Source organism: Abramis brama (assembly GCF_963993115.1).
Source record: "Abramis brama genome assembly, chromosome: 3".
Taxonomy (NCBI): Eukaryota; Metazoa; Chordata; class Actinopteri; order Cypriniformes; family Leuciscidae; genus Abramis; species Abramis brama.
This window is the reverse complement of record NC_139965.1, coordinates 4,707,923-4,770,096: the sequence shown is the minus strand read 5'-3', so window position 1 is coordinate 4,770,096 and position 62,174 is coordinate 4,707,923. Positions and strand designations below refer to the sequence as shown.

The following is a 62,174-nucleotide window of genomic DNA, read 5'->3' as shown; positions in this document are numbered from 1 at the left end:
CTTATGGATGAAAATGTTTGGATATATAAATAAAAAAATTACAACATATTCAAGAGATGACAATTTTGGGATTTCGTAATGAAACTAAATAATATCGTTAAGGATAAAACGGTGGGTCACATTAGTAGGGTTAAATATAAGAACTCAAATCAACCCTAAATGTATTCACAAAATAAATGGGCTGCAGTTTCTTCAAAAAGACCACAAAATTAGCAAGGTTAATCAATATCAAGATATTTACAGATAGATTAATTAAACGTGTTGTTCAAATCTTTTAAGTTGTTGCGCGTGTGATAACGCGTCGTAGGTCACATGATAATGTCAGCATGGCAGATGTCCGGTTCGCATTCATACTTAACGAGATCTGGCTATAAAGTACCTACTCTTTTAGCGCTCGTTAAGTAAGTACTTATTGAAATTAAGTACCTACTCATTGAGAATGCGGTTTCGGACGCAGCCACTTTGTCCAGAGGCGAGAGACTACAGCCAGTAGGAGGAGCTCGTTCCGCATGTCTTCAACCCGCCCATAGGGGGATCTCACTCACAGAATGTACACATAGTGTCAGCCATCTTTTTTCTTTTTTTTTAAGCTAAGCTAACAGTCTCTTGCTCTGTGGAGAAAGCTGAGTAGTGGGCTAACCACAATGGCGAAAGGTAGTTTTGAAGATGATATGGCAGAAGGGGATTTTGAAGATCTGGTGCATGAACCCGATGCCCGTGGCTGCCTGTACGAGCCACAATACAGCGATGAACAGATGCGGATGATGGAGGAACAAGAGGCGGCCGGAGCAGCTGCAGCTCAGGAGTGGCCTCGTAGAGCAGTGAAGCAAGTGCATTCTGGGAGTTGTTGTCTTTCATCCACATGTGTCAAAAATACATTTTCTGGCTTTTCTCAGTCTAGAAGGCTCCAACTTCTGAAATAATTTCACATTTCTACTACATAAATGACCCAATTTAAATCAACATTCATCTTTCCAGCGGTGAAATATCCCTTTAATAAAACTAACAGATGAATAAGAAAGAATGAGACCATGGAATGTGTCAATAACATGTACAATAACACACTGTTTCTGCTTCTGTTTCACGTCAGAGATGTAAAGATTGTCCACCCTGAACGTCTAAATGTGGACCTAAACAAATGAGTGATGAGGATGTGTTTACATGCAAATGTGTTCATGTTCTATAGACTAAGAACAGCAGGAGTATGACACGAAACACAATAAGAATTTTCTAAATAAGACTAATTCTTAAAAATGTAACAATGTTTTAATGAACACATTCCAGCCAATCACAATCAAGTATTTAGACGGAGGAAATAAAGACGTTTATTCTGAAACAGCAGAAGATGATGATATTACTTAAGTGGGATAATGAGTCTAATAATCTTTACTAACATTAGAGATGGACTTCAGGGGAATGAAAGCTTTCATGTCTTTATCTCGTCTCTGTTGTGAATGTGAGGGGTCTCAGCTTTCAGAAGAGGAAAAAAGAAGCCTATATATGAGCAAAAACGTTTCTATTTTTTTTTTTTTTTTAAGAAAAAATGAATTGTCTTCCCTTCCTCTTCATTTTGTATTTTTTAATGCCCCAAACTCTCTCACTAGTCAAACTCTCTCAATATTCAAACTTTAAAGGCTCTCAGTAACCAGTATCACCAGTCTTCACTACTGAACTCAACCCTTCTCTCTTCAGTTCAAACAGCAACAGATAAAAGTGGCCCAAAACAGAGAAACTCAAACATGGGGTCTGTCCAAATACCCACACTTGGCCACTAGAGAGTATGTGCACGCAACAGGCTATAAGTGAGCACATTTTACTGGTGCAAACATGAGTATGTGTATTTTGTCATTTCTACAACATTTGCAAATGCTTTTTATCATTTAGTTAAAAGCACCATCATTACTAGTAAATTGTGTTACATATATGTATATGCCTATAGGCACTGCTGTACAGACACTTAGAGGTTTATTTAAAAATGCAAAGCTTTGAAAATCAAAATAAACACTTGCATTTTTACAACACCATAATTAGGTAATCAAAAGTTCTACACACACTTGGACACTTGGGCCAAATACAAGGAAAAATCTATAGTAGACAAATGGTGAAGTGCAAAGATGGCAAGTGTGGATGGACGACGATTTCAAGATGAACAGGGATGAAACACGAGTTATGCAGTCCAGCAATATCATTAAAGCTGCTGTTTAGTTGTGAATGTTCAAATGTAAATTGTAAATGTTCATTTCATTTTTTGATAAAGGTTCATATTAATATAGACTAATACTGACAAAGACGTCAATATGCAAATATAGAGAAACAGAGGAAGACAAACACAAATAAGGAGGAAGTAAAATATGAAAATTTGTTTTAGAGAAATACACAAATGATGTGATGAGCTGAATGAGGGATGAGAGCAGATATAATAATAGCGTAGTGTAAATCTGCAGACAGAAACATCAGACTCAGGACAGAAACACACAACCTCTAAAGTAAGAACATGTTCATTATTCAAACACAATTACACTTTCAGATGTTAATATTGTCTGGATGATTATGTTCAGTGAATTCATGCTGCTGTTCAGATACTAAATGAAATTGTCATATTTTACTTCAAAATGAATCTGGGAATGTTTGATGTCTGAGTTTTTCAATGTGTTTCTTCCTCAGAAATGGAGCAAACTCTATATTTGATTCTTCTTCTCATTGGTGAGTGTGTTTGTTGTATTATTTATGGTTTATAGTTTCATCAGGTTTGACCCTGTTATGAAAAGCATTAAATCAAACGCTCTCTTTCACAGCTCTCTGCTCCGTATCTGAATGTGTTCAGCGTCAGTATCACTTTATAAATGAGAACAAGACCTGGACTGAAGCTCAGAGATTCTGCAGAGAGAAATACACAGATCTGGCCACCGTTGACAACATGAACGACATGAACGAGCTGAACAAGAGTGTGAATGGAGTTGGTCAGGATGTCTGGATTGGACTGCAGAAGAAGAGTGTTAATAAATGGCAGTGGTCTTCAGGTGAACCTGCGCTCTATCTGAACTGGGCTGATGGACAACCTGATGGCAGAGATGAGTGTGCTTTCATGACAAATGGAGAATGGCATGATGCGTCATGTAGTGACAGCCTGACTTTCATCTGCAATTCATCTAACAGTAAGTGCAGCTCCATACAATCACAATAAACATTTATTTATAAAAGATACACCATAAACTGTACTGTAAAATCTAATTAGTTAGACTTACTTAAAAGCATGCAAACCAATTGCCTTAAAAAAAGAAAGAAAAGAAAAAAGTAAAGTGAAATGGGAATAGTATGTTGTACTGACAAAAGCTTAGTTAGAATAGTTCAGTTATACAAGAGTTCCAGTAACTAAAAAAGAACTGAGAGTACTTGATAATTTACTGCGCTACTGGACAACCTGAAGGCAGAGATTATTGTGGAATAATGTCAAATGGACAATTTCATGATTTGTCATGTAGTGATAATCGTCATTTCGTCTGCAACAACAGTGAGTGCTGCTATTTAAAACTACCGTTCATTTATAGATGCACCATATACCAAATATGACGGCTTCAAGACAGTTTCTACTAACACACACAGTCTTAACCTATAAATTAAAGGTAGAGTAGGCAATTTCGGAGAGGCCAGCAATATCAAGTTAGCTTTGAAAGCATGAGATCCCACTCTCCCTTCAGAGTCTCCAAAGCCACGGCTCCTTTAAAACACAAGAACACACACAGCAGAGTCGGCTAAGCGTCACAAGCAAGGTTATAATCGTAAATGAAAACAAACGAAAAAACGAAAAAAACTAGGTGGGAAAAACATTATCATGAACTGAAATAAAAATAAAAACGAGGCATTACAAAAAAATGATAACTAACGAAAACTGTAATGTGTGTTTGGCAAAACTAACTAAAATAAAATAATACAGTAAATGTCCTTAGTTTTCATCTTTGTCAATGTCTTTCATAGAGCAAATAACGTTCAGCTGCATTTCCTTTCCCTGCTCTCCCTCCGTCTCTCTGTCACTCATGCACACACACACACACACACACACACACACACACACACACACAGCCCCTCCCCTCCATGCACACTGCGTCTCCATGAAAACGAGTGTTCGATGAAAGCAAGTTTGCTAAAGGTCGGTATCTCGTGAACACCTTTACACAATCACACATTAAAAAGTCTTTAGAAAGTTAACTAGTCGCAAGTTTGAGGTAAAAACTAACACTAAAACTAATAAAAAAACTAAACTAAAACTTAGCATTTTCAAAAAAATAAAAAATAAACTTTAAAAACTAATTAAAATTAAACTGAATTTGAAAACAAAAAGTCAAAACGAAATAAAAACTAATAAAAAATGCAAAACTATAATAACCTTGGTCACAAGAGACTGTAACTACCTCATGTCTCAAACCACATAATGTAATTGTCACAGTGGATTGCAGGACGGCAGACTGAGACGAGGATATATTTCCAAAACGAAGGTTTATTTGTAATTAAACACAGGATGGCAGAACAGGTAGCAACACACACACTAAGGGCCAATCTCATTTCTCTGTCTTTCCTCTTCCCCCTTCCCCCTCCCTCCCTAATGCATTAAATACTTTTAAATATTTTTAGATTTAATTAAAAAAATCAAATTGGCAGATTTTTAAACATTGCTTTAAAATGGAAACGTGAAAAAAGAGTGCTTTATAAAATTATCTTTAAAGCTGCTAAAATTACCCAGACAACACAGACTTGTTTTCTTATTCTTGTATGTTGCTGTGGGTCTATTAGTCTGCATTTACACTACAGCACTAAATGCACAGGTCTATTTTGACAAATGTTTTTTCCAGTCCATCGCTTCAATGTAACAGATTCACACCCATAATTATATATATATATTTTTTTCCTTGGCAATTTGGCTTGCAGTTTTCATACTCTACGCTTTGCCTATCCTGTTTTATAAAGGCCCACTTGAACATTTCTGGCCTCACCCCTGTTGTGTGTGTGTGTGTGTGTGTGTGTGTGTGTGTGTGTGTGTGTGTGTGTGTGTGTGTGTGTGTGTGTGTGTGTGTGCAAAACATAAAGCAGCATAAAAATAATGAATAATGAACAAACTGATTTATGAAACTTTTTTTTTTTTCTTCTTAAAGCGAACACAGGACTCGTCTTTGTCAATCAGATGAAGAACTGGAGAGACGCTCAGAGTTACTGCAGACAGAATCACATTGATCTGGTCAGTGTGAGGAACCAGAATGAGAATCAACAGGTTAAGGATTTCATTAGTGTTCATCATTCATCTGCATTATGGATCTGGATCGGTCTGTTCAGAGACTCATGGCAGTGGTCAGATCAGAGGAACTCCTCTTTCAGATACTGGAATACTGATGAACCTAATAATGTTGGAGGTGTTGAAAACTGTGCAGTGATCAGACCAAACGCTCAGGGTCAATGGGCAGACTTCTCTTGCAACCACCAATTTCCTTTTGTGTGTCATGAAGGTGAGCAGATCCTCACAAACACACACAATCCATCCATCACCTCCAAATATCTTAAAGTTCACGCTACATGTCTGACATGACAGATTCCTCCACAGTGTTTGTTCTGCATGTTGTTTTTGATCAGTCTCTCTCTAGTTTTTGCTTGTGGTTTGTTTTGTGTCCAGATAAACTGATTCTGATCAAAGAGACTCTGACGTGGCCTGAAGCTCTGAGATACTGCAGACAGAATTATACGGATCTGGTCTCGGTTCATTCAGTCGAGATGCAGCGTCGTGTGATGAATGTGGTTAAACGTGCGTCTACTGAGGCGGTGTGGTTGGGTTTACGTCACTCCTGCACTGTGGGCCTCTGGTACTGGGTGAGCGGAGAGACCGTGTGCTTTCATAACTGGGCTCCAGGAGAGGAGAACTGTGTGTCTGGAGTGAGATCTGGAGCAGTTCAGTCTGGAGGAGATCAGCGCTGGATCAGCCGTCCTGAACACCACAAACTCAACTTCATCTGCAGCAGATCTTAGGAGTGAAGGATATGTTTGTGTTCTTACATAACTGGCGAATGTTTTTTTAACTGGCAAACACTTTTTGTATTGTTTTAATCATCAGATAATGTGCTTATATCAGTACATTGAAATGAATTTCTGTAATTTAAAAGAATTTAATCATATGAGTCTTTTTACTATCAATGTAATGTTCTTTGGGTATTTAAAATACTAATGTGCACTATATGTTTTAAAGACCCCATGACATCAACATGAGTTTTCATCTGTGACTGTTCAGTCAAACACACTTGCTGTTAAATATAAAGTAGAAGATCATGAATCGAGGATGTGGCTCAAAGCATATCGGCTGTTATAAATAAAATAAAAGCAAAGCACAAGCCACGTCAGTTGATTTTATGGGATGGTGTTATTCTTGTTCTTCTCCTCACTCCTGTGTTTTGCACTAGTCATATATTTACTAATTACTTGTTTAAAATATGATTATGAGCATCTATATGTGTCTCAATAAAATGAAATATGGTTTATTCTTAAAGCCTCAATATGTCTTTTTTTTCGCCACTAGGGGTCGCTAACCTCTAACAATAACAAAGGCGTAGGTTGATGACGCAGTGATAAGAGGAATCATGGAACTTGTCGTCATGCTGATGGATCTAATAATGTTTGTGGATGTGTGAATACATTCATGTTTTTATTACATGGCTTAGTTGAATTCTAATGTAGAATAAATATAATTATTTCTTGATATCAGACCGTTGCCATGAAAAACAGAGCGTTGCTATGGACGCAGGATTCTAACCGTAGAGACGGAACGGACTTTTCTTTAGCGGAAGCAATACAATCGTTTTTAAATCAATAAACTCCTTTTTAAATCAATATTTTGTGTCAAATTATTGATGTATTTGGTAGGTAGCCATGTAATAAGTGGGATAATGTAGAGCGAGGCGTTGTTATAACGAATACAAGCCCTTCAGGATTCAAGCTCCGCTTCGCGTCGGGGTCCTGATCAGCCTGTCGGAGTTGTATTCGCTATAACAACCGCCTCGCTCTACATTAATCCAGAAAGCGTACCAGCCCCGGGGGCCGTTATTGGTTAGCAAGCCATCACCTGCTGTTAGCATTCCATTGACTCCCATTCATTTTGGCGTCACTTTGACAGCGAATAACTTTACATCTGAGGCGTTTAAAGACTCCATTTGCCCATTGTTTATTTCTAAAGAAACACGACAATGTATAAAAGGCTTCATTACCTTGTATCTTACGTTATGGCCCCGTAGAAGCAGTTTTTATAAAAATAGGCTAATGATTGCGTCATAACCACGCGACGCTCTGGAAATTACCGTATGGACAGGAGGAGAAGCTCGCAGTCAATCGGGGGGACGTGGAGGCATGAAGTCCGATAAAGTCAAGGGAGAAGCCCATATAGAGTCATAAAGTTTCTCTTGCTCCTAGCTCATGGACACCTCCTACTCACACTCTCCGTCTCTGCGAGATTCGGAAGGGAATTCAGATTTCTCTGACAGACGGTTCAGAAGACAGACGGGTTGCTCACGTCACATCTATGTCGTCAAGCTCAGTGTGAGTCTGTGCAGTCGCTCAGCCATCAGGAAGTGAGTGCTTTCTAATTGACTTCACTTTTCTCCGTTGAAGTCTATGGTGTTGCTGTGTCCATTTATTTTACTGTCTATGGCAGGGGTCACCAATCTCGGTCCTGGAGGGCCGCTGTCCTGCAGAGTTTAGCAATTAAACACACCTGATCCAGCTAATCAAGATCTCACTAGGCATACTGACTTTCAAACAGGAGTGTTGGAGCTGGTTGGAGCTAAACTCTGCAGGACAACGACCCTCCAGGACCGAGATTGGTGACCACTGGTCTATGGTGACACCATGGTACAAAACTCCCAGCATGCACTGCAGCATGAATACATTATGCAGCTGAATAGTCTTACTATTTTCTTTATTTGCTTTTATTTTTGCTGTTGTTTTGTGACTTTCTGTAGGCTGTTTTGTGATGTTCAGAGTTCATCTTTTTGTGTTAGTTGGTTTGATTGTCACCATTGTTGTGATTCATGTGCTGATTTTTGATGTCTGTGAAGTAATTTTTTTTTTGTATGAACGACGAGTTTAAAAAGCTGATTGTTGTAGTTTCACAGTGGTGGTAATGTAGAATTTAAGTGTGTTTGTTAGAGCCATAATATACATTGTGCAAATTTGATAATATTGAAGTGTTGTTAGATTATTACTCATTGTACTTGTATTTTTTTACAAAATTAAGAATGTTTATACTGTAATTATTTATGCTTTTGTTATGTCCTTGCTAACTGATGAGGGGATTAAGACGTCATACCCGTGTGGTGGGTAGTAGCAAGTGACGGAGCACTTTGACAGCGAATAACTTTACATCTGAGGCGTTTAAAGACTCCAGTTGTCCATTATTTATTTCTAAAGAAACACGACAATGTATAAAAGGCTCCATTCAATCGGGGGGACGTGGAGGCATAAAGTCCGATAAAGTCAAGGGAGAAGCCCATAGAGAGTCATAAAGTTGCTCCTGCTCCTAGCTCATACTCACACTCTCCGTCTCTGCAAGTTTCGGAAGGGAATGATTCAGATTTCTCTCGGCACAGCTTCTAGAAGACAGACGGGTTGCTCACGTCACGCACGGGGTGACCCACATGACGACCTGACGTGACTTCAGCATCTTGAAATTAGCTCATTTTTAACCATGCAAGTATCCAAGCTGATGTGTAAAGGCTATAAATGGACATTAAAGGCAATACATTATATATATATATACCCTAAAAAACAAAACGCTGTAGCCTACTTGAATAAGCCTTTTACAGTTTTTCTGAATTGCTAAAACACTAAACTCCATCCTCTGAACCAAATTATCAATAGCCTAAACCAATTTGTCGAATAAATCACTATTTCTGCAAAACCTTAAACAAGTTCAGGCAGTTAGACACTGTTTGCAAATCTCCTGCACTCTTTTTTCAAAACTCTAAACACATTCTCACTTATTAAAACACATATCGCACTGAGATACATTGTGTCGCTAAACACAAGAGGCAAAACTTCACACACAACGATTCAAAATTGTTCACACTGATTTCTAATGATGTGATCAAACCAACTGTATAATATGAGCCAGTTCAGAGTGTTCAGGTGACACAAGTGCACTGATGATATGAACAATATATGGAAACAGCCTGAGAGGGAGAGGAGGAAGAGTACGTGTAAGAGGAGGAAGAGGATGAGGATGAAAGAGCAAGGTGTGGACCGTGTTGTAACCGATTTTGCAGTTGCACAACTTACCGTATTGCTTTTCATTTAGAGTTTCATTTGACCTTTTTGGCTTTTGCAGTTGAACTGCAGTATTTTTACAGTATGCAAGTAATAATAATAATAATAATAATAATAACCTTTATTTTCTATAGCGCCATTTATCTGTACATCTCAAAGCGCTTTACAGAAACAAATAAAACAACAAAAATACACCATATAAAATAATCCACAATATAAAATTAAGATTAAAGCAACAAAATATACCATATAAATGCACAATGAAAGATTTATGCAAATATTCAATTAAAAGCTACCCTAAAAAATTTGTTTTAAGGTAAGATTTAAAAATGCGTAGAGATATGTGACAAGTGCTGAATATCAGTGTTGGGGAAGTTACTTTTAAAAAGTAGTGTTTGCTCGTTACTCGTTACTTTTAAAAAAAGTAATCCGTTACTTTACTTAGTTACCCCGTTTGGAAAGTAACTTTTTACGTTACTCGTTACTTTTACGTTACTTTTATGTTGCTTGACTTTGGGCAGAACCCAATATCTGTTCCTAAATATGTAGACATAAAGTTATACAATGGAGGACATAACAGGTAATTATTTTGTGCTCTTTATTATAAAAAAATAGTATCAATTTCGAAAGAAAAAAAGTCCTTCTCATTGGCGCTGCTGTGTGCGGCAAGACACGCCGCGATGAGCTGCGCGCCCGCGTCACTTCTCTCCGCTCCGCTTCCCCTATCCACCGAACTTTAAATTTCGGCAACAGCCAATAAAGCGCTCCTGCTCTCTAACACCGGTGCGAATCGCGTCTTGATAGCATAGGACAAAATGATATAGAAGACATAAGCTTAGTTTTCAGACATACGACTCACTCTATCAAGGGAGTAGGAGAAAAAAAAGAGATTTTGAGAGAAAAAAATATATTTTGTTTAAAAGTACACATATTCAAGCTTTCTATATATTTCTCAGGTCTGTGAGACAAGTAGCTTATCTGAGTTTCGGTTCATTTACAGTATGGAGACGAGCTCCAGTTCACGCGCTGGTGCCAACATGATTATTTTGCATGCCATATTTACTTATTTATTAAATTCAGGCAATTGATTGGTTGGTAAAACATTGATTAAAATTAAGATACAATTAATACAAAACGAAATTCGTTTTAAAGAAAGTCTTTCTACAAAAACAAACTTAAAGTGGACTAAATCATGTCTGCCCACTCCATTTATCTCCAGATATATTGCACACAATTATGATCTTACTCATGCTTTTCACTTTTCATATAATCAACATAGATTAAATTATTTATTTATTTATTTTATGTAAACATAAATATGAAACTAAATAGTTTTCTTTAAGTTACTTATTAAATTCAGGCAAGTGGTTGATAAAACATTGATTAAAATTAAGATACAATTAATACAAAACGAAATTCACTTTAAATACAGGTTTTCTACAAAAACAAACTTAATAAAGTGGTCAAAATCATGTCTCCACACAAAATTTTTATTTTATTTAATTTAAGCATAAATATGAAACTAAATCGTTTTCATCAGTTCTCAACAGTTCTTCACTTCAGTTCTCAACAGTTCTCTTCTCTCAAGCGTGCAGCTGAGGCAGATATAAATATATATATATCTATAATATATAAAAGTAACGTTGCGCCGAATTGAAAAAGGAACTACGTTTCGTTACCAAATTTTTAGTAGTAACGCGTTACACTACTTTTTACCCGAAAAAGTAGTTACGTTACTGTAATGCGTTACACACAACACTGCTGAATATACAGACATTCAATAGGCCTACTATTCAATATTCAGTAAAATACTATACTTGCAGTGCATACAGTACATACAATATGTTCACCTTATCAGTTGCAATTACTAGACTTTTTGCAAAAAATGTTTACTGTATACAATATTATTATTTTCTGTAACTGTTTGGATGTTTTTTTCTCCTTTTTTTATGTAGCGTCTAATGAATGATTTGTAGTGCTTATTTTACTGACTCGTGTGTATGATCTGAAAGCATTGTTTGATTTTTAGTACAGCAATTGCTTGACTTTTTAAAGAAGAGTCAATGGTTTTGTGAGTTTAGTTTGAAAATTTGGATTTGTGTTTACAGTTTTTCTGAATTGCTAAAACACTAAACCCCATTCTCTGAACCAAATTCTCAATAGCCTAAACCAATTTTTATGTAAAACATTAAAGGTGCTCTAAGCGATGTTGGGTGACGTCACTTCTTGTTGACGTTTAAAGTATTGTCAAACAAAACGGAGGCTAGCTCGACCCTCCCTCCTCCTCATCTGCGCACTAACCCCCGAAACCACACCCCCAAATCTTTCTTGTCGGTTATTGGCTGGAACAGTTTGTTATGTTTGTGGTGCGGGTGAGGCCAGTTTGTTTTTGTTGCCGTTTGTGGAGCCTGTGGTGTCTAGAGAGACCGCGTTTCTTTACAGTGTGTTCAGGGCACAGGCAGCGAGCGGATGGCGAGGAGATGTTTGCTGTATGTGACAAAAAAAAAAAAAAGGCCTAAAAAACGTGTGACATCGCTTAGAGCACCTTTAAGCAAGTTCAGATAGTTTAAACACTGTTTGCAAAACTCATGCACTCTTTTTGCAAAACTGTAAACACATTCTCACTCACTAAAACACATTTCTCACTGTGATGCACTTATGTTTCAAAATATATTGACAATATAAATCATTTAATTAAGGAAATAGCATGCCTTTATAATATCATGCTTCATATTTTTCTCATGGTAATTTATACATGAAATATACAGATGCTACTATATTTTTACAAGTGGGTCCCTCAAAAGGGGATTGACTTTATAAACTAGAAAGCACTTTAAAGCATTTGTTCACCCAAATTTTCCATTCATCAATTATTAATCTGGAGCCGTATGGATTACTTTTATGATGGGTGGATGCGCTTTTTGGGGCTCAGTTACCATTCACTCCCATTATAAAGCTTGGAAGAGCCATGATATTTTTTGAATATAACTCTGATTGTGTTTGGCTGAAAGAAAAAGAGACACATACACCCAGGATGGCTTGAGGGTGAGTAAATTATGGAATAATTTTCATTTTTGGGTGAACTAACCCTTTAAGGAACATAAAACAGTATGTTTTATTGATTATTCAACTGAATGATACACATTTTACATACCGGCCCAATAAATACAGCAAAAGTAAATAGGATTGAAGCCAAGAATGACACTATTAATCTTGTCTTCTGAAAACGAATGACCACAGCAGGAAGAGATGCCTTCTCCAGGCCCACACGGGCAACTTCTTCATCCCACAGTCTCTGGAACCTGAACACAACAGAAATCACAATCTCTTTTCAATTTTTTGAAGATAGTTGTTTTTAGCCCACAAATACTGTACATTCTCCAAGACTCATCCTGGATTCAGAAAAACATCCTTAGACCTCAGACAACGAGTTAACGTGTGACCAGTGTTTTTTGGTTCGCCAAGTGCTACACTGCAGCAACTCATTCTGTCAAGACTTCCTGAACTAAGCTAAGATTTAAATGAAAGATTATGAAGAATACCTCTCTCCATTGATGTGGGCTCCATCATGAGGCGAGAGCGAGGGGAAGTCCTCATTTAACCGATTCCTAAAGAGCCTCCACATCATGGGTGTCATCCATGCAAATGTTGTGAAGGAGAAGAAACCAGCGTCATCAACTGGGTGTGAGCTGTGCAAAGTTAGAAAATGTACATTTGACATTACATTATGAATTTATCAGACATTTGGAGATTCAGAAATGTCACGTGAATAACAGACTTGTTGAGAAAAACAGAAAAAAACTGAGCATTAGCAATCATGAAAACAAAGGATCTTTTGGTTTTTCTCAGATCTCTTGATGAAATGGACAGATCACTTTCATTACTGAAATCAAAAATATATGCTTATAATATGTAAATACCACCCATTGGCCCAACAGTGTGGGCGAAGGGATAATGCGTGTGTGTCTTTTCAGCGCTCCAGTGAAGTTCACTTAATTTATTGGAATTAAGTTTCTATATTTCTTTAGCTCTGCATTTAATCTGACTCCATTCAAATGATAATCAAATTTAGATCGTGTTTCTTATTAGAAAATTTTCATAAATATTGATTATGAAGTATTTTAGATCTTTGATTATTCTGAGTATCCCATATTTTCAATTATTCATTCGTGCCTAATGCTCTGTTCATATGCACCTTTAGTTTGACCTATCCTGGACACAGATCTGCGGGAGCACCAGCCTCCTCATAATCTACTAAAATAATGAGTTCAGAAAACTTCAGAATAAATCAAGATGTAACATTTATTTGTCAGGTAAAAATGTGTCATGCCAATTACACAAGTAAATGATTAAAAGCCAATTCAGAAATAATAAATGCATGACATCAGTCGCTCAAATATTACTCCAAGAGTAAGAAATGCATTCCTGACAGAGACACACACAGCGGTGTGTGAGTGTGGAAGACACGGACACAGCACTACATGGGGTTTTCCTGGTTACAGGTTCCCCAAGACTGCTCTGCCACTTCCCCTTATATACCCAGACCAGAACAAAAGGGTTATGCAAATTTGTTTTTGTTTTTTAGAGTTTGTTTTGGGTCAATTCATGTTCCCCAGGGGGTAACACCTGGTTTCGGGGGAGGGGGAGATATCACCCAGAGAGGAGAACAAGATTCTCCTAAGTTCTCAATCTTTCTCATAATACCAATGACTGCAATGAAATTAAGACCATTTTACCAATCGCACTGAGACACTTAAAATGATACCAAACATGAAAAGGAAAAAACAATAGATTCACAAGATACACCATATGTGATATATAGACAATCTCAGTGAACTTTTGGTGACTTGACTCAGGTGGAAAGGAAGGAGGAGGGAGAGGGGGATGCAGAGATAAGGAAGGAGAAAAGTTTGGACAAGACAATGTCCTGTGCTCTTACCTTGTGATCTCCTGTCCAGGGTACATTTTGTTGCTTTATTGCAGGGTGAGTTTTATCTCAGTTTTTGTCTTAGCAGGAAATTCAAGTCTTACAAATATGTTGAGAATCTGTCTTACTGTGAGCCAAAAAGGAACAGAATGAGGGCTTTCAAGCTTTGCTGCTACATGTGCTTCTTAGGGGGAGGTTCTGGTTCCCTGTAATCTAGAACTGGAGGATCTTCAGGAAAGGCACTCGTGACTGAAGATGATGCTGGTGCCCCCATAGCACGGTCTCTTCTTTGTTTCTGCACAATAATATAGATATGGAAAAACAAAGAGATAAATATCATAAAATAAAAGGAACTGTGAGATAATAGAAAATGAGTCATATATCTCATAACAGGACAAATGTTGTGACAGTGTGAGATGGCCATGATGGCCACACAATTCTTATATATTCATCTTTGCATTTGATCAATAAATAAAAAGGACATTACTATATTGGTTTGGTTTAAGATCTGTATTTGTCATTGTACTGAGTCAGTGCACAGGCTAAGTTATTTGGCTTAAGGTTAAAACATTAAAACCAGTTAAAATTCCTCTTTGGCTAAAATGTGATTTATAAAAACATAGCTCAAACTGTTAAAGTTCATTTTGTAATTAAGATGACTTGAAATGTTTAGTACCTGGTGTGTTGTGGGAGTGGACCAGCCGAGTGACAAAGAGATCCAAACAAGAAGTTGATCTGTTTATGGGAATTCTAAAGGAAATGAGACTGTACCAACTTTGATGTCTTAGAGGGGACATAGGGAAACGGGATGTCTTGATCAATGTGATAAAATTATTTTGCATTAACTAAAATGTATCCATGGCTCTAAATTTAGTTAAATGTATTGTGTTCATTCCAGGGTTTGTGTTGTTATTGTTGTGAAAATTTGTATGGTTTTGTTTCCCCTTTTTTTGTTTTCATGGTGCTGGTGAGAATGGTTACTTATTGTACTTATTACTTATTGTTACTTATTACACCTCCTACAATTTCAGTCTAGTGAGAATGGTTGTACTCTGTGAACGGTGGTGCTGAATTTTGTTCTCTGTTAGTTTGAGAGTCTCAAGCCCAATTATGTCCTTTTTGAATACTGGATTTTTCCTGTGATGGAATACAATTTTTTGCATTTTTCCTCTCTAATGAGGCTTGATCACTTTCTATCTTGCATAAGCAAGATTTAATAAACTGTCACAATTGAAGACCACTTTGCTCCCTGTTTTTGTGGCGGTGGACTTGTTTTTTTGTTGTGATTTGCTAAGGCTCATGGCAGATCCATCACAGACAGAAGAAAAGTAAAATATGCAGTCAGCATCTCACTTAAGAAAGAAACTCCTTTCACATTCTGTTTTTCTGTGGAGGATGACAAGTTTTCAGCAGCATTTTTTCAGCAGTTCCTGTAAGTTATGAATAAGATCTTCACATGAACATGAATCATTAAATATAAAATTTAAAATAAATAAATGAATAAACAAATCAATAAAAATAGTAGCCTTCAGGTTGTAAATGGTAACAATAGTGAGATGTTAATTAATCACATAATTACCTCACTAAGTTTAACAATAGCCGCGTTTCCACCCTTCAAATTTTGCAAATTGAAATTGCGAATTGAAAATACGCCCAATGGAAACACGTCATTTTCGCAAAAAAGTTTTTCCGCTCGCATGAGGAGGTTTTTCAGGCAATTCGCAAAAGAAATATTTAGCAAAACTGCAATGGAAACAGTTTTTGCGCATTTACAGGTCACTTGACGTAGATGACACGTGTGTGTTTGGACAGAATACGAGACAGAGTTCTTTATTAAATTCATAAAAGACAAAATAATTACAGGAATAATGGATTCTAAACCTCAAAAAGCCTCTCACAAGTATAAAGGGTTTTTCCTTACCATTAATGCTTGGAAAACACACATACGTCTCCTTCGATTAATAATAATGGCCAGTGCAGTGACAGACATAAACCTACCAACGTCCATCGATTTTTGGAATTACTTAATTATCGCGAGAGGAAAAAGTTTTAGTCATATAACATTGGTTCATGGAAACGCTGTCATTTCGCAATAGTTTTTTCTCGATATTTAGAAAAAAACGCAAAACTTTTGCGCAAATCTGTAATGGAAACGCACCTACTGATTTAAAGTTACTTCAACACTCTGTATAGTGGGACATAGGCTATGTACTTTTGCTGTGTATAATAATCAGTTAAGTGTTCTCTTTAAAAAGAGGCCAAACTTAAGTCTGTTCTTTAAAGTATTCAATATTTGGTAACACTTTAGAATACCATTCCTTCATTAATGAATAACTACACAGGAACAAATGAGTAATGCATTATTAACATTCTAGTAACTACTATTAACTAACAAGAAACTCTGATTAACGAATTAATAAGTAATAGTGCACAGTCGAATGTGGTAGTTCACTATTAGCTACTATATACAGGTTCATGATTAATATTAATAATGCACAATGTTTAATATAAGGTAATGGTAATATGACGCAGCGCCTGAAAGTAGGTCTAATAGGTTAGACAAACTTAGTCTCGGTCACGTTGGAAGTTACTGAGCTGGGGACTATTTCAGGCACTGCGTCATATCATTACGCCTGCTGGACTCATGGTACGGCAGCAAAGTTTCTTGATTATTACACAGGAATGAGAGTATAGTTCCTAGCCATATCAGCCTAGAAAATCGCAACTTTTCATTTTCTGTCGGTCTTAGTACACGATGTAACTACAGAAGAGTCAAGTTTTAAATAGGAAAAATATCGAAACTCTTTGGTCATTTTTTTTGAGAGAGATGCTAATGGTCTTGTCCGATTCAGTGATCTATGCTAAGCTATGCTAAAAGTATTTCAATGTATGCGAAAAGATTAAGTAGCATTTTCAGAAAAAGCCAATAAATTAAGTACAATCAATGTCAAAAATATCAGCATATTATACACATTAGACTTAATTAAAATAGGTCACATTTAAATGAAAAAATACTAGTTAATGTCCTCTGATTTATTAATTTTGACCAATTTGCCCTTTCTTTGTTTTGGAAGTGTAAACAGCTTCAAGTAATGAGTTGCTATTATGTCAATTTCCAACATTTATTAAATCATTGTTATATCCAAACAGTAGCAATGAGCTGGACAGTATAAACACTCAATAACATCTGTATTCATGCATTAAAGTAAGCATGCCCTCAGCTAATAAAGTGCAGGTTAGTGGAACACCTTCACAGTGCCGTTTATCACTGTGTACACACAGTACATAATGTTTAAAATTAAGTCAACAGGCACTTTTGTAACAATTCACAAGCCACACTGTAAAAATAAAAGGTGCCTGAATGAACCTTTTGGGGTTCTTCACTTCGCCACACCGGCGGAACCGTCTGTAGATCCTCTAGGACCCTTTAAAAAGGGTCGGTTCTCTGAGGAACCACACAGGTTTCCTGAGGAACTCAGGACTCTCAGGACACACTCTCACTAGCCGCTTTCCGACCGGAGGAACCTTTTCACAGTTCCTAGAACTATTGGCTAAAGTACCCGGATGTCGGCGTGTTCGCACCGCAGGAACTAGGAACGATTTTAGTTCTAGGAACTCCATTTGGAGGAACTAATTTAGCACTATAGGAACACTATAGGAACTACCCGTGACGTTAGTGTTCGCTGATTGACCGAATGCACGCGGAGCACCAGCACCCGCCATTTTTAAAACGGCTAGAATGTAAACACACAGATTATAGCCTATATATTTACTCCATAAACTATACAAACATGGAAAACAGTGATAGATGGGTCTCTAAACCTTTATGCTGAAGAGAAAATCCAACGCAACTTTGAGGGGACCAAGTCAAACATGATTATGTTTATCTGCCCAGCTAGCAACACTGGACATCAACCACACGGCATAGGCTAATAACCTTTTTTTCATATACTGTCTACTTTCTATAACAGTTCTATCTAATAAGATATTAAACAGTACTGTTAGACAGATCGCTAACTAATAAACACAGAGAATGTGAGCATTGTTTGCTCTGGCGTTCTCAGCGCCGCCAAAATAAAGGTTCGTCGCGCCGTCAAAATAAAAGTCACCGTGCTTGCGTCACTCCCTTACCCCTCCTACCAGTTCCTATGGCCACTTGGCCAGTGCGAACGCAAACAGCAAAACCGAGTTTGGGGGAGAGTAGTTCTTAGAACTGTTTAGAAGTGGACAGTTCCTAAAACTAAGTTCCTGTAACTACTTGGTCGGAAAGCGGCTACTGTGTGGAACCGCTTTGGGTGCCTCCAGGAACCAAAAATTATTATTTTAAATGATTAATTTCATGTTGTTACTATGGTTACCATTATCTTCTATTATAATAAACAAACTGAACCAAATACAAAATAAGAATTGTTTACATATTTTAGATCTCCTGTGTGAACGTGAAATGACCCATGCACAGAAGAGTACTCAACGGTCAACGACGTCACTTGTTGTTTGCGGAAGTAGCTAAACATGGATGTCAACAGTGGAGCTCGTTTAGCGATATTAAAGTTATTTTCCCAACGGAGCCAGCACAATTACAATCTTCTCGTTTTAAGAAGAAAATTAAAAAGAAGGAGGAGAGCAAGTGTGGCAAGGTGGGCTAGATTCCGCCCTGTGATTTGTGTTGAGTGACGGGGGTGACAGCCTATCGGCAGCCACCCCTGGCTTACTTAAGGCGGAGTTCAGGCCACCTGGTATACGTCATCGTCACGGACGTTGTTGTGGGTGCGTGCGCAGTTCCGTGGGAGCCAGGTTACTGTTCAAATCAATGCGACGTTGCTTTTGGGTGCAGGCTGTCCCTATCCGAGCGCGGCTAATGTGTTTGAGCAGATGCAACATCTCTGTACACTTGCGGGTTGCCTATTGTGAACGAGACTGCGTGTGAGTAACTGAATCTTCTGTGGGCCTAGCGATCTACCATTGGTGCATTAAACCACTTGTGAGCGGTTCATCACTGTGGACCGGGGGCAAAATGCTCCATTGACAACGCCGCTAAGACGGCACTGTTTTGTTCTGCTGCCATTTAATATCACTGTGACCATTGTGATTCATTATTTGTTTCCGTTAGTTTATATTGCATCTGCATATGGTGGTAAACGCTGGTGGTATTAGTGTGTGGCTAGTTTCCGAGCTGCCCGTCCATGCATGACGTAGCTACATGTGATGGTATAATTTAGCCCCACTTAATGTATATCACCACCAGCTGTTTGGTCATCCTTGAGCTCTTCGCCCTGTGCGTTCCTCAAAGACTGTGAAGGGAGCAACATTTTCTCTTTTTTTGTAATTTCTTGTTTTTGTAATCCTGGATTCGATTCTTTTGTGATTTAATGTTTAATTGTATTTTTTTTGTGGTTCATTTTACTCTTGTTCATAGCCTTTGGCGGTTGTAACGTGGCCATATTGTGAACCTTTTAGGTCGCCATCAGCCAGGTTAACTATTGTGCTCCGTAATTTGCAGAGTTTTGATTTTGTTGAAGTTGGTTTATTATAATTTTATACGTTTGCAGCCAACTGTGAAAGTATATTATATTGTTTTTTTGTTTCTTTCAGGAGCTGAAGGCCCGCCCCGTGCAGGGAAGCTAGCTGTCTGTCCTCTTTTGGTGGTGGTTCCTTCACAGAGTGTTTTGCCGTTGGCACCTGTGTGTCTTTCACCTAGTGAGTGTGAGTGTTGTGTGGAGTGGAATTGGATGAGTGGTGTGATTTCAGGACACTCACTGTCCAGCTAGCTCCCTGCTGGCAAGCCTCAGCCCAAAAGTGTTTTTGTGTTCTTTATTGTTTTTTTCTTTATTTCTGGTCTGGTGCACACTTAACAGTGCAAAACTTTTGTCCACCTCAAAGTTTTTATATATTAAATTATTGTTGATAAAATAAAAAAAGTATTTTTGTATTCTGATCCACGTCTCTTGTCATCTGTGGTCACGAACCAGCGTGTCTTGTATAAATTTCTCCGTTTAGTGAAACGGGGTGGCGTAGTCTGCTCTCCATTTAGTTATACTTTTCCTCATAAGTGTAACTGTAATTTACCCGATCCATCACCTCGCCACATTCTGGCGTATAGTCGGCAGGGTTTCCACTTTGAGACAGAGACGTGGGTTAATTGTACAATTGTTTGTTGTTGTTTGTTTTTTTGTTTGTCTGTTCTTTTTCTCTTTTTTTGTTTTTGTATTATAGGATTGATTTTTTTTTCTTGGAGTGGCAGCAGAACAGCAGTGCACGTCTTGTGTATTAATTCTAGCCCTTATTGTGGGCTTATTCTTCTTTCATTGGTAAGTGACTTTGTAGTTAAAATATGGAAGAGGAATTACAACAATTGAGGGAAATGATTGATCAGCTTAAAGTAGACAACGAGAGGTTGCGTCAGGAGCGTGTTCCTGTGCCTCCAGGTCCTGTTGATGCACCACCTTCTTTACCTGGGCCTTCTGTTCCTTTGCAACACGGTAATGTTGATGTCACCCGACCAGAACGATTTGTTTTTGTACCACGAGACAGAAAGTGTCCAAAATTTAATGGCAGGGTTGGCATTGGCATTGAAGAGTGGGTTGAGGAGGCCCAGGCTTGTATGCGCGTTCGTCACCTTTCTGAAACCGATAAGGCGTTTTATTTGTTTGACCACTTAGAAGGGGAGGCAAGGGAAGAGATTAAGTACCGCCCAGAGGTGGAGCGTAAGGACCCAGGGAGGATTATTTCAGCTTTGCGAGAATTGTATGGTTGCTCACAGTCATATGTTTCATTGCAGGAGGCCTTTTTCTCGAGAAAGCAACAGGAAGGGGAGAGCTTGTTGGAGTTCTCCCTTGTCCTGATGGGTCTCCTTGAGCAAGTGAAACAACAGTCTCCTCACGGTATGCCAAATTCACATATTTTACTGCGAGACCAATTTGTCGAACATGTTTTTGATAGCGCCCTCCGTCGCGAATTAAAACAGTTGATACGTCAGCAACCTACGTTAACTTTGTTGGAGATTCGTAGCGAAGCCCTTAGATGGGAGAGGGAGGGTATGCCAGGAAGCACAAGGGCCCGAAGTCACTCTGTTCCCTCTGCTCATGGGATCCAATATGGGGTGCAAGGGAATCCTTTTGTTGGCATCCGTAGTTCACCGGGGAGTTCGGAGATGGCTGAATTGAGGGATATGCTTAAAAGCCAACAAGAGCAGTTAACTAAACTTACACAAAGTTTTGCCCGGTTGCAGAACCCCCAGTCACGGAGTCAACCTCCCCGACAGGGACCTGTAATATGTAGAAGGTGTCAAAAACCTGGTCATTATGCTAGGGATTGTGACGGGGAACGTGCTCCTTCTCGCGCTCAATTTCCCTCACGCTCAGTCGCGTCAGTAGCTGGAAGAGGACAGCCTGGCCCATCTGCAACGTCGGAAAACTAGTTCCCACCGTGATTCAGGGCCATAACACGGATGGGGAATTAACTGGCTCAAAAGTTTTAAATATGTCGCATTTAATGTCATCCTGCCCGCATCTTGACGTATTGATTGGCGGAGTTCGAGTGCCCTGTCTGGTGGATACTGGCTCCATGGTAACTACGATCACTGAGAGTTGTTTTCAGAAACATTTTGAACCATGGGGTCAGGATCGACTTAAATCGTGCCAGTGGTTACAGCTTCGAGCTGCTAATGGTCTTTCGATTCCCTATATTGGTTATGTGGAATTGGACATAGAATTGTGCGGCCAGTTAATTTCGGGATGTGGCGTGCTTGTTGTACGGGACCCTCCTGGTGGCTTGTGCACTCGGGTCCCAGGCGTTCTGGGAATGAATGTGCTCAGCCGATGCTACCAGGAGCTTTTTGGACAACATGGCCCGGCCCTTTTCGAATTGCCTCCGACCATTGAGGTTCCAAATTCTGTTCTACAAGTGCTGCAACATTGTCGTCTAGTTGACAACCAGCCTCCTGAGGTAAGTTCAGGAAGGGTCAGAGTGCGAGGGAGGAGACCATGGCGTATCCCAGGCGGCATGATGAAGTTTGTGGCAGCTACTTGTTCTGAGCAATATGTCAATAACACTGTTCTTTTTGAGCCTCCAGAGTCTGGGTTACCAGCTGGTTTGTTGGCTTCCCCTGCATTAGTGCAGGTTACGCGAGGTACTGTTTATTTACCCGTGGTAAATGTGGGAACCATCGACGTGTTGCTCTATGCTAACACTGTCCTTGGTACACTAAATAATGTTTGTGTGGTTAGCTTGCCATCAGGAATTAGTGAGGTCAGGTCTGTAGCGGCAATGGTGGGTTCTATAGTCCCTGAAGCGAGCCCTCTTGTTCAGGAACAAATTGAAGCACTTGATCTGTCTGTTTTATCGGAAGTAGAACAGGGTCAGGTAAGGGATCTGCTTTACAGATTCCAGTCTGTGTTTTCTATGCACGAGGGTGACTTGGGATGTACAGGTTTGATTTCTCACGACATTCCCCTGTTAGACACCGTTCCTGTCCGGCAACGTTACAGGCGTATACCTCCGTCAGAATATGAGGTGGTGAAGTCTCACATCAATCAGCTTTTGGAGGCGGAAGTTATAAGGGAGAGTTGTAGCCCGTACGCGTCACCAATTGTCCTTGTTAAAAAGAAAGACGGTAGTCTATGCATGTGCGTCGACTACCGTCAGCTAAACTCAAAGACCCGAAAGGATGCGTTCCCTCTGCCTCGCATTGAGGAATCGTTGGACTCCTTGACCGGGGCTTGCTGGTTTTCCACTATGGATTTGGCAAGTGGATACAACCAGGTTCCGGTCACTGAGAGAGATAGACCCAAGACCGCATTCTGCACCCCTTTTGGGTTGTTTGAATGGAATCGCATGCCCTTTGGGCTTTGCAATGCCCCAAGCACCTTCCAGCGTTTAATGGAACGGATGTTTGGGGACCAGCAGTGTAGGTCTTTACTTCTGTACCTTGATGACATCATAGTATTCTCCTCCTCGGTACCTCAGCAGTTAGAGCGGTTGGAGGTGGTTCTAAGTCGTTTAGAGCATGAGGGCTTGAAGGCTAAATTGAGTAAATGTGCATTTTTCCAACGTGAGGTAAAGTATCTGGGACATGTTATTTCAGCACAGGGAGTGTCAACCGATCCCGGTAAAATTGAGGCAGTGGCTAATTGGCCACGCCCCACTAATGCCTCAGAGCTGCGTTCATTTCTAGGCTTTGCAAGCTACTATCGCCGTTTTGTTGAGGGGTTTGCAAAATTGGCAGCCCCTCTTCATAAAATGGTTGCCGCATGGGCTGCTATTAAGCCTAGGACTCGAGCAGGGCAGGGTTTTTCTAGTGCCTGGACTGAACAGTGCCAGCAGAGTTTTGATGAGCTGAAGAGTAGGTTTACCAGCGCCCCAGTACTCGCCTATGCCGACTTTTCCTTGCCTTTTATCCTGGAGGTAGATGCTAGCCATGGCGGTCTAGGAGCTGTCCTTTCACAGGAACAAGGAGGTAAAGTACGGCCAATTTCATATGCGAGCCGCAGTCTTAGGCCCACTGAGCGCAATATGTCCAACTACAGCTCCATGAAGTTGGAGTTTTTGGCGCTCAAGTGGGCCTTGACTGAGAAATTTAGGGAGTACTTGTTAGGGCAGCAGTGTATTGTGTAAGGCAAGGCAAGGCAAGTTTATTTATATAGCACATTTCATACACAATGGTAATTCAAAGTGCTTTACATACTATTAAAAATAATCAGAAGAAATAAGAATATACAAAACAGTTTAAAATAAAGAAACAAGAAAGAACTAAAAATAATTAAAACAGTTTAGAATAAAGAACAGTTTAAAATAAAGAAACGAGAAAGAACTAAAAATAATTAAAACAGTTTAGAATAAAGACTAAAATAAGACACAGTATAAACAGTCGGACAAACAGTGACACAGTGCTCATTCATTAAATGCAAAGTTAAACAGATGTGTTTTGAGTCTGGATTTGAATGTGACTAATGTAGGAGCACATCTGATCTCCTCTGGAAGCTGGTTCCAGCTGCGGCTGGCATAATAGCTAAAAGCAGACTCTCCTTGCTTAGAGTAAACTCTTGGAACTTCTAGCTGATGTGATCCTAATGATCTGAGTAATCTGTTGGGTTTGTATTCCGTGAGCATATCTGCAATGTATTGAGGTCCTAGGCCATTGAATGATTTATATACTATTAATAATACTTTAAAATCAATCCTATAAGTAACTGGCAGCCAGTGTAATGACCTGAGGACTGGTGTGATATGTCCCCCCGCAGTGTACACTGACAATAACCCTCTCAGCCATCTGACCACTGCAAAGCTCGGGGCTACCGAGCAGCGCTGGGCTGCGCAGCTTGCAGCATTTAATTTTGAGATCCGGTATCGGTCAGGAAGGAGTAACCGGAATGCTGATGCACTTTCCAGACAGGACCCTGCTAGCCATGGGGCAGTGAGAGAGTTGTTACTGGGGACCGAGGTTCCACAGGAAGTGACGGAAGCATCAGGGGTAGATCTGGGTGTACAAGCTACCCAGGCTGTAGTTTCTGTTTTGCCTAGTTTGGTGGGCAACATGAGGGAGTTACAGGAAGCCGATTCGGTGATTGAGGAGGGTTTGGTGTTCTGGAGACTGGGAACACGGCCCACTTTTGAGGAGCGTCGACAGTTGTCCAAGACTGCCCGGGTCCTGTTAGGTCAGTGGGACCGGCTACTAGAGAAAGAAGGGGTTTTGCATCGTCGTGTGTTCCGTTCTAATGGCGGTGAAGAGATTTTCCAGGTAGTTCTCCCTGCGGCCTTGCATAAGGAAGTGTTGACACAAATGCATCAGGGGCATGGGCATCAGGGGATCGAGCGGACCACCGAGCTTGTGCGGCAGCGCTTCTACTGGCCAGGCTTGACATCTGATGTAGCCCAGTGGTGTCGGGAGTGCGAAAGGTGTCAGGTCGCCAAGGATACGCAGCCAGTTGCCCGCAGCTTTATGGGTCATTTGTTGGCCTCCAGGCCAAATGAGATCCTGGCCATTGATTTTACGCTGCTGGAACCCTCTCGCTCGGGGCTGGAAAGTGTCCTGGTGATGACTGATGTCTTTACCAAGTACACTCTTGCAGTCCCTACTCGAGACCAACGAGCTGAGACTGTGGCCCGCATGCTGGTGGTGGAGTGGTTTTATAAATTTGGTGTACCTGGTCGCATTCATTCTGACCAGGGCCGCAGCTTTGAGTCCTCCCTAATACAACAGCTTTGTCATCTGTATCAGGTTGAGAAGTCCCGCACTACACCGTATCACCCGGCTGGCAACGGGCAGTGCGAACGTTTTAACAGGACTCTGCATAATCTTCTGCGCACCCTACCCCTCTCCCGAAAGGCAGATTGGGTTTCCGCGCTCCCTCAGGTGCTTTTCTGTTATAATACTACCCCGCATCAAGCGACTGGTGAGTCACCTTACTTCCTGATGTTTGGCCAAGAGCCCAGACTCCCTATTGATTTTCTTTTGGGTAAAAGCCAAGAGATGGCATCCGGAAAGGTGAATGAGTGGGTGGTGGAGCACCAAACCAGGTTGTTGGTGGCCTTCGAAGGGGCCCGAGAACATTTAAAGGTAGCGGCAGATCGTCGTAAGAAGCAGCACGACCCACATGTTCGAGATGCACCATTGGGGGAGGGTCAATTGGTTTACCTTCGGGATTATGGCGTGAGAGGGCGCCATAAGATCCAGGACCTGTGGAGCCCAGTGGTGTATCAGGTGGTGAGAGCACCGCAGACAGGTGGGTCCGTGTATACAATTGCGCCGGTGGATGACTTGAGTAGTGTAAAACGGGTCCACCGCTCCCTGTTGAAGACCCGTGTACGAAGGGACTCTCCTGTTGAAGTTTCTACAGTTGGCCCTTTGGTGGTCGAGTCACCACCATCGGAGGGATCTCCATCTGAGGAGGTTGATCTGTGGGTTTTGGTACCTGAAACCCCACAGGCTGTTAGTGGGCTGGCTCCTCGATGTCTAACCGAGAACGTTAGCCCTACAGCTTTAGTGACCCCTAGACAGCTTGGTGTGGTAGCTCCAGAACCAGCATTGGTAATGGAACCCTTACCTGTGGACCAACCTGGTACTGGTGAGATTACCTTGTGACGGACGGGGCGAGCTAATGCTGGTCATCATTCGAATCGACACCACCTCCCTCGGGCACCGGAAGTTGGGAGGGATGACGACTCTAGGGTGGCCGCTGTGTCTAATGCTGTCTCTGCCCTCTTTAGGCCCTGGTACTAGGAGTTGCTTAGTGGTAGTGTGACTAGGTCCATCGTCGGGGCGACAATGCAAAAGCTGGGGGTAGATTGTGGCAAGGTGGGCTAGATTCCGCCCTGTGATTTGTGTTGAGTGACGGGGGTGACAGCCTATCGGCAGCCACCCCTGGCTTACTTAAGGCGGAGTTCAGGCCACCTGGTATACGTCATCGTCACGGACGTTGTTGTGGGTGCGTGCGCAGTTCCGTGGGAGCCAGGTTACTGTTCAAATCAATGCGACGTTGCTTTTGGGTGCAGGCTGTCCCTATCCGAGCGCGGCTAATGTGTTTGAGCAGATGCAACATCTCTGTACACTTGCGGGTTGCCTATTGTGAACGAGACTGCGTGTGAGTAACTGAATCTTCTGTGGGCCTAGCGATCTACCATTGGTGCATTAAACCACTTGTGAGCGGTTCATCACTGTGGACCGGGGGCAAAATGCTCCATTGACAACGCCGCTAAGACGGCACTGTTTTGTTCTGCTGCCATTTAATATCACTGTGACCATTGTGATTCATTATTTGTTTCCGTTAGTTTATATTGCATCTGCATATGGTGGTAAACGCTGGTGGTATTAGTGTGTGGCTAGTTTCCGAGCTGCCCGTCCATGCATGACGTAGCTACATGTGATGGTATAATTTAGCCCCACTTAATGTATATCACCACCAGCTGTTTGGTCATCCTTGAGCTCTTCGCCCTGTGCGTTCCTCAAAGACTGTGAAGGGAGCAACATTTTCTCTTTTTTTGTAATTTCTTGTTTTTGTAATCCTGGATTCGATTCTTTTGTGATTTAATGTTTAATTGTATTTTTTTTGTGGTTCATTTTACTCTTGTTCATAGCCTTTGGCGGTTGTAACGTGGCCATATTGTGAACCTTTTAGGTCGCCATCAGCCAGGTTAACTATTGTGCTCCGTAATTTGCAGAGTATTGATTTTGTTGAAGTTGGTTTATTATAATTTTATACGTTTGCAGCCAACTGTGAAAGTATATTATATTGTTTTTTTGTTTCTTTCAGGAGCTGAAGGCCCGCCCCGTGCAGGGAAGCTAGCTGTCTGTCCTCTTTTGGTGGTGGTTCCTTCACAGAGTGTTTTGCCGTTGGCACCTGTGTGTCTTTCACCTAGTGAGTGTGAGTGTTGTGTGGAGTGGAATTGGATGAGTGGTGTGATTTCAGGACACTCACTGTCCAGCTAGCTCCCTGCTGGCAAGCCTCAGCCCAAAAGTGTTTTTGTGTTCTTTATTGTTTTTTTCTTTATTTCTGGTCTGGTGCACACTTAACAGTGCAAAACTTTTGTCCACCTCAAAGTTTTTATATATTAAATTATTGTTGATAAAATAAAAAAAGTATTTTTGTATTCTGATCCACGTCTCTTGTCATCTGTGGTCACGAACCAGCGTGTCTTGTATAAATTTCTCCGTTTAGTGAAACGGGGTGGCGTAGTCTGCTCTCCATTTAGTTATACTTTTCCTCATAAGTGTAACTGTAATTTACCCGATCCATCACCTCGCCACACAAGGTTTTTGGCCATGGCGTTTTGTGGAGCAGTGGTAGCAACGTCGGTACAGAGAAACGTGTGGGTGTATCAATGACGTGCGGGTCGGATACATGCGACCTGGCCGTTCAGACTGAAGTCGCATTTCAAAAGATCGGATACGTATCGGATTTGGACCACATACCCAAGTGGCCTGGGTCGCATTTGAAAAGATCGGATCTGTGTCGTTCAGACTGTCATGAAAAGATCAGATGCAGGTCGCATAGGGGCAAAAAAATCATAATTGGGTCATTTCAGCCTGCAGTGTGAACGTAGCCATAGATGCTCATATTCTTCATTTCCAGGTCCTCATAAACAGTGGTCTCTGCAGCCCCCTTTAAGATAAAAGATAAAGTATTTAAGACAAACAATCTCATTTGTTGATGAAAAACAAATCCTCCAGCACTACCTGCCAAATGCTGGTTCAGTCAGTTCACATTAACAGTCAGCACAATTTAAACCTGTTCACCAGACCGACCCAGTAATCAGAGATGAGCTCCTGTCCACTCTCTCCCATACACTCACAGAGGCGTCTCATCTCAGAGGGACATCTCTCTTCTTCACTGCACTGGCACTTGGGTCCTAGTTAATACAACAATAATGAATACATTATTTGTGTTGGTAAATTCACTCCAACCCTGTAATGCCATCATTACTGTAGGTCTGTATTAGTTTATCTTTATTAGTCATTATAATATAATAATAGTAATAACAATTGAGACTATTGAGTCTAATTAACAAAAAAAAAAAAAAAAAAAAAAAAAAACAGATAAGCAAGATAACTGAAAACAAAACTACTCAATTGATTCATATTGTACCTTTTAACTTTGTAACCACTTTTGCCCCACCTGTAACAGTTCCATCAACGAGTTATTGATGCGTTGACCAGTGTCTCCTCTTGGCCCTCAAGAGCTCGAGGAGCTTTGGGCTGTGCTTGTCCAGCTGGGACATAAACGTCCAGGGGAACCGCAGTACATCTCCAGAACTCCTCGTTCACCTGTAGGACAGCAAATGTTTGACTGTTATTTAAGGGGGTTTAAAGATTAGCAACATTTGAACTTTATGCAAAGCAAAAAAGTGAATCTACTATCTCATGTCCAAGTCACAATTTCAAAAAAGTTCTCAGAAGTGAGTAGTGTCAGGAAAAACTGAATGATAAGTCACTTACCTGGAATGGGAATGGTAATGGCCATCTTTCCTTAAATTCTGCCACACCAGGAGACTTGGCAACACTTCCTTCAGTGGCACATTAATCTCCAACCGCCGATAATCACTCAGCTAGCTGTGGCTTCGTGTGTGTCCGTGCGTCTGTGTGTCCGTGAGTCCACTGCCAAACTATGTTGAAGCCAAGACAATGTTTTTGAAGAAGTTACAAACACCTCTGAAACACTGAACTATCACACAAAGACTGCATTACTTATACAACGCACACACACGTAGATTTATACAGTGTGTGGCTCAAGTTAACAAACTGTTTGAGATTGAGCACATTCGAAGTTGGCGGAAAGTTTGTAGGAAACAGAGCAATGCTTTTGCAGATTGCACAACACAAACACGTTAATTAGGGTAAAATTTAACCTTTAAATTGTACATTTTTACTGGAAAACTCTGTTCAAATAAACTCCTGGAACAGACGAGAGTGAAGGATTTGCCCGGCCTTGTTCTTCCGTTGCTGCAGGTGGGCCGGCCGTGTCTTTTTACGTCTGACACGTCTGATATAAACTTTTAAAATGAGTTTTGTAAAATCAATTTAAATTAATTTTATTTTAAAAGCCGCTTTTGCTTATGGATGAAAATGTTTGGATATATAAATAAAAAAATTACAACATATTCAAGAGATGACAATTTTGGGATTTCGTAATGAAACTAAATAATATCGTTAAGGATAAAACGGTGGGTCACATTAGTAGGGTTAAATATAAGAACTCAAATCAACCCTAAATGTATTCACAAAATAAATGGGCTGCAGTTTCTTCAAAAAGACCACAAAATGAGCAAGGTTAATCAATATCAAGATATTTACAGATAGATTAATTAAACGTGTTGTTCAAATCTTTTAAGTTGTTGCGCGTGTGATAACGCGTCGTAGGTCACATGATAATGTCAGCATGGCAGATGTCCGGTTCGCATTCATACTTAACGAGATCTGGCTATAAAGTACCTACTCTTTTAGCGCTCGTTAAGTAAGTACTTATTGAAATTAAGTACCTACTCATTGAGAATGCGGTTTCAGACGCAGCCACTTTGTCCAGAGGCGAGAGACTACAGCCAGTAGGAGGAGCTCGTTCCGCATGTCTTCAACCCGCCCATAGGGGGATCTCACTCACAGAATGTACACATAGTGTCAGCCATCTTTTTTCTTTTTTTTAAGCTAAGCTAACAGTCTCTTGCTCTGTGGAGAAAGCTGAGTAGTGGGCTAACCACGATGGCGAAAGGTAGTTTTGAAGATGATATGGCAGAAGGGGATTTTGAAGATCTGGTGCATGAACCCGATGCCCGTGGCTGCCTGTACGAGCCACAATACAGCGATGAACAGATGCGGATGATGGAGGAACAAGAGGCGGCCGGAGCAGCTGCAGCTCAGGAGTGGCCTCATAGAGCAGCGAAGCAAGTGCATTCTGGGAGTTGTTGTCTTTCATCCACATGTGTCAAAAATACATTTTCTGGCTTTTCTCAGTCTAGAAGGCTCCAACTTCTGAAATAATTTCACATTTCTACTACATAAATGACCCAATTTAAATCCACATTCATCTTTCCAGCGGTGAAATATCCCTTTAGTAAAACTAACAGATGAATAAGAAAGAATGAGACCATGGAATGTGTCAATAACATGTACAATAACACACTGTTTCTGCTTCTGTTTCACGTCAGAGATGTAAAGATTGTCCACCCTGAACGTCTAAATGTGGACCTAAACAAATGAGTGATGAGGATGTGTTTACATGCAAATGTGTTCATGTTCTATAGACTAAGAACAGCAGGAGTATGACACGAAACACAATAAGAATTTTCTAAATAAGACTAATTCTTAAAAATGTAACAATGTTTTAATGAACACATTCCAGCCAATCACAATCAAGTATTTAGACGGAGGAAATAAAGACTAATTTATTCTGAAACAGCAGAAGAAGAAGATGATATTATTTCAGTGCGATAATGAGTCTAATAATCTTTACTAACATTAGAAATGGACTTCAGGGGAATGAAAGCTTTCATGTCTTTATCTCGTCTCTGTTGTGAATGTGAGGGGTCTCAGCTTTCAGAAGAGGAAAAAAAGAAGCCTATATATGAGCAAAAACGTTTCTATTTTTTTTTTTTCAAAGAAAAAAAGAATTGTCTTCCCTTCCTCTTCATTTTGTCTTTTTTAATGCCCCAAACTCTCTCACTAGTCAAACTCTCTCAATATTCAAACTTTAAAGGCTCTCAGTAACCAGTATCACCAGTCTTCACTACTGAACTCAACCCTTCTCTGTTCAGTTCAAACAGCAACAGATAAAAGTGGCCCAAAACAGAGAAACTCAAACATGGGGTCTGTCCAAATACCCACACTTGGCCACTAGAGAGTATGTGCACGCAACAGGCTATAAGTGAGCACATTTTACTGGTGCAGAGACGAGTATGTGTATTTTGTCATTTCTACAACATTTGCAAATGCTTTTATCATTTAGTTAAAAGCACCATCATTACTAGTAAATCGTGTTACATATATGTATATGCCTATAGGCACTGCTGTACAGACACTTAGAGGTTTATTTAAAAATGCAAAGCTTTGAGAATCAAAATAAACACTTGCATTTTTACAACACCATAATTAGGTAATCAAAAGTTCTACACACACTTGGACACTTGGGCCAAATACAAGGAAAAATCTATAGTAGACAAATGGTGAAGTGCAAAGATGGCAAGTGTGGATGGACGACGATTTCAAGATGATCAGGGATGAAACACGAGTTATGCAGTCCAGCAATATCATTAAAGCTGCTGTTTAGTTGTGAATGTTCAAATGTAAATTGTAAATGTTCATTTCATTTTTTGATAAAGGTTCATATTAATATAGACTAATACTGACAAAGACATCAATATGCAAATATAGAGAAACAGAGGAAGACAAACACAAATAAGGAGGAAGTAAAATATGAAAATTTGTTTTAGAGAAATACACAAATGATGTGATGAATGAGGGATGAGAGCAGATATAATAATAGCGTAGTGTAAATCTGCAGACAGAAACATCAGACTCAGGACAGAAACACACGACCTCTAAAGTAAGAACATGTTCATTATTCAAACACAATTACACTTTCAGATGTTAATATTGTCTGGATGATTATGTTCAGTGAATTCATGCTGCTGTTCAGATACTAAATGAAATTGTCATATTTTACTTCAAAATGAATCTGGGAATGTTTGATGTCTGAGATTTTCAATGTGTTTCTTCCTCAGAAATGGAGCAAACTCTATATTTGATTCTTCTTCTCATTGGTGAGTGTGTTTGTTGTATTATTTATGGTTTATAGTTTCATCAGGTTTGACCCTGAAAAGCATTAAATCAAACGCTCTCTTTCACAGCTCTCTGCTCCGTATCTGAATGTGTTCAGCGTCAGTATCACTTTATAAACGTGAACAAGACCTGGACTGAAGCTCAGAGATTCTGCAGAGAGAATTACACAGATCTGGCCACCGTTGACAACATGAACGACATGAACGAGCTGAAGAAGAGTGTGAATGGAGTTGGTCAGGATGTCTGGATTGGACTGCAGAAGAAGAGTGTTGATAAATGGCAGTGGTCTTCAGGTGAACCTGCGCTCTATCTGAACTGGGGACCTGAACAACCTGATGGCAGAGATGAGTGTGCTTTCATGACAAATGAAGAATGGCATGATGCGTCATGTAGTGACAGCCGGACTTTCATCTGCAGTTCATCTAACAGTAAGTGCAGCTCCATACAATCACAATAAACATTAATTTATAAAAGATACACCATATTCTGTACTGTAAAATCTAATTAGTTAGACTTACTTAAAAGCATACAAACTAATTGCCTTAAAAAAAGTAAAAAAAAAAAAAGTAAAGTGAAATAGGAATAGTATGTTGTATTGGCAAAAGCTTAGTTAGAATAGTTCAGTTACACAAGAGTTCCAGTAACTAAAAAAGAACTGAGAGTACTTGATAATTTACTGGGCTACTGGACAACCTGAAGGCAGAGATTGTGGAATAATGTCAAATGGACAAATTCATGATTTGTCATGTAGTGATAATCATCATTTCGTCTGCAACAACAGTAAGTGCTGCTATTTAAAACTACCGTTCATTTATAGATGCACCATATACCAAATATGACGGCTCCAAGACAATTTCTACTAACACACACAGTCTTAACCTATAAATTAAAGGTAGAGTAGGCAATTTCGGAGAGGCCAGCAATATCAAGTTAGCTTTGAAAGCATGAGATCCCACTCTCCCTTCAGAGTCTCCAAACCCACGGCTCCTTTAAAACACAAGAACACACACAGCAGAGTCGGCTAAGCGTCACAAGCAAGGTTATAATCGTAAATGAAAACAAACGAAAAAACGAAAACTAGGTGGGAAAAACATTGTCGTTTACTGAAATAAAAATAAAAACGAGGGATTACAAAAAAATGATAACTAACGAAAACTGTAATGTGTGTTTGGCAAAACTAACTAAAATAAAATAATACAGTAAATGTCCTTAGTTTTCGTCTTTGTCAATGTCTTTCATAGAGCAAATAACGTTCAGCTGCATTTCCTTTCCCTGCTCTCCCTCCGTCTCTCTGTCACTCATGCACACACACACACACACACACACACACACACACACACACACACACACACACACAGCCCCTCCCCTCCGTGCACACCGCGTCTCCATGAAAACGAGTGTTCGATGAAAGCAAGTTTGCTAAAGGTCGGTATCTCGTGAACACCTTTACACAATCACACATTAAAAAGTCTTCAGAAAGTTAACTAGTCGCAAGTTTGAGGTAAAAACTAACACTAAAACTAATAAAAAAACTAAACTAAAACGTAGCATTTTCAAAAAAATAAACTTTAAAAACTAATTAAAATTAAACTGAATTTGAAAACAAAAAGTCAAAACGAAATAAAAACTAATAAAAAATGCAAAACTATAATAACCTTGGTCACAAGAGACTGTAACTACCTCATGTCTCAAACCACATAATGTAATTGTCACAGTGGATTGCAGGACGGCAGACTGAGACGAGGATATATTTCCAAAACGAAGGTTTATTTGTAATTAAACACAGGATGGCAGAACAGGTAGCAACACACACACTAAGGGCCAATCTCATTTCTCTGTCTTTCCTCTTCCCCCTTCCCCCTCCCTCCCTAATGCATTAAATACTTTTAAATATTGTTTAGATTTAATTAAAAAAATCAAATTGGCAGATTTTTAAACATTGCTTTAAAATGGAAACGTGAAAAAAGAGTGCTTTATAAAATTATCTTTAAAGCTGCTAAAATTACCCAGACACAGACTTGTTTTCTTCTTCTGGTCTGTGTTGCTGTGGGTCTATTAGTCTGCATTTACACTACAGCACTAAATGCACAGGTTTATTTTGACAAATGTTTTTTCCAGTCCATCGCTTCAATGTAACAGATTCACACCCATAATTATATTTTTTTTTTTTTTCCCTTGGCAATTTGGCGTGCAGTTTTCATACTCTACGCTTTGCCTATCCTGTTTTATAAAGGCCCACTTGAACATTTCTGGCCTCACCCCTGTTGTGTGTCTCTGTGTGTGTGTGTGTGTGTGTGTGTGTGTGTGTGTGTGTGTGTGTGTGTGTGTGTGTGTGTGCAAAACATAAAGCAGCATAAAAATAATGAATAATGAACAAACTGATTTATGAAACTTTTTTTTTTTCTTCTTAAAGCGAACACAGGACTCGTCTTTGTCAATCAGACGAAGAACTGGAGAGACGCTCAGAGTTACTGCAGACAGAATCACAATGATCTGGTCAGTGTGAGGAACCAGAATGAGAATCAACAGGTTAAGTATTTCATTAGTGGTCTTGGGTTATCTAAATCACAGATCTGGATCGGTCTGTTCAGAGACTCATGGCAGTGGTCAGATCAGAGGAACTCCTCATTCAGATACTGGAGGTCTGGTGAACCTAATAATCATGGAGGTGATGAAAACTGTGCTGTTATTGAACACAATGATCTGAGACAGTGGAATGACATCTCTTGCAACAACCAATATCCTTTTGTGTGTCATGAAGGTGAGCAGATCCTCACAAACACACACAATCCATCCATCACCTCCAGATCTCTTAAAGTTCACGCTACATGTCTGACATGACAGATTCCTCCACAGTGTTTGTTCTGCATGTTGTTTTTGATCAGTCTCTCTCTAGTTTTTGCTTGTGGTTTGTTTTGTGTCCAGATAAACTGATTCTGATCAACGAGACTCTGACGTGGCCTGAAGCTCTGAGATACTGCAGACAGAATTATACGGATCTGGTCTCGGTTCATTCAGACGAGATGCAGGAGGAGGTGATGAATGTGGTTAAACGTGCGTCTACTGAGGCGGTGTGGTTGGGTTTACGTCACTCCTGCACTGTGGGCCTCTGGTTCTGGGTGAGCGGAGAGACCGTGTGCTTTCATAACTGGGCTCCAGGGAACGGCACAGGAGACGAGGAGTGTGAGTCTGGAGTGAGATCTGGAGCAGTTCAGTCTGGAGGAGATCAGCGCTGGATCAGCCGTCCTGAACACGACAAACTCAACTTCATCTGCAGCAGATCTTAGGAGTGAAGGATGTGTTTGTGTTCTTACATAACTGGCAAATGTTTTAATCATCAGATAATGTGCTTATATCAGTACATTGAAATTAATTTCTGTAATTTAAAAGTATCATATGAGTCTTTTTACTATCAATGTAATGTTCTTTGGGTATTTAAAATACTAATGTGCACTACATGTTTTAAAGACCCCATGACATCAACATGAGTTTTCATCTGTGACTGTTCAGTCAAACATACTTGCTGTTAAATAGAAAGTAGAAGATCATGATTCGAGGATGTGGCTCAAAGTATATCGGCTGTTTAAAATAAAAGCAAAGCACAAGCCACGTCAGTTGATTTCATGGGATCTTGTTATTCTGGTGGTGTGGCTTCTTTCTTCTCCTCACTCCTGTGTTTTGCACTAGTCACATATTTACTAATTACTTGTTTAAAATATGATTATGAGCATCTGTATGTGTCTCAATAAAATGAAATATGGTTTATTCTTAAAGCCTCAATATGTCTTTTTTTTCGCCACTAGGGGTCGCTAACCTCTAACAATAACAAAGGCGTAGGTTGATGACGCAGTGATAAGAGGAATCATGGAACTTGCCGTCATGCTGAAGGATCTAATAATGTTTGTGTTATAGCGAATACAAGCCCTTCAGGATTCAAGCTCCGCTTCGCGTCGGGGTCCTGATCAGCCTGTCAGAGTTGTATTCGCTATAACAACCGCCTCGCTCTACATTAATCCAGAAAGCGTACCAGCCGTTATTGGTTAGCAAGCCATCACCTGCTGTTAGCATTCCATTGACTCCCATTCATTTTGGCGTCACTTTGACAGCGAATAACTTTACATCTGAGGCGTGTAAAGTCTCCATTTGCCCATTATTTATTTCTAAAGAAACACGACAATGTATAAAAGGCTTCATTACCTTGTATCTTACGTTATGGCCCCGTAGAAGCAGTTTTTATAAAAATAGGCTAATGATTGCGTCATAACCACGCGACGCTCTGGAAATTACCGTATGGACAGGAGGAGAAGCTCGCAGTCAATCGGGGGGACGTGGAGGCATAAAGTCTGATAAAGTCAAGGGAGAAGCCCATATAGAGTCATAAAGTTGCTCCTGCTCCTAGCTCATGGACACCTCCTACTCACGCTCTCAGTCTCTGCGAGATTCGGAAGGGAATGATTCAGATTTCTCTGACAGACGGTTCAGAAGACAGACGGGTTGCTCACGTCACATCTATGTCGTCAAGCTCAGTGTGAGTCTGTGCAGTCGCTCAGCCATCAGGAAGTGAGTGCTTTCTAATTGACTTCACTTTTCTCCGTTGAAGTCTATGGTGTTGCTGTGTCCATTTATTTTACTGTCTATGGCAGGGGTCACCAATCTCGGTCCTGGAGGGCCGCTGTCCTGCAGAGTTTAGCAATTAAACACACCTGATCCAGCTAATCAAGATCTCACTAGGCATACTGACTTTCAAACAGGAGTGTTGGAGCTGGTTGGAGCTAAACTCTGCAGGACAACGACCCTCCAGGACCGAGATTGGTGACCACTGGTCTATGGTGACACCATGGTACAAAACTCCCAGCATGCACTGCAGCATGAATACATTATGCAGCTGAATAGTCTTACTATTTTCTTTATTTGCTTTTATTTTTGCTGTTGTTTTGTGACTCTCTGTAGGCTGCTTTGTGATGTTCAGAGTTCATCTTTTTGTGTTAGTTGGTTTGATTGTCACCATTGTTGTGATTCATGTGCTGATTTTTGATGTCTGTGAAGTACGTTTCTTTTTTATATGAACGACGAGTTTAAAAAGCTGTTTGTTGTAGTTTCACAGTGGTGGTAATGTAGAATTTAAGTGTGTTTGTTAGAGCCATAATAAATTTGATAATATTGAAGTGTTGTTAGATTATTACTCATTGTACTTGTATTTTTTTACAAAGATTAAGAATGTTTATACTGTAATTATTTATGCTTTTGTTATGTCCTTGCTAACTGATGAGGGGATTAAGACGTCATACCCGTGTGGTGGGTAGTAGCAAGTGACGGAGCACTTTGACAGCGAATAACTTTACATCTGAGGCGTTTAAAGACTCCAGTTGTCCATTATTTATTTCTAAAGAAACACGACAATGTATAAAAGGCTCCATTCAATCGGGGGGACGTGGAGGCATAAAGTCCGATAAAGTCAAGGGAGAAGCCCATAGAGAGTCATAAAGTTGCTCCTGCTCCTAGCTCATACTCACACTCTCCGTCTCTGCAAGTTTCGGAAGGGAATGATTCAGATTTCTCTCGGCACAGCTTCTAGAAGACAGACGGGTTGCTCACGTCATGCACGGGGTGACCCACATGACGACCTGACGTGACTTCAGCATCTTGAAATTAGCTCATTTTTAACCATGCAAGTATCCAAGCTGATGTGTAAAGGCTATAAATGGACATTAAAGGCAATACATTATATATATATATACCCTAAAAAACAAAACGCTGTAGCCTACTTGAATAAGCCTTTTACAGTTTTTCTGAATTGCTAAAACACTAAACTCCATCCTCTGAACCAAATTATCAATAGCCTAAACCAATTTGTCGAATAAATCACTATTTCTGCAAAACCTTAAACAAGTTCAGGCAGTTAGACACTGTTTGCAAATCTCCTGCACTCTTTTTTCAAAACTCTAAACACATTCTCACTTATTAAAACACATATCGCACTGAGATACATTGTGTCGCTAAACACAAGAGGCAAAACTTCACACACAATGATTCAAAATTGTTCACACTGATTTCTAATGATGTGATCAAACCAACTGTATAATATGAGCCAGTTCAGAGTGTTCAGGTGACACAAGTGCACTGATGATATGAACAATATATGGAAACAGCCTGAGAGGGAGAGGAGGAAGAGTACGTGTAAGAGGAGGAAGAGGATGAGGATGAAAGAGCAAGGTGTGGACCGTGTTGTAACCGATTTTGCAGTTGCACAACTTACCGTATTGCTTTTCATTTTCTTGAAAAGAAATTGAGTTTCATTTGACCTTTTTGGCTTTTGCAGTTGAACTGCAGTATTTTTACAGTATGCAAGTAATAATAATAATAATAATAATAATAACCTTTATTTTCTATAGCGCCATTTATCTGTACATCTCAAAGCGCTTTACAGAAACAAATAAAACAACAAAAATACACCATATAAAATAATCCACAATATAAAATTAAGATTAAAGCAACAAAATATACCATATAAATGCACAATGAAAGATTTATGCAAATATTCAATTAAAAGCTACCCTAAAAAATTTGTTTTAAGGTAAGATTTAAAAATGCGTAGAGATTTGTGACAAGTGCTGAATATCAGTGTTGGGGAAGTTACTTTTAAAAAGTAGTGTTTGCTCGTTACTCGTTACTTTTAAAAAAAGTAATCCGTTACTTTACTTAGTAACCCCGTTTGGAAAGTAACTTTTTACGTTACTCGTTACTTTTACGTTACTTTTATGTTGCTTGACTTTGGGCAGAACCCAATATCTGTTCCTAAATATGTAGACATAAAGTTATACAATGGAGGACATAACAGGTTATTATTTTGTGCTCTTTATTATAAAAAATAGTATCAATTTCGAAAGAAAAAAAGTCCTTCTCATTGGCGCTGCTGTGTGTGGCAAGACACGCCGCGATGAGCTGCGCGCCCGCGTCACTTCTCTCCACTCCGCTTCCCCTATCCACCGAACTTTAAATTTCGGCAACAGCCAATAAAGCGCTCCTGCTCTCTAACACCGGTGCGAATCGCGTCTTGATAGCATAGGACAAAATGATATAGAAGACATGAGCTTAGTTTTCAGACATACGACTCACTCTATCAAGGGAGTAGGAGAAAAAAAAGAGATTTTGAGAGAAAAAAATATATTTTGTTTAAAAGTACACATATTCAAGCTTTCTATATATTTCTCAGGTCTGTGAGACAAGTAGCTTATCTGAGTTTCGGTTCATTTACAGTATGGAGACGAGCTCCAGTTCACGCGCTGGTGCCAACATGATTATTTTGCATGCCATATTTACTTATTTATTAAATTCAGGCAATTGATTGGTTGGTAAAACATTGATTAAAATTAAGATACAATTAATACAAAACGAAATTCGTTTTAAAGAAAGTCTTTCTACAAAAACAAACTTAAAGTGGACTAAATCATGTCTGCCCACTCCATTTATCTCCAGATATATTGCACACAATTATGATCTTACTCATGCTTTTCACTTTTCATATAATCAACATAGATTAAATTATTTATTTATTTATTTTATGTAAACATAAATATGAAACTAAATAGTTTTCTTTAAGTTACTTATTAAATTCAGGCAAGTGGTTGATAAAACATTGATTAAAATTAAGATACAATTAATACAAAACGAAATTCACTTTAAATACAGGTTTTCTACAAAAACAAACTTAATAAAGTGGTCAAAATCATGTCTCCACACAAAATTTTTATTTTATTTAATTTAAGCATAAATATGAAACTAAATCGTTTTCATCAGTTCTCAACAGTTCTTCACTTCAGTTCTCAACAGTTCTCTTCTCTCAAGCGTGCAGCTGAGGCAGATATAAATATATATATATCTATAATATATAAAAGTAACGTTGCGCCGAATTGAAAAAGGAACTACGTTTCGTTACCAAATTTTTAGTAGTAACGCGTTACACTACTTTTTACCCGAAAAAGTAGTTACGTTACTGTAATGCGTTACACACAACACTGCTGAATATACAGACATTCAATAGGCCTACTATTCAATATTCAGTAAAATACTATACTTGCAGTGCATACAGTACATACAATATGTTCACCTTATCAGTTGCAATTACTAGACTTTTTGCAAAAATTGTTTACTGTATACAATATTATTATTTTCTGTAACTGTTTGGATGTTTTTTTCTCCTTTTTTTATGTAGCGTCTAATGAATGATTTGTAGTGCTTATTTTACTGACTCGTGTGTATGATCTGAAAGCATTGTTTGATTTTTAGTACAGCAATTGCTTGACTTTTTAAAGAAGAGTCAATGGTTTTGTGAGTTTAGTTTGAAAATTTGGATTTGTGTTTACAGTTTTTCTGAATTGCTAAAACACTAAACCCCATTCTCTGAACCAAATTCTCAATAGCCTAAACCAATTTTTATGTAAAACATTAAAGGTGCTCTAAGCGATGTTGGGTGACGTCACTTCTTGTTGACGTTTAAAGTATTGTCAAACAAAACGGAGGCTAGCTCGACCCTCCCTCCTCCTCATCTGCGCACTAACCCCCGAAACCACACCCCCAAATCTTTCTTGTCGGTTATTGGCTGGAACAGTTTGTTATGTTTGTGGTGCGGGTGAGCCCAGTTTGTTTTTGTTGCCGTTTGTGGAGCCTGTGGTGTCTAGAGAGACCGCGTTTCTTTACAGTGTGTTCAGGGCACAGGCAGCGAGCGGATGGCGAGGAGATGTTTGCTGTATGTGACAAAAAAAAAAAAAAAGGCCTAAAAAACGTGTGACATCGCTTAGAGCACCTTTAAGCAAGTTCAGATAGTTTAAACACTGTTTGCAAAACTCATGCACTCTTTTTGCAAAACTCTAAACACATTCTCACTCACTAAAACACATTTCTCACTGTGATGCACTTATGTTTCAAAATATATTGACAATATAAATCATTTAATTAAGGAAATAGCATGCCTTTATAATATCATGCTTCATATTTTTCTCATGGTTATTTATACATGAAAATATACAGATGCTACTATATTTTTACAAGTGGGTCCCTCAAAAGGGGATTGACTTTATAAACTAGAAAGCACTTTAAAGCATTAGTTCACCCAAATTTTCCATTCATCAATTATTAATCTGGAGCCGTATGGATTACTTTTATGATGGGTGGATGCGCTTTTTGGGGCTCAGTTACCATTCACTCCCATTATAAAGCTTGGAAGAGCCATGATATTTTTTGAATATAACTCTGATTGTGTTTGGCTGAAAGAAAAAGAGACACACACACCCAGGATGGCTTGAGGGTGAGTAAATTATGGAATAATTTTCATTTTTGGGTGAACTAACCCTTTAAGGAACATAAAACAGTATGTTTTATTGATTATTCAACTGAATGATACACATTTTACATACCGGCCCAATAAATACAGCAAAAGTAAATAGGATTGAAGCCAAGAATGACACTATTAATCTTGTCTTCTGAAAACGAATGACCACAGCAGGAAGAGATGCCTTCTCCAGGCCCACACGGGCAACTTCTTCATCCCACAGTCTCTGGAACCTGAACACAACAGAAATCACAACATCTTTTCAATTTTTTGAAGATAGTTGTTTTTTTGCCCACAAATACTGTACATTCTCCAAGACTCATCCTGGATTCAGAAAAACATCCTTAGACCTCAGACAACAAGTTAACGTGTGACCAGTGTTTTTTGGTTCGCCAAGTGCTACACTGCAGCAACTCATTCTGTCGAGACTTCCTGAACTAAGCTAAGATTTAAATGAAAGATTATGAAGAATACCTCTCTCCATTGATGTGGGCTCCATCATGAGGCGAGAGCGAGGGGAAGTCCTCATTTAACCGATTCCTAAAGAGCCTCCACATCATGGGTGTCATCCATGCAAATGTTGTGAAGGAGAAGAAACCAGCGTCATCAACTGGGTGTGAGCTGTGCAAAGTTAGAAAATGTACATTTGACATTACATTATGAATTTATCAGACATATATATTCAGACATGAATAACAGACTTGTTGAGAAAAACAGAAAAAAACTGAGCATTAGCAATCATGAAAACAAAGGATCTTTTGTTTTTTCTCAGATCTCTTGATGAAATGGACAGATCACTTTCATTACTGAAATCAAAAATATATGCTTATAATATGTAAAGACCACCCATTGGCCCAACAGTGTGGGCGAAGGTATAATGCGTGTGTGTCTTTTCAGCGCTCCAGTGAAGTTCACTTAATTTATTAGAATTTAGTTTCAATATTTATTTAGCTCTGCATTTAATCTGACTCCATTCAAATGATAATCAAATTTAGATCGTGTTTCTTATTAGAAAATAGTCATAAATATTGATTATGAAGTATTTTAGATCTTTGATTATTCTGAGTATCCCATATTTTCAAATATTCATTCGTGCCTAATGCTCTGTTCATATGAGCCTTTAGTTTGACCTATCCTGGACACAGATCTGCGGTAGCACCAGCCTCCTCATAATCTACTAAAATAATGAGTTCAGAAAACTTCAGAATAAATCAAGATGTAACATTTATTTGTCAGGTAAAAATGTGTCATGCCAATTACACAAGTAAATGATTAAAAGCCAATTCAGAAATAATAAATGCATGACATCAGTCGCTCAAATATGACTCCAAGAGTAAGAAATGCATTCCTGACAGAGACACACAGTGGTGTGTGAGTGTGGAAGACACGGACACAGCACTACATGGGGTTTTCCTGGTTACAGGTTCCCCAAGACTGCTCTGCCACTTCCCCTTATATACCCAGACCAGAACAAAAGGGTTATGCAAATTTGTTTTTGTTTTTTAGAGTTTGTTTTGGGTCAATTCATGTTCCCCAGGGGGTAACACCTGGTTTCGGGGGAGGGGGAGATATCACCCAGAGAGGAGAACAAGATTCTCCTAAGTTCTCAATCTTTCTCATAATACCAATGACTGCAATGAAATTAAGACCATTTTACCAATCGCACTGAGACACTTAAAATGATACCAAACATGAAAAGGAAAAAACAATAGATTCACAAGATACACCATATGTGATCTATAGACAATCTCAGTGAACTTTTGGTGACTTGACTCAGGTGGAAAGGAAGGAGGAGGGAGAGGGGGATGCAGAGATAAGGAAGGAGAAAAGTTTGGACAAGACAATGTCCTGTGCTCTTACCTTGTGATCTCCTGTCCAGGGTACATTTTGTTGCTTTATTGCAGGGTGAGTTTTATCTCAGCTTTTGTCTTAGCAGGAAATTCAAGTCTTACAAATATGTTGAGAATCTGTCTTACTGTGAGCCAAAAAGGAACAGAATGAGGGCTTTCAAGCTTTGCTGCTACTTGTGCTTCTTAGGGGGAGGTTCTGGTTCCCTGTAATCTAGAACTGGAGGATCTTCAGGAAAGGCACGCGTGACTGAAGATGATGCTGGTGCCCCCATAGCACGACCTCTTCTTTGTTTCTGCACAATAAGATAGATATGGAAAAACAAAGAGATAAATATCATAAAATAAAAGGAACTGTGAAACAATAGAAAATGAGTCATAAAATATCTCATAACAGGACAAATGTTGTGACTGTGTGATGGCCATGATTTAAGCCACACAATTCTTATATATTCATCTTTGCATTTGATCAATACATAAAAGGACATTACAATATTGGTTTGGTTTAAGATCTTTATTTGTCATTGTACTGAGTCAGTGCACAGGCTTAGTTATTTGGCTTAAGGTTAAAACATTAAAACCAGTTAAAATTCCTCTTTGGCTAAAATGTGATTTATAAAAACAAGTTCAAACTGTTAAAGTTCATTTTGTAATTAAGATGACTTGAAATGTTTAGTACCTGGTGTGTTGTGGGAGTGGACCAGCCGAGTGACAAAGAGATCCAAACAGGAAGTTGATCTGTTTATGGGAATTCTAAAGGAAATGAGACTGTACCAACTTTGATGTCTTAGAGGGGACATAGGGAAACGGGATGTCTTGATCAATGTGATAAAATTCTTTTGCATTAACTAAAATGTATCCATGGCTCTAAATTTAGTTAAATGTATTGTGTTCATTCCAGGGTTTGTGTTGTTATTGTTGTGAAAATTTGTATGGTTTTGTTTCCCCTTTTTTTGTTTTCATGGTGCTGGTGAGAATGGTTACTTATTGTACTTATTACACCTCCTACAATTTCAGTCTAGTGAGAATGGTTGTACTCTGTGAACGGTGGTGCTGAATTTTGTTCTCTGTTAGTTTGAGAGTCTCAAGCCCAATTATGTCCTTTTTAAATACTGGATTTTTCCTGTGATGGAATACAATTTTTTGCATTTTTCCTCTCTAATGAGGCTTGATCACTTTCTATCTTGCGTAAGCAAGATTTAATAAACTGTCACAATTGAAGACCACTTTGCTCCCTGTTTTTGTGGCGGTGGACTCGTTTTTTTCGTTGTGATTTGCTAAGGCTCATGGCAGATCCATCACAGACAGAAGAAAAGTCAAATATGCAGTCAGCATCTCACTTAAGAAATAAACTCCTTTCACATTCTGTTTTTCTGTGGAGGATGACAAGTTTTCAGCAGCATTTTTTCAGCAGTTCCTGTAAGTTATTAATAAAGATCTTCACATGAACATGAATCATTAAATATAAAATTTTAAATAAATAAATGAATAAACAAATCAATAAAAATAGTAGCCTTCAGAAATGGTAACAATAGTGAGATGTTAATTAATCACATAATTACCTCACTAAGTTTAACAATAGCCGCGTTTCCATTACCCTTCAAATTTCGCAAATTGAAATTGCAAATTGAAAATACACCCAATGCAAAAAAGTTTTTCCGCTCGCATGAGGAGGTTTTTCAGGCAATTCGAAAAAGAAATATTTCGCAAAACTGCAATGGAAACAGTTTTTGCGCATTTACAGGTCACCTGACGTAGATGACGCGGTGTGTTTGGACAGAATACGAGACAGAGTTCTTTATTAAATTCATAAAAGACAAAATAATTACAGGAATACTGGATTCTAAACCTCAAAAAGCCTCTCACAAGTATAAAGGGTTTTTCCTTACCATTAATGCTTGGAAAACACACATACGTCTCCTTCAATTAATAATAATGGCCAGTGCAGTGACAGACATAAACCTACCAACGTCCATCGCCATGATTTTTGGAATTACTTAATTATCGCGAGAGGAAAAAGTTTTAGTCATATAACATCGGTTCATGGAAACGCCGTCATTTCGCAATAGTTTTTTCTCGACATTTACAAAAAATCGCAAAACTTTTGCGCAAATCTGTAATGGAAACGCACCTACTGATTTAAAGTTACTTCAACACTCTGTATAGTGGGACATAGGCTATGTACTTTTGCTGTGTATAATAATCAGTTAAGTATTCTCTTTAAAAAGAGGTCAAACTTAAGTCTGTTCTTTAAAGTATTCAATATTTGGTAACACTTTAGAATACCATTCCTTCATTAATGAATAACTACACAGGAACAAATGAGTAATGCATTAGTAACACTCTAGTAACTACTATTAACTAACAAGAAACTCTGATTAACGAATTAATAAGTAATAGTGCACAGTCGAATGTGGTAGTTCACTATTAGCTACTATATACAGGTTCATGATTAATATTAATAATGCACAATGTTTAATATAAGGTAATGGTAATATGACGCAGCGCCTGAAAATAGGTCTAATAGGTTAGACAAACTTAGTCCCGGTCACGTTGGAAGTTACTGAGCTGGGGACTATTTCAGGTGCTGCGTCATATCATTACGCCTGCTGGACTCATGGTATGGCAGCAAAGTATCTTGATTATTACGCAGGAATGAGAGTATAGTTCCTAGCCATATCAGCCTAGAAAATCGCAACTTTTCATTTTCCGTCGGTCTTAGTACACGATGTAACTACAGAAGAGTCAAGTTTTAAATAGGAAAAATATCAAAACTCTTTGGTCATTTTTTTTGAGAGAGATGCTAATGGTCTTGTCCGATTCAATGATCTATGCTATAAGCTATGCTAAAAGTATTTCAATGTATGCGAAAAGATTAAGTAGCATTTTCAGAAAAAGCCAATAAATTAAGTACAATCAATGTCAAAAATATCAGCATATTATACACATTAGACTTAATTAAAATAGGTCACATTTAAATGAAAAAATACTAGTTAATGTCCTCTGATTTATTAATTTTGACCAATTTGCCCTTTCTTTGTTTTGGAAGTGTAAACAGCTTCAAGTAATGAGTTGCTATTATGTCAATTTCCAACATTTATTAAATCATTGTTATATCCAAACAGTAGTAATGAGCTGGACAGTATAAACACTCAATAACATCTGTGTTCATGCATTAAAGAAAGCATGCCCTCAGCTAATAAAGTGCAGGTTAGTGGAACACCTTCACAGTACCGTTTATCACTGTGTACATACAGCACATAATGTTTAAAATTAAGTCAACAGGCACTTTTGTAACAATTCACAAGCCACACTGTAAAAATAAAAGGTGCCTGAAGGAACCTTTTGCGGTTCTTCACTTTGCCACACCGGCAGAACCGTCTGTAGATCCTCTAGGACCCTTTAAAAAGGGTCGGTTCTCTGAGGAACCACACAGGTTTCCTGAGGAACTCAGGACTCTCAGGACACACTCTCACTGTGTGGAACCGCTTTGGGTGCCTCCAGGAACCAAAAATTATTATTTTAAATGATTCATTTCATGTTGTTACTATGGTTACCATTATCTTCTATTATAATAAACAAACTGAACCAAATAGAAAATAAGAATTGTTTATTACATATTTTAGATCTCCTGTGTGAACGTGAAATGACCCGCATGCGCAGAAGAGTACTCAACGGTCAACGACGTCACTTGTTGTTTGCGGAAGTAGCTAAACATGGATGTCAACATTGGAGCTCGTTTAGCGATATTAAAGTTATTTTCCCAACGGAGCCAGCACAATTACAATCTTCTCGTTTTAAGAAGAAAATTAAAAAGAAGGAGGAGAGCAAGGTTTTTGGCCATGGCGTTTTGTGGAGCAGTGGTAGCAACGTCGGTACAGAGAAACGTGTGGGTGTATCAATGACGTGCGGGTCGGATACATGCGACCTGGCCGTTCAGACTGAAGTCGCATTTCAAAAGATCGGATACGTATCGGATTTGGACCACATACCCAAGTGGCCTGGGTCGCATTTGAAAAGATCGGATCTGTGTCGTTCAGACTGTCATGAAAAGATCAGATGCAGGTCGCATAGGGGCAAAAAAATCATAATTGGGTCGTTTCAGCCTGCAGTGTGAACGTAGCCATAGATGCTCATATTCTTCATTTCCAGGTCCTCATGAACAGTGGTCTCTGCAGCTCCTTTGAGATAAAAGATAAAGTATTTAAGACAAACAATCTCATTTGTTGATGAAAAACAAATCCTCCTAGCCTAGAAATCTAGACGCACCCTAGCGGCAGCAAAATGTATTTTGCAGCCAGGTGGGTCTAGACACTCTCAATAGACCTTCTAGCTGCAAAAACCCAAATTGGGTCAGGCCAATCACAACGCGTATAGAGTAGGCGGGGCGGGCTTAACATATGACGACAGAGTTGCGACGGCTGCCACTTGAAAACAAAGAATGGCGGCTGCAGCTGGCGAACAGCGGTCTTTCGAATCGGCTTTGGCCGCGACTCTGGAGGACTTGGAGTTAAGTTTTTCTTTAAGAAAAGAGCAAAGAACGGCACTTAAGTCATTTTTAAAAAAGGAAGATGTGTTTGGAGTTTTGCCGACTGGATACGGAAAAAGTTTAATATACCAATTAGCTCCGCTGGTGGGAAAACGCATGGGACTCAGCCACAACCCGCTTGTGATTGTTGTTTCACCATTGATAGCGCTTATGGAGGACCAGTTAAAGGAGGCTACAAAATTTGGACTTAAGGCCATGCAACTTGGCAAAGGCGTCCAGGGGGACATTCGAAACCGGCCGGTGTCAGTTGCTATACGGGAGTCCTGAATCCTGGATTCTTCAAAAGCAATGGCGAGATATGTTGTCCACCAAGTTCTTTCAAGACAACATTTTGGGAATTGTGGTGGATGAAGCACATCTCACGTACAAATGGTAAATATGTTTTAGCGTACATAGCATACAATAATTACAACATAACAACATTGCAATAATAAAAAAATTCCAGACTCACATATCAATGTTAAAAATGTCTATTTAAAATTTTGACAGCAGTTGGCACAAAAAATGAGTTTTTATAACGATTGGACTTAAATATCAAGAACAAATAAAGTCCAAATTAAAATTCATATGTCAAATGTGTGTATCTTCAGAGGCAAATGCTTGATCTTATTTTAAAATAAAAATGTAAAATAAATAAAAATGTATGCCTCGGACATCTCTTGTATGGTTTGTTTTTTCCTGTCAACCTATAATTTTTAAAGAGTCTGATGTTACATTACAGCAGTGACATCACATAACAATTAACTAATGGAATAGTTTTATCAGACCTAAAAAAATTTTTTTGTTGTAGAATGTGTTTTGCTATTTCGGTAGTCATTGATATTATCTCAAATTTGATATATTTAACATGTACATGTATGTTGATTTATCTACCAGGGGAAAGGCTGGTAGAGGAGAGAAGGCCTTCAGAGAGAGTTTTGCAAGGCTAGGAGAACTGCGATCCATCGTAAAACAGGGTAAGTATGGAAGTTGTGAGACACATTACCATGATCCTGTCTTCAGCCTATTATTAAAAAAAACACTCAGGCTTATATGTGAAGACTTTTATGAGCCAGGTGCAGTAGCCACTAAAGACTTAATGATTATCAGTATCATCTCTCTTATAAAGAAAGCCTCTAGCTTGTTTACCTGCCCTTCTCTGATAAACACTTGCTGCCATGCTGAAATTAACTACATTCCTCCCTGATAATGGCTAAGGTTGATAAACCCAGAAAAATTATCTATGGACTATCATTTACTAAAAATTTGTTTTGTTACATTAGTGAACACTTTGCTAAACAGAAATCTATAATGACATTGTATTGTAAGTGTTAATGCAATTGCCTTTGTTCTTCAGGTACACCTATAATGGCCTTGACAGCAACAGCGGACCTGGATTCCCGAGCAATTATCAAAAGACAGTTGCATTTGGAGAATGCCACTCACGTCACCATAAGCCCAAACCGAACAAATATTAGGCTTGGCCTGACTACAGTGTCTTCAGATACTATGGACTGTCTGAACTGGGTTGTGAGAAAACTGAGAGATAACGGCCCAAGAATGTCACCAATAATAATCTACTGCCGTACACTGACGACTTGCGGAAAGGTGTTCTGTCACCTAAAAGAGGAACTTGGTGATGACTGCTGGGTTGATAGGGATCCAGAACACAGGGTAGTAAACTTGCTTATTGGTATGTTTCATAGCCAAACACTTCCCCATCACAAGAGTAGAGTACTTGCTTCATTAGCTGGCGATGGTGCATGCAGAGTGGTTGTAGCCACGACAGCTCTCGGAATGGGCCTGAACTTTCCCAACATATCCCATGTCATAATGTATGGCTCACCAGAGGATGTGGAGGACATAGTACAAGAGGTTGGCAGGGCTGGGCGAGATGGGTCTCCATCACATGCCATTATTTACAATGTAAAGCAGCAGATAAGATTGGATGAGGGTGTTAAAACACTGTTAAAAAAGGGCACCACTAGCTGCTTTAGGAAGGCGTTATACTCGCACTTTGAGCACCATACTGAAAGCGTTCTACCAGGACATTTGTGCTGCTCATACTGCCACTCAGTTTGTTTGTGCAGCTCTGCAGGTTGTGACTTGGCAATACCTGAATACGAAATGTCTCCAGACGTTCATGCCACAGTCAAAAGCAGGAAAGTTACAGAGGATCACAAAGAGTTGATTAGAGATCTATTGTACAGGTACAAGCTCAGCTTAGTACAGCACATACATCTGTACACTAACAGCACAGATTGCATTGGTTTTAGTAATGAGCTGATCGACTGTGCTCTTGAGCGTAGCGCAGAAATATTTGATCTTACTTTCATAATGGACAACCTACCCGTGTTTAGTAAAAAGCACGGACAAAAAATTCTAAAGGTGTTTTTTGATATCTTTGGAGATTTTGAATACACTGACGTTGATCTGCCTGCAGAGGACATTGTGGTGCCTGACCAAGATTACACAGGTTATTTTGATGATGAGTCTGATCCAGACACCCTATCACTATGTAGCAGCTTTGAATCTGGGTTTACACATTTGAGGAGTTCAGACTGATGCCTAAAAGCAATTTTTAAATATTTGTATATATGACACACCGTATATAACAGTTGTATATAACAGTTGAACATATGACCACCGACCTGTATTTGAAAGTTCTCCATGAATGCTCTCCAAACTTATGTCATATGACTGTATATAAATAAAGTTTGAGATTGATATATTTACAGTTATTGTCAAAGTCTTTATTTCACATTTACATACAATAGAAAAAGGGGTGAAAATGAAAGTAACAAACAAGCTGAAAATGTTGTGTATACAAATTGTTTTACATTTAAATATGTAACTTGACCAGCAATAAAAACAGGTGAAACAATGTACAGATTATTTTCAAAGAGTCTGTATACAAGCTTAACAAACAAAGATAAAGTGTAATTACCTTTCACATTTCTCCATTTCTTTTTTTAGTCTTATCCATAGTCAAAGTTCTTTGGAACAGATTGTTGATTTTGAACATGTGCCTTGTCTAACAATGAAAGATTATGTAACTACAGATTATTCACAATGGGTCTATAGACAAGATAGGAAACCACAAATGTGTGTGATTTACTTTTTGAGTTTTCTCCACTCCGTCATTTTGAGCCTCATCCACTGCCACATATCTTTGTATTTGATTTTGCGCAACAGGTTCTTGTCAAATCTAGGGTAGGCCCGAAATTCCCTGCCAGGTATTTCTGTAAACAGTTGACCCGCCTTGAAAACTTCTATAAGAGTCATAACATCCTGTGTCTGCTGCTCGGCACGATGGGTGCCAGTTGGCCTGTTGATACCCAAATCGCCATCCACCTTCTCCATCATTTCCTTCAAAACACCAATGGACTGGCTGACCCGGCTTGCTGATTTTTCAGAAAGGTTTGGACCCAGACCCTTCAGGAAAGACTTAAGAAAATTGTTCAGGTGTTCTAAATGAAGGTCTAGGGGGATGTTGTTTCCATTCCCTCCCTTGCTGTTCCAAAACCGGTTCCAGATCACACTATGCGACAACCGAGGGGTCAGACACGCATTCACCTGCAGTGTCATGAGTAAAGTACTGTAAGCATAGTGGCTGTGCCCATAGCCTTTGTAATACAGCATGGCAACTTTGTACAGCCTCAATAGTCTTTCACCGTCACCCTCTTTTATCGCATCAAGCATGTCCAAAATCAAAAAGCTAAAGCTTAGCCTTACCAAAGTGTGTTCTTGTTTGTGGTCTCGTTTGGACAGTGTCGTATTCTCAGACAACGTTTCGGAAGGAACATCCAAGTTGTGCTTTTTAAGCTTGTGGTTTTCTCTGGCTTTGAGATATGCGTATACCTGTTTACAGCCCTGTGCTCGACAAGGGTAATGCTTTGTCTCTGTTGATGTCACAGAAGCTTCACAGAGACCAGTCCTGGCCTCTATCACGTCCCCAAGCAGGATGAACTTTTCCACAATCTCTGCAGATTTAGCATGCAACCACGTTTGCCTTACATCTGTTGATCCAGATGCAATTTCCTCCGGAACAAACGATTCAGGGATTTCTAAGTCACACGGAAAAAACAAAAAATGAGTCTTATCAATCTTTCCTCATCCCCACACACTTTATTTTGAAAGCATTGTTGTCCCATTTGATATCACCCTGTTTACCTGCTACATCCTGCAGTCCAAAGTGCTCCATTGCTGCCGTCACAAGCAACGCAGTTGTGTCTGTGATGAAAAAATGTTTGTATGCGTTGTAGGCACTGTGGGGCCCCTGTTTCGCATTGCTGCACCTGTGACACATACATATGTTAGTCAATAGTTGGTACACATTTTTTATGTATCACTATAACGCTCCTTTTGAACATATGGGGGTGTGGGTATACATGGACACATACACTTGCACACACACACACACACACACACACACACACACACACACACACACACACACAGACCTAAATGTGTCAGTCATCTCTCACCCCACCTTTCATGTTTCAAACACACAAACATCACATTCTGGGAAAGTTAGTGACAGTACAATTGGAAAACTTGTAATACCGTACCATACTGGTAAATTCACCGAACCACGGCTTTTCCTGATGGCCCATACCATCCCATCCCATCCCACCACAAACAACATAAATTCATGGTGTATTCGGAAATATGTACAGGATGACTGGAGTTTGTGTAACAGCAAAACTGCAGAGAACATTGTCAACAATTTAGATAACATTAGGTAGCAAGCACAAAATATTTTATGCTGGCCAAAGTGGCCAATGTTTCAATTGCAGCGGAAAAGTCATGAATTCAGTGTCAATGCAGCAGCTGTACCTCAACTTTGTCATGTTGGCGCACAGTGTCCCATGTTCCTTTGCAGATTTCTCGCTGAAGAAAACTTTGAAGTGGATCTAAGTTTTTTTTTAAAAAGGGAAAGACAACAGTAAGACCAAAACAAAGGATAAGGCAGCCTACAAAGCAGCAAGGTACACTGCAGCATAATACTGTTGAACTACAACTATGAACAAATTAAATAAATTAATAAATATAACAGTTCAAGCAAACCATGTTACATTGTGATAGATTACTTACTCCGAATAGCACCCTAATGGCATGCCAATCCTCAAACATGAACTCCATGCCATTTAATCGCTCCTCTATGTTGATACCATCTGCATAGGCCCACTGTAGATTTCTGCTACTTGCTTCAGAGAGCCTGTCACCTCCCACCAAAATTGCTGACAGTCCATCCGGTCCTTTTGGTACATACCTACAATGAAGACAGAGGCAATTGTTTTTGGAACCACTGCTCACAGTAATTAGATTTGAAGTAATTGTATGACTCTAATTCATGCTTACGCCTTCTGAAAGTGTTGAAGTACTTCTGCCAGGTCAGCGGATTTGTTTTCGTCTTTAAAAAGCAGTCCTAATGGGAACTGTAAATGGAAAAAGTCACAATTCAAATTGTTACACTAAAATTGGTTGGTACAGGTGTTAATGTAGTATTATCTTAAGTTCTTACATCAGTGGAACGCTGTGCCATTTCTGTTGAATACTGATGTGGTATGTGACGCAAGACCACGTTGGAGAATGGCTTGAATACAGAGAGATAAGTTGTCAGGATTCGGCTGGTAAGGACAATGTATTCCCTTCGCATTTGAATTTGTTCACCCTCTCCAGGGAGTGATAAATTCAGGTCATAGTGCAGAAGATTTCCAAGTGGTTTGTCATTAGCCAGGTGATATATTGGGATCCGGTCTTGGACTGCAATGTGGTGTATCCAGTGTATTGACCGGTTGCTGCGTAGGGTGGACTGGTGGTGTGCATGCATGTAGAAATCCAAATTGTCAAAAATTAAGGAATATGTATGTGGTGGAGTTGGCCATGTCCCCGTCAACGGATCGGATGTGATCCTCACATCGTCATGTCCAGAAATCTGGTCCACGGCACTGCCTTCAACTACCTCTGATGTGATCCTCACCTCTTCATCTTGTGTAGCATGGTCTACGGCACTTCTTTCAGCTACAAGCACACCCGCAATTCTCATATTTTTTTCACAAAAACGGCAACAGTAATTTTGCTCCATTACAATAACATTTGGTCGCTTACAGAAATCTCTTCATCAAACTTTATCGCGAAACACTTTCCCATCAATTATTTTCCGTCGCTCTGACTACGTCACCTTCTTCGTTGCTCTGATTGGTTGAAGCGCTATCCTATTGCGTGCAGAGGGATTTTGAGAGACAACCGTTTATCCCGCCCCTCGGAGTAAGCCGAGAAACTATGGAGAGTTTCCAGACTAAACATCTTGATGTAAGTCTGGCTCGCCAGGCTAAAATCCTCCAGCACTACCTGCCAAATGCTGGTTCAGTCAGTTCACATTAACAGTCAGCACAATTTAAACCTGTTCACCAGACCGTCCCAGTAATCAGAGATGAGCTCCTGTCCACTCTCTCCCATACACTCACAGAGGCGTCTCATCTCAGAGGGACATCTCTCTTCTTCACTGCACTGGCACTTGGGTCCTAGTTAATACAACAATAATGAATACATTATTTGTGTTGGTAAATTCACTCCAACCCTGTAATGCCATCATTACTGTAGGTCTGTATTAGTTTATCTTAATATAATATAATAATAGTAATAACAATTGAGACTATTGAGTCTAATTAAAAAAAAACTGAAAACAAAACTACTCAATTGATTCATATTGTACCTTTTAACTTTGTAACCACTTTTGCCCCACCTGTAACAGTTCCATCAACAAGTTATTGATGCGTTGACCAGTGTCTCCTCTTGGCCCTCAAGAGCTCGAGGAGCTTTGGGCTGTGCTTGTCCAGCTGGGACATAAACGTTGCTTCCAGGGGAACCGCAGTACATCTCCAGAACTCCTCGTTCACCTGTAAGACAGCAAATGTTTGGGTGTTATTTAAGGGGGTTTAAAGATTAGCAACATTTGAACTTTATGCAAAGCAAAAAAGTGAATCTACTATCTCATGTCCAAGTCACAATTTCCAAAAAGTTCTCAGAAGTGAGTAGTGTCAGGAAAAACTGAATGATAAGTCACTTACCTGGAATGGGAATGGTAATGGCCATCTTTCCTTAAATTCTGCCACACCAGGAGACTTGGCAACACTTCCTTCAGTGGCACATTAATCTCCAGCCGACGATAATCACGACGATAATGGCTTTGTGTGTGTCCGTGCGTCTGTGTGTCCGTGAGTCCACTGCCAAACTATGTTGAAGCCAAGACAATGTTTTTGAAGAAGTTACAAACACCTCTGAAACACTGACCTATCACACAAAGACTGCATTACTTATACAACGCACACACACGTAGATTTATACAGTGTGTGGCTCAAGTTAACAAACTGTTTGAGATTGAGCACATTCGAAGTTGGCGGAAAGTCTGTAGGAAACAGAGCAATGCTTTTGCAGATTGCACAACACAAACACGTTAATTAGGGTAAAATTTAACCTTTAAATTGTACATTTTTACTGGAAAACTCTGTTCAAATAAACTCCTGGAACAGACGAGAGTGAAGGATTTGCCCGGCCTTGTTCTTCCGTTGCTGCAGGTGGGCCGGCCGTGTCTTTTTACGTCTGACACGTCTGATATAAACTTTTAAAATGAGTTTTGTAATATTTTATTATTATTTTAAAAGCCGCTTTTGCTTGTGGATGAAAATGTTTGGATATAAAATAAATAAATTAACAACATATTCAAGAGATGACAATTTTGAGATTTCGTAATAAAAATAAATAACATCGTTAAGGATAAAACGGTGGGTCACATTAGTAGGGTTAAATATAAGAACTCAAATCAACCCTAAATGTATTCACAAAATAAATGGGCTGCAGTTTCTTCAAAAAGACCACAAAATGAGCAAGTTTAATCAATATCAAGATATTTACAGATAGATTAATTAAACGTGTCGTTCAAATCTTTTAAGTTGTTGCGCGTGTGATAACGCGTCGTAGGTCACATGATAACGTAAACATGGCAGATGTCCGGTTCGCATTCATACTTAACGAGATCTGGCTATAAAGTACCTACTCTTTTAGCGCTCGTTAAGTAAGTACTTATTGAAATTAAGTACCTACTCATTGAGAATGCGGTTTCGGACGCAGCCACTTTGTCCAGAGGCGAGAGACTACAGCCAGTAGAAGGAGCTCGTTCCGCATGTCTTCAACCCGCCCATAGGGGGATCTCACTCACAGAATGTACACATAGTGTCAGCCATCTTTTTTCTTTTTTTTTAAGCTAAGCTAACAGTCTCTTGCTCTGTGGAGAAAGCTGAGTAGTGGGCTAACCACGATGGCGAAAGGTAGTTTTGAAGATGATATGGCAGAAGGGGATTTTGAAGATCTGGTGCATGAACCCGATGCCCGTGGCTGCCTGTACGAGCCACAATACAGCGATGAACAGATGCGGATGATGGAGGAACAAGAGGCGGCCGGAGCAGCTGCGGCTCAGGAGTGGCCTCATAGAGCAGCGAAGCAAGTGCATTCTGGGAGTTGTTGTCTTTCATCCACATGTGTCAAAAATACATTTTCTGGCTTTTCTCAGTCTAGAAAGCTCCAACTTCTGAAATAATTTCACATTTCTACTACATAAATGACCCAATTTAAATCAACATTCATCTTTCCAGCGGTGAAATATCCCTTTAATAAAACTAACAGATGAATAAGAAAGAATGAGACCATGGAATGTGTCAATAACATGTACAATAACACACTGTTTCTGCTTCTGTTTCACGTCAGAGATGTAAAGATTGTCCACCCTGAAAGTCTAAATGTGGACCTAAACAAATGAGTGATGAGGATGTGTTTACATGCAAATGTGTTCATGCTCTATAGACTAAGAACAGCAGGAGTATGACACGAAACACAATAAGAATTTTCTAAATAAGACTAATTCTTAAAAATGTAACAATGTTTTAATGAACACATTCCAGCCAATCACAATCAAGTATTTAGACGGAGGAAATAAAGACGTTTATTCTGAAACAGCAGAAGATGATGATATTACTTAAGTGGGATAATGAGTCTAATAATCTTTACTAACATTAGAGATGGACTTCAGGGGAATGAAAGCTTTCATGTCTTTATCTCGTCTCTGTTGTGAATGTGAGGGGTCTCAGCTTTCAGAAGAGGAAAAAAGAAGCCTATATATGAGCAAAAACGTTTCTATTTTTTTTTTTTCAAAGAAAAAAAGAATTGTCTTCCCTTCCTCTTCATTTTGTCTTTTTTAATGCCCCAAACTCTCTCACTAGTCAAACTCTCTCAATATTCAAACTTTAAAGGCTCTCAGTAACCAGTATCACCAGTCTTCACTACTGAACTCAACCCTTCTCTGTTCAGTTCAAACAGCAACAGATAAAAGTGGCCCAAAACAGAGAAACTCAAACATGGGGTCTGTCCAAATACCCACACTTGGCCACTAGAGAGTATGTGCACGCAACAGGCTATAAGTGAGCACATTTTACTGGTGCAGAGACGAGTATGTGTATTTTGTCATTTCTACAACATTTGCAAATGCTTTTTATCATTTAGTTAAAAGCACCATCATTACTAGTAAATTACCATTACTGTTACATATATGCCTATAGGCACTGCTGTACAGACACTTAGAGGTTTATTTAAAAATGCAAAGCTTTGAAAATCAAAATAAACACTTGCATTTTTAAAACACCATAAGTGTGTCAAATTAGGTAATCAAAAGTTCTACACACACTTGGACACTTGGGCCAAATAGGAAAAATCTATAGACAAATGGTGAAGTGCAAAGATGGCAAGTGTGGATGGACGACGCTTTAAGATGATCAGGGATGAAACACGAGTTATGCAGTCCTGCAATATCATTAAAGCTGCTGTTTAGTTGTGAATGTTCAAATATTAATTTAGAATGTTCAAATAATTGTTTGATTCCATAAGGTCCATATTATAGACTAATACTGACTGACACAGAAGTCAATATGCAAATAAAGGGAAAGACGAGGGTGGACAAATACACAAATATAGAGGAAGTAAAATATGAAATAGGAGTTTTCAGAGAAATACACAAATGATGTGATGTGATGAATGAGGGATGAGAGCAGATATAATAATAGCGTAGTGTAAATCTGCAGACAGAAACATCAGACTCAGGACAGAAACACACGACCTCTAAAGTAAGAACATGTTCATTCTTCAAACACAATTACACTTTCAGATGTTAATATTGTCTCAATGATTATGTTCAGTGAATTCATGCTGCTGTTGAGATACTAAATTAAATTGTCATATTTTACTCCAAAATGAATCTGGGAATGTTTGATATCTAAGTTTTTCAATGTTTTTCTTCCTCAGAAATGGACCAAACTCTATATTTGATTCTTCTTCTCATTGGTGAGTGTGTTTGTTGTATTATTTATGGTTTATAGTTTCATCAGGTTTGACCCTGTTATGAAAAGCATTAAATCAAACGCTCTCTTTCACAGCTCTCTGCTCCGTATCTGAATGTGTTCAGCGTCAGTATCACTTTATAAACGTGAACAAGACCTGGACTGAAGCTCAGAGATTCTGCAGAGAGAATTACACAGATCTGGCCACCGTTGACAACATGAACGACATGAACGAGCTGAACAAGAGTGTGAATGATGGAGGTGTTCAGTCTATCTGGATTGGGCTGCAGAGGAAATGGCAGTGGTCTTCAGGTGAACCTGCGCTCTATCTGAACTGGGGATTTGGACAACCTGATGGCAGAGATGAGTGTGCTTTCATGACAAATGGAGAATGGCATGATTGGCCATGTAGTAACAGCCTGACTTTCATCTGCAGTTCATCTAACAGTAAGTGCAGCTCCATACAATCACAATAAACATTCATTTATAAAAGATACACCATAAACTGTACTGTAAAATCTAATCAGTTAGACTTACTTAAAAGCATGCAAACAAATTGCCTTAAAAAAAAGTGAAATAGGAATAGTATGTTGTATTGACAAAAGCTTAGTTAGAATAGTTCAGTTACAAGAGTTCCAGTAACTAAAAAAGAACTGAGAGTACTTGATGATTTACTGGGCTACTGGACAACCTGAAGGCAGAGATGAGTGTGCTATGATGAGAAATGGACAATTGCATGATTTGTCATGTAGTGATACTCGTCATTTCATCTGCAACAGTGAGTGCAGCTATTTACAATTACAACCATTCATTTATAGATGCACCATATATATAACGGCTCCAGAACGTATTCTACTAACACACACACAGTATTAACTAAATTAAAGGTAGAGTAGGCAATTTCAGAGAGGCTAGCAATATCAAGTTAGCTTTGAAAGCATTTGATCCCACTCTCCCTTCAGTCTCCAAACCCACGGCTCCTTTAAAACACAAGAACACACACAGCAGAGTCGGCTAAGCGTCAAGAGAGACAGCGTCAAATTACCTCATGACTCATAAACACAATAAAATTACAATAATAGTGTGACCGCAGCATGAGCTTGTTGTTCTGGTTTAGGAGGAACTGTAAAAGACGACTGCTGTGTGTTTGTGGCGCTCAGTGACTGTGTGTTTCTGCAAAGCCTTGCAGAACGGACTGATGGTGTGTGCTGTCTGCGCAGCAGGTGCATATGCAATGATTTAAAAAAAAAAAAAAACTCAAAGAATATATATTTTTTCAGGTAGGCTAGTTTTTCATTTGCATATCTTAAGTGTAGAAAAATATATAAATCCAGAGGTTTTGTAGACAAATTTGCATATGTTTTAAATGTCAATTTTTGGGCTATGTGTATTATAAAAATGCTTAAAAAGAACAATACATGAACTTTATGTAAACTGATAAACTGTTTGCAGATATTCTCTTTGTCAAGTATCCTTGGTCAATTTGATTTTAAGCCAGATTACAAAACTACCACAAACCCCTATTGTTACAAAAATGATAATTAAGGTAAATTAATTGACTCACTGTATTCAAATGAGTAAAACAGGGCTGGGTTTCCCGAAACCTTCTTAACGCTACGTCATTCTTAAGTTACACCTTAAGCTGTACCTTATCGTTAATACGTGTTTCCCGAAACGTTCTTAGTTAAGTATACCTTCTGTAAGTCACACTTTCGTAAGGTTGGTCTGGACCACTCTTAGCTTTACCTTATCACTGTTGCAGGTCTATATGAATATAATTCTGAAGTTTTAATACACCCAGACAGTGTTCAGTTAGGCTAATTCAAGTGTTTTCATGCAAAGAATAACATTGTCATTACACTGATTGTTGTTAGATTTTTAATTATATTATTATATAATACAATTTTATAAATTTATTTTAATTAAAGAGCGCTTTTAAAGGCCAGTGAAAGCATAGGCTACTGTCAGTTAAGTCCTATTCGGACGCTAATATTGTTTCTCATGGGCTCGTACAGTAAGCTGGTTATTTTAGTGCCGTCCAATCCATAATATCAGTGTTTTTTCTCACCCAACCCGCGTAAAAATCCCTGGCCAAATTACCTACTGTTTTTTGACAAACAGGTCGTGTGGTGATTTAATTGCCGTCTGAATCCACATCTCTGAGTTTACAAAAAGAGATTCAAAATCCACTGTTTAAATCCTTTTTGATCGCTGCCGAGCACCGTACGTGACGTACACTTTTATTTACTGAAATGCTGGAAAGTATTTACAAGAACAATATTTCATCGCAGCTCCACCTCAGCGAACAAAAATAGGAAAGAGAAGAAGGCACATAAAAAATTAAAATGGTTATTTTGGCAGCAATATATGATACAATTTTAAAATATGTAGGCAAGGCTATTATAGGCTATTATAGTTATAGCTATTATAGGCTATTTCTGAAGTGCTTCTTTTATAAAGAACACCGCTTTCTCACATAAACAGCCCCTGCACGAGAGAATAATTGATTCTCGAGCCATCGATATCAACAAGTTCAGCAGCATCGCCACGGACAGCACCCGGTAACGTCGCACATAAGAAGGTATATCTTAAGCAGCTTCCTAAGGTATAGTTCGGGGACCACGCCTAGAAATGGTATACCTTCAGTTAAGTTATACCTTAAGAGTCTTCGTAGCGCGCTAAGAGACAACGTTATCGGGAAACTCAGCCCAGAGCAGTATTATTACTCACATCATCACTATGCCTCCTTTTCAGATATCTGAAAAATGCCACTACATTACAGTTTTTTCTGAATGCTTAAGCGCTAATCGTGATTCTTGTAGCACAATTTCTAAAACTATTAATACGTATAGCAAAACCACTCACTGAGTTTGCAAAACTAAAAGCACAAACACTGCTTTGCACTCAGTTTGCAATTTTGTAACACACACTTTGCAAAACTGTAGGCACAATTCACTGCACAACACTCTTTTTGCAGAACTTTAAACACAACTCACTGCTTACACTCAATTACCAAATTTCCAACACACTCCTAGCAAAATTATACACATGTATGGCTATCATTAACACTATTTTGCCAACTGTCTGGCACACTGTCACATGTGAAAACTGTTTTAGATAATTAGTTCACTTTGCAATCAGCCTAAGCACTATAAATAAGCCACAGGTAAGCTGTCTGTGTGGAGTACAATGGAAGGAGCAGTAAGAGTGAGAAGAGTGAGAGGAGGCCGAGGAGGCCGAGGGAGAGGACGTGGAGATGAAGAAGTTGGAGGAAGAGGACGTGGAGGTGAAGAAGGTGGAGGTGAAGAAGTTGGAGGAAGAGGACGTGGAGGTGAAGAAGTTGGAGGAAGAGGATGTGGAGTTGAAGAAGCGAGAGGGTTAGAGGAAGTTAGAGGAAGAGGACAAGGAGGAGCAAGAAGAGGACGAGGAGACAACGTGGTGGTAACATAACCATGTGTGCAGCTATAAGCCAAAATGGTGTTGTTCACCATCATGCAACCATAGGCCCATACAACACTGCACACATTATTGCATTCCTGGACACCTTACATGACATGCTCACTGTTCAGAGACCAGAGCATACCCGATATGTCATCATAT

The 62,174-nt window shown here is 39.3% G+C and overlaps 3 protein-coding genes and 1 long non-coding RNA gene across 4 annotated transcripts in view; 3 read left to right on the top strand and 1 right to left on the bottom strand.

Moving 5' to 3' along the window:
• Positions 1-2,427: 2,427 nt before the first annotated feature.
• On the top strand, positions 2,428-6,520 carry LOC311079140 (C-type mannose receptor 2-like). The gene is made up of 5 exons (XM_084108346.1): positions 2,428-2,486; positions 2,665-2,703; positions 2,796-3,155; positions 5,148-5,495; positions 5,660-6,520. The coding sequence occupies exons 2-5, from the start codon at positions 2,667-2,669 to the stop codon at positions 6,007-6,009; spliced, it is 1,095 nt and encodes a 364-aa protein (XP_083964472.1). The 5' UTR covers positions 2,428-2,486; positions 2,665-2,666; the 3' UTR covers positions 6,010-6,520.
• A 21,909-nt stretch (positions 6,521-28,429) lies between these two features.
• On the bottom strand, positions 28,430-29,308 carry LOC311079151. Its single transcript, XR_014605341.1, has 3 exons — positions 29,148-29,308; positions 28,828-28,976; positions 28,430-28,561 (listed from the first exon to the last, which is right to left on the bottom strand). It is a non-coding gene; the product is annotated as an uncharacterized lncRNA (long non-coding RNA).
• Positions 29,309-32,200: 2,892 nt separating this feature from the next.
• On the top strand, positions 32,201-36,250 carry LOC311079135 (C-type mannose receptor 2-like). The gene is made up of 5 exons (XM_084108341.1): positions 32,201-32,244; positions 32,423-32,461; positions 32,549-32,908; positions 34,894-35,241; positions 35,406-36,250. Exons 2-5 carry the CDS (start codon positions 32,425-32,427, stop codon positions 35,765-35,767), a joined length of 1,107 nt encoding a protein of 368 aa, XP_083964467.1. The 5' UTR covers positions 32,201-32,244; positions 32,423-32,424; the 3' UTR covers positions 35,768-36,250.
• A 22,291-nt stretch (positions 36,251-58,541) lies between these two features.
• Positions 58,542-62,174, top strand: part of LOC311079145 (C-type mannose receptor 2-like) — a gene marked incomplete at its 5' end in the record, with an annotated part of 14,527 nt that continues 10,894 nt past the window's right edge. Inside the window, 2 exons of the mRNA XM_084108351.1 lie at positions 58,542-58,578; positions 58,671-59,021. Of these exons, the coding sequence (XP_083964477.1) occupies positions 58,542-58,578; positions 58,671-59,021 (388 nt within the window). The remainder of the gene's footprint in view (positions 58,579-58,670; positions 59,022-62,174) is intronic.

Bases quoted from the DNA above. Each gene is read 5' to 3' on its own strand.
- LOC311079140 (XM_084108346.1), top strand. From the start codon at position 2,667: ATGGAGCAAACTCTATATTTGATTCTTCTTCTCATTG. The intron at 3,156-5,147 runs GTAAGTGCAGCT...TTCTTCTTAAAG, and splicing joins CATCTGCAATTCATCTAACA to CGAACACAGGACTCGTCTTT. The intron at 5,496-5,659 runs GTGAGCAGATCC...TTTTGTGTCCAG, and splicing joins TCCTTTTGTGTGTCATGAAG to ATAAACTGATTCTGATCAAA.
- LOC311079135 (XM_084108341.1), top strand. From the start codon at position 32,425: ATGGAGCAAACTCTATATTTGATTCTTCTTCTCATTG. The intron at 32,462-32,548 runs GTGAGTGTGTTT...TCTCTTTCACAG, and splicing joins TTTGATTCTTCTTCTCATTG to CTCTCTGCTCCGTATCTGAA. The intron at 32,909-34,893 runs GTAAGTGCAGCT...TTCTTCTTAAAG, and splicing joins CATCTGCAGTTCATCTAACA to CGAACACAGGACTCGTCTTT.